Genomic DNA, 72,089 nt, shown 5'->3' on the forward strand with positions numbered 1-72,089 from the left:
CTTTCCTCAGGGAGCTTTTCTAATGACAGAACAGGACAAACTGTAAATGTGAAGGACGGAAACAATAGAGACACAGAGAGCCAAATAGCCAGGCACTTACCATAGAAATATATCTCCAGCCAATTACAGTCAAACACGAGTGCCAAGCGAATTGCAGGGGTGATGAAAGTTGGCCAAGCCCCAGTTTGAGCCTGGTACCTTGAGCGGTGTTTTGCAGAAAGGAGGAAGCCTACAGGGTCCTGAGGAGTTGGGAGGGCATTCCAGGAATGAGCAACAGCTTGACCTCATCAATCAATCATGTTCTAATCCTGGCTCCGCCACATGTCTGCTGTGTGATTTACCTTCTCTGGTCCTCAGTTGCCTCATCTGAAAAATGGGGATTAAGCATGTGACCCCCCCATGTGGGACAAGGCCTGTGTCCAACCTGATTAACTTGTATCTACCCTAGGGCTTAGAACAGCGCTTGGCACATAGTAAGCACTTAACAAGTACCATTATTACTATTATTATTGTATTATTAATATTGTTATTATTAGTTGTATTGAGTGCAAAGCACTGACCTAAGCACCTGGGAGAGTACATTATAACAGAGTTGATAGGCACATTCTCTGCCCACAATGAGCTTCTAAAATATCCAAGGTGATTCTTCAGGTTGGAAATTTCTTCAGGTGAGAAGCTGTGTGGCCTAAGGAAAAGAGCACGGGCGTGGGGTCTAATTCCAGCTCCACTACTCGTCTGCTGTGTGACCCTGGGCATGTCAATTAACTTCTCTATGCCTCAGTTGCCTCATCTGTATAATGAGGTTTGAGACTATGAGCCCCTCATGGGACATGGACTGTGTCCAACCTGATTAGTTTGTAATATTATTATTATTACACACTTAATACCACTATTACTTTATCTTTATACTCTGTTGCTTCCTCTCCCTGTCATTTATTTATATCTTTCTCCCCCTGCTAGATTGTAAGCTTCTTAAGAAAGCTCACTGTCGGCAGGGAATGTGTCTGTTTATTGTTCTGTTGTACTCTCCCAAGTGCTTACTATAGTGCTCTGCACGCGCTAAGTGCTCAATAAATACGATCTAATGAAGGAATGAATGAACTGGGACTCTGTCTGCTAACTAGTGTCTAATACTAAAGCAATGCAACAAGTAACTAGCAAAATATGGCCATTATTTCTGGTTGGAAAAAGTGCCAGTATTTTAACAAAAAATGAATAAATGGAATGAAAAGCAGAAATGAGATCAACTTTTCTAATTAGATGTAGGATGGAACTCTTACCTAAAGTGCTATTTCTAATTCGAATTTTCCCAGCAAAAGAAACCAGTATCAGAAGGTGTTTAAATGCCAAAAATAATACCATGATAGTGGCAATAAGCCATCAAATCTGTTTCAAAGCATTAACTCCACCGGAGTATGGACAAGACATATTCAAATAATCTCCAGGGGGAGAAAGCTGTTTTTAATTTACTCCCAAGGGTAAAACATGGAACTCAATCCAGGCGAGCAATCTTTGTGCAATAGGCAAATGACAGATATGAGTGATTTTAGTCATTTGTTTCAAAACTCCCTCTCCCTTTCTTTCTATCATTCTCTCTTTAGAAAACGAATGAGTAGTAATATGAAGAAAGCCTGCACCAAATGCATCACTTAAAACGAGCATCTGCCACACACCTTTGGAAGAAAGAGATTTTGAAGTGATGGGTAGAGTACCCGTAATCTCATTTCCCTCCGTGTGTGTACACAGGCATCTGTAATTCCATATTTTTTCAATCCAAAATAGGTCACGAAAAATGCAGAGTTCAAGAAGAGTCCACAGGCTGGGAGAGGGAGCTAAAAGTGACTCTTTCCTGGAGTCATTCCTTTATTTATCACCCTGATTAATCCTTTCGCTTTCTCGGCTCTGCTCTCTTCTCGGTTTTATTTTTGTTGTGATAATTAAGTGCCTACTATGTGTAAAACACTGTTCTAAGCAGAGAGGTAGATATGAGATAAACAGGTCAGGCAGTTTCTATCCCCTATTGGGGCTCACAGTCTAATTACAGGGGAGATCAGGCATTGAATTGAATCCCCATTTTGCAGGGAGGAAACTGAAGCACAGAGCAATTAAGTGACTTGCCCGAGGTCACACAGCAGACAACTGGCAGAGCTGGGATTAGAGCCCAGGTCCTTTTGATTAGCAAATCCATGCTGGCTCCACTACGTCATTCTAAGCCACTTAAGTAGTTTTAGCTGTTTATTTATTTATCAACTTGATAAATAAAGTTGACAAAAGGGAAACAGACTCTACTATCTACTTCCAGACTCTTAACTTTTAGACTGATTATATCCCTCTTCAAACTGCTTTTCCACCTCACTTTTAATAATAATAGTAATGGTATTTTTTAAGCATTTACTTTGTGCAAAGCCCTGTTCTCTGTATCACAACTCAGGGATGATGTCGAGAGAGATAGACGAAAGCACATTCCCATAAATCAGTAGTACTTATTGAGCGCTTACTGTACTAAGCACTTGGGAGAGTATAAATGTATATATGTATATATATGTTTGTACATATTTATTACTCTATTTATTTATTTTACTTGTACATATCTATCCTATTTATTTTATTTTGTTGGTATGTTTGGTTTTGTTCTCTGTCTCCCCCTTTTAGACTGTGAGCCCACTGTTGGGTAGGGACTGTCTCTATATGTTGCCAATTTGTACTTCCCAAGCGCTTAGTACAGTGCTCTGCACATAGTAAGCGCTCAATAAATACGATTGATGATGATGATAATGGAATAAAGAGACCTGATCCCTGTCCTCAAGGAGCTTACAGAGTACATAGTAAATGCTCAACAAATATCACAATTATTATTACCCTAGGGCTTTCAGTGCTTACAGTGCTTTCATTCATTCAAGCGCATTTATTGAGCACTTACTGTGTGCAGAGCACTGAACTAAGCACTTGGGAAGTACAAGTTGACAACACATAGAGACGGTCCCTACCCAACAACGGGCTCACAGTCTAGAATTCAGTGCTTGGCACATAGTAAGCACTGAATGAACTCTACAATTAAGGAGTTCAGTTTGAGCCCTGTTGATTTAAGGTCCTGGCAGCCAGAGGAAAGGTTAGATTATTAATTTAATTTTATTTGTTTAAAGGTATTTTTTAAACACTGCACTAAGCACTCAGGAATATACAAACTAATCAGGTCGGACACAGTTCATGTCCCACATGGGGCTCAGTCTTAATCCCCATTTTGCAGATAAGGAAACTGAGACACAGAGAATTAGCCTGATGTCTTGCAGTGGACAAGTGGCGGAGCTGAGATTAGAACTCAGGTCTTTCTGACTCCCGGGCCTGGGCTCTAGCCACTAGGCCTCCCTGGCAGAGTATGTGTAAGGTTGGGGTTAACTCCTACAGCTCAGGCTACTAACATCATCAAAAGTCTTTAGGATGGTAGTACTACAACTACTTCATTCAACCCAAGACTTAAAGCTTTCATTGTATTCTGCTCCACTGGCTAATGATGCATGAGTAGAAAAAGAGATAACATTTGAGAATCATCCCCATAGAGATGGGAACTAAAGCCATGTGAGTAGATTAGCTCCCTGAGGGAGTGAATGGTGAGAAGAGTTAAATTAAGCCCATTTCTTCTTGCCATGACTTCATGAGATACACAGCAAGTCACCTTTCCCTGAAAAAAGTAGACTTTTCTACTGATTACATCACTCTTTCAGACTTCTCCTCCTCTAGGCTGTGAGCCTGTTGTGGGCGGGGAACCTGTCAACTAACTCTGTTATATTGTACTCCCACAAGCGCTTAGTACAGTGCCCCTGCAGACAGTAAGTGCTCAACAAGTATCACTGATTGGTTCTCCCCTACTTATCAGCATCACAACCAGGGAATGGTGGGGGGAAGAGATAGGCTCTTTAGAGGAGAGATGCCAATTGTGCAGTTAAAAGAGGTACTGTTCCATTTTATTTACATGTTGTGGGCAGGGAATATGTGCTTAGTGCAGTTCTCTGCAAACGGTAAGTGCTCAATAAATAAGATTGATTGAATGAATGAATGAGTGAAATTCAAGTGCCAGGAAAATGCTAACTGTGGACTCAGAATGGGTCATTCTGACCCTCCATGCACGAGGGTTGGTTTTCACAATGCCTCCTGAAATCCCCATCAGCTCCCGGATGAGTGGGTGAGTCCAGCTGGAGGTGATGAGGGAGTCCACCCACCATTGGGTTTCCCCGAGGGAACAGAACGTCACCCCTGCCCAAGCAGCACCCAACATCCCCTGAGACACGAATTTGAATTTTCTCACAGTGGAACAGAAGGGAAGAGAGGATGGGGATGGGCAGAGGGGTGGAGAGAGATACTGGATGGAGATTGGAGGATGGGGGAATTGAGGGGAAAGTAAAGAGAAATGCTTTCTTTTTAATTTTCCTTGAGAGGCCTTCCCAGACTAAGCCCCCCCCCCCCCCCCCCGCCACTTATCCTCTGCTCCTCCTCCCCTCCCTATTACTCTATTTTATTAATGATGTGTATCTATCTATAATTCTATTTATTTTGATGGTACTGACACCCGTCTACTTGCTTTGTTCTGCTGTCTGTCTCCCCCTTCTAGACTGTGAGCCTGTTGTTGGGTAGGGACTGTCTCTATATATTGCCAGACTGAACCCCTTCCTTCCTCTCCCCCTCGTCCCCCTCTCCATCCCCCCCATCTTACCTCCTTCCCTTCCCCACAGCACCTGTATATATGTATATATGCTTGTACATATTTATTACTCTATTTATTTATTTTACTTGTACCTATCTATTCTATTTATTTTATTTTGTTAGTATGTTTGGTTTTGTTCTCTGTCTCCCCCTTTTAGACTGTGAGCCCAGTGTTGGGTAGGGACTGTCTCTATATGTTGCCAACTTGTACTTCCCAAGCGCTTAGTACAGTGCTCTGCACACAGTAAGCGCTCAATAAATACGATTGATGATGATGATTGCCAAATTGTACTTTTCAAGTGCTTAGCACAGTGCTCTGCACACAGTAAGTGTTCAATAAATACGATTGTATGAATGAATTAATATAACAACAAACAGACACATTCCCTGCCCACAGTGAGCCCAGTGTGGGACATAGAATGGAGCCAACCTGACTAGCTTATATCTACTTCGATGCTTAGCACAGTGCCTGGCACATGGTAAATGCTTAACATGTACCCTAAAAAAACTGTATCTGTATAACACTATGTGCCAAGAACTGTACTAAGCACTGGGGTAGACACACGATCATCAGATCCCATATGGGGCTCACAGTTTAAGTAAGGAGAACAGGCATTGAATCCCCATTTTGCAGATGAGGGAACTGAGGCAGAGAGAAGTAAAATGACTTGCTCAAGGTCTCATAGCAGACAACTGACAGAGCTAGGATTAGGACCCAAATCTTCTAACTCCCAGGCCTGTGCTATTTCCACTAGTCCACGCTGTTTTATGATGCAACAAGAGATTTTAGAAGCTGCCGTCAGAATAATGTTCTGCTCCACCCGGAAACTCTTCCAGCTCAGCCTACTTAGCATCATCGAAAGTGTGCAGGACGGAGGTCCAGGAACTGAAATATTCAACCCAGAACTTATTGTATTCTGCTACGTTAGCTAATGATGCATGAATAGACAAAGGGGTGGAAAACAGGGTGAAAATGACAAGCATGGCTTTCAGCAATGTGGTGATAGCGGGGCATCAATCAATCATATTTATGGAGTGGGTACAGTGTGCAGAACATTGGAATAAGCCCTTAGGAGAGTACTGCTGATTCAGCAGACGTGATCCCAGCGCTTAGAACAGTGCTTTGCACATAGTAAGCGCTTAACAAATGTCCTTATTAATTAATTAATTAATGATAGCATTTATTAAGCACTTACTATGTGCAAAGCACTGTTCTAAGCGCTAGGGAGGTTACAAGGTGATCAGGTTGTCCCACAGGGGGGCTCACAGTCTTCATCCCCATTTTACAGATGAGGTAACTGAGGCCCAGAGAAGTGAAGTGAGTTGCCCAAAGTCACACAGCTGACAAGTGGTGGAGCCGGGATCTGAACCCATGACCCCTGACTCCAAAGCCCGGGCTTTTTTCCACTGCGCCACGCTGCTTCTCCTCTCTTATTATTATTATTATCCCTGTCCTCAAAGAATGGACAATCTAGCGGCATCAAATTCCATGCTGTGTGGAATGTTATGCTGTGAGACCTGCACCCACAACACACACACACACATTCACACCCTGCCTGATGCTCCCCTGTCCACTGGACACACACACACACGCCCTCCCTTGATGGTTTCCTATCCAATGGACACTCATGAACCCACATCTTGCTTGATGCTCACTTGTCCGGCGGACAGACACACACAAACACACACCTCCCTGATCATCATCATCATCAATCGTATTTATTGAGCGCTTACTATGTGCAGAGCACTGTACTAAGCGCTTGGGAAGTACAAATTGGCAACATCTAGAGACAGTCTCTACCCAACAGCGGGCTCACAGTCTAAAAGGGGGAGACAGAGAACAAAACCAAACATACTAACAAAATAAAATAGAATAGATATGTACAAGTAAAATAAATAAATAGAGTAATAAATACGTACAAACATATATACAGGTGCTGTGGGGAAGGGAAGGAGGTAAGATGGGGGTCACCCCACCGCCACACCCAAACACACCTCCCTGATGCTCTCTTGTCGGCTGGACGTTAAAGAGAGCTGAGTATGGAGCCCCACATCAGCATTTTCTCTCCGGATTCCAGATCCCGATCCTGACTGGAAGTAGAGAAAGGAAGTAGGCCTGCCTGCCTATTCAGGCCCAGGGCCTCTAGACAAAGCCCAGCAGCTGGAGGATTCCTGCAGCCACATGAGTCTGCTTCTTTCCCGGCATGCTCTACCGCAATTCTGGTTCTGATTTCCCACAAGTTCCCCAAATTAATTAGAAGTAGTTGAGGCTAATTGCATATTGTCAGGTTAAAAGATTTCAGCAGAACTGGCCCACAATCTATTATTTTAACCTGAAAACACAAACATTCACTATAAGTAGAAAGAGATCGAATTGTCTGGACTTTAAATACTGTTTGAGTAGACCAATCTTGTCGGCTAGTCCGAGGGTAGTGAGTTATCTCAATTGATTGTTCACAGTCAGTTACAGATCGCTCTCCCTGTTCTCTCTTCCTCCCCCCTTCTCACTACCGTATTTGACTAGTCTTTTACTCACACCTATCCTTCCCATTAACCTTTTATTTTTTGGCACGATCGAGTAGGAAAATTATATCTTAAAAACACTCCACTGGACTCCAAAATCCCACATCCGCTCTTTTCCACTTCAATGACTGTGCGCTCCCCTAGGATCAGGGCCCAGCATTTAGCATGTTGCTTTGCCCCCCATAAGTAGTTAATGAATGCTGTTATTATAATGAAATATCCCCTTGTCAGAGCATTTCCATCGAATTGTCCTTCCCAAGCGCTTAGTACAGTGCTCTGCATACAGTAAGTGCTCAATAAATACGAATGAATGAATGAATGATGCCTGTTACATGTTTTGCTGTCTGTCTCCCTCCTTTTGACAGTGAGCCCGCTGTGGGCAGGGAGGGTCTCTCTTTGTTGCTGAATTGTCTTTCCCAAGCGCTTATTACAGTGCTCTGCACACAGTAAGCACTCAATAAATACGATTAAATGAAATGAATGAATGAATAACCAGCAAGTTTTCATTGTGTTGCCCCCCCCCCCCCCCCCCCCAACCACCCTTAACCATTTTCTTCCTTTGTTTGGCAGCCGTGGCCACCTTAGCTTGGTTTATTTAGCAGATTGTTCAGTTAAGGTTAAGAAAGACATTAATTACATTTTATGACCCCCCAAACAGAAGGAAGCACTGTTTATAGAGAATTAGGGGACCCAAGTCTTTCAAATCCTTTTCTTATTTTACTGGAAATCAACTCCTTTGGCAGAATGCTGCCATCACTGAAGATTTGGCTTTGAGCTGGGGTGGGAGACAAAAACAGGTTTAGGGAAGAAGGGAAGCAGGGGAGGTTTTTAGACATGTAACTACCAAGTTTCAATTGAAAGAAGAAACAATAACCACAAAAAACCCTCACAAAGGATCGTAATAGCACCAAACCTCATCAGCGCCAAACACCGATGAAATAACAATGCCGTTTACCTGTGACTTGTGCTACTGAATTATTTTCTGCCAGCTCCACATCAATGTAATATGCTTGATGATATGAGGATAGTTCGAAGTTTTACTTGTCTTCTTGAAGAGTTGTAATTTTGATGATTCGCATTACTGCTCTGCTACGTTGACAAGCCAGAATTTTCTCTGACAATGATGATAATAATTATAATGGTATTTGTTAAGTGCTTACTATTTGCCAAAAGCACCGTACTAAGCACCGGGGTAGAGTCAAGTTAATCAGGTCAGAAATAGTCCTTGTCCTCCATGGGGATCACAGTCTAATTAGTAGGGAAAACAGATATTGAGTACTCGTTTTGCAGATGAGGACTCTAAGGAATAGAGAAGTTAAATGACTTGCCTAAGGTCACACAGCAAGTACATAGTGGAGCCGGGATTAGAACCCAGAGCCTCTGATTCTTAGGCCCTTGCTCTTTCCACTAAGCCACACTGCTTCCCCTATAAAGAGCATTATACTAAGCAGTTGGGAGAGTACAATACAACAGAGTCGGTAGAGCTTTCGATCTGGAGGGTAGCTTACATCATCATCATCAATCGTATTTATTGAGCGCTTACTGTGTGCAGAGCACTGTACTAAGCGCTTGGGAAGTACAAGTTGGTAACATATAGAGACAGTCCCTACCGAGCAGTGGGCTCACAGTCTAAAAGGGGGAGACAGAGAACAAAACCAAACATACTAACAAAATAAAATTAATAGAATAGACTTGTACAAGTAAAATAGAGTAATAAATCAATAAATAGAGTAATTCCACTGAGCCACGCTGCTTCTCATTTCGTGAGGACCACCAGCCCCTTCCCAGCTCAAGAAAAAAGAGGCCCAGTGGAAGCGGTGGAGCCTAGTGCATAGAACACCAACCTGGGAGCCAGAAAGACCTGGGTTCTAATCCTGCCTCCGCCACTTAGGACAGTGACAAACGGAGATGGGAGGGAAGAGGAGGATCTAGAGGGGAATGAGCTGGGCAGCAGAGCAAGGTAGGTACCAGTTCAAGACAGGACAACACAGAAAGAACCCAGATCTGGGAAGCAGGAGACAATCAATAAATACGATTGATTGATTGATTGAGACCTGGGTTTTCAGCTCTGCCACTTGCCTGCTGTGTGATCTTGGGCAAGTCACTTGCCCCCTCACCTGTAAAATGGGGGTAAAATATCTACTTTGTCTCCCTCTTAGACTGCGAGTCTGGAGACTGTGTCCACTAGAATTATCTTGCATCTACTCCAGCGCTTAACCAATTGTATTTATTGAACAATTACTGTGTGCAGCGCACTGTACTAAGCGCTTGGGAAAGTACGCAAGTATCATTCTTACTTCTAGCAATTAAACCTGGGCTCGTTCAACCCTGTTCCTGGCTAAGGGCTGGGCGGGTTACAGACATCCAGACCGCCCCCCACCCCATCCCTTAATAATAATAATAATAGTGATATTTGTTAAGTACTTTCTATTCACCAGGCACTGTGATTCATTCATTCATTCAATCGTATTTATTGAGCGCTGTGTGCAGAGCGCTGTACTAAGCGCTTGTGATGCCTGGTGATGAGGTGGAATCAAGCAAATCGGGTTGGAACCAATTCCTGTCCCACATGGGGCTCACAGTCATCATCATCAATCGTATTTATTGAGCGATTACTGTGTGCAGAGCACTGTACTAAGCGCTTGGGAAGTACAAATTGGCAACATATAGAGACAGTCCCTACCCAACAATGGGCTCACAGTCTAAAAGTCGTAATTTCCATTTTACAGATGAAGGAACAGAAGCACAGAGAAGTTTCAGTGATTTGCCCCAGTTCACACAGCAGGCGAGTGGCAGAGTCAGGATTAGAACCCAGGTCCTTCTGACTCCCAGGCCCGGGCTCTATCCACTAGACCACACTGCTCTTTATTTATTTATTTTACTTGTACATATCTATTCTATTTATTTTATTTTGTTAGTATGTTTGGTTTTGTTCTGTCTCCCCCTTTTAGACTGAGCCCACTGTTGGGTAGGGACTGTCTCTATATGTTGCCAACTTGTACTTCCCAAGCGCTTAGTACAGTGCTCTGCACACAGTAAGCGCTCAATAAATACGATTGATTGATTGATTGCCCTCTTCCCCTTCCCCTGTCACCAGAGCCTTTGTTCCCCTTCCTTAGTCGGCAGTGGCCCGGCTGTTCCAGGGGCCCGACCGCTGGGAAAGTCAGGGGTAGAGATGTCATGGGTAGCTTTACCTCTATTTATTCTGATGACTTGACACCTGACCCCATGTTTTGTTTTGTTGTCTGTCTCCCCCTTCTAGACTGTGAGCCCACTGTTGGGTAGGGACCGCCTCTATATGTTGCCAACTTGTACTTCCCAAGCGCTTAGTACAGTGCTCCGCACACAGTAAGCACTCAATATGATTGAATGGGTAATACTGAACAGCTGCCCCTGCTCAGTCGCTCCCGGCTGAGTCCTCAGGGATTTGATTCCTTATGCCCCTCCACATTATGTTTGCTTGGCTCTGAAGACTTTTCCATTCCCAACACCCCCAGGCAGTTATGTGCAATCTTTACACTCTGCTGCTTCCCCATCTCTATTTTATTTAAGCATCAATCAATAGTATTTATCGAGCACTTACTGTGTGCAGAGCACTGTACTAAGCATCCGTCCCTACAGCTGGACTGCAGAATTCTTGAGGGCGGGGATCATGTTGATCTACTTCATTGTACTCTCCCAAATCTTCAGTCCAGGACTCCATAGAGTAGGCACTTTGAACTCTATGGGTTGATTCCATTAGAATGTGACAGCCGCCTGATCCACTCGGCCCATCATCAATCGTATTTATTGAGCGCTTACTATGTGCAGAGCACTGTACTAAGCGCTTGGGAAGTCCAAATTGGCAACATATAGAGACAGTCCCTATCCAACAGTGGGCTCACAGTCTGAAAGACAGGACTGTGACAGGACAGGCCCATGACAGGACTGCAGCCGGATGGGATGGGTGGCCAGGGGTGGACCACAGAAAGGGGGGCATCAGACCATGTCCGAGTGCCCTGGTTTCAGATCCAAGACCCCAAAGATGGGTGGGCGCACCTGCCCTCCATCCCAAGCCAGACAGACCCAGTCATTCCGGGCAACATTGGCTACCTCGGTTCTTGGCTCCTTACCCGTTTCCTTACCGATGGCACTACTCATCTCCGGTTCACCCTCCTCCTCTAGACTGTAAGCTCGTTGTGGGCAGGCAATGTGCCTATTATACTGCACTCTCCCAAGCACTTAGTGCAGTGCTGTGACACGGTACAGTTGATTGGTTGCAGTTGCTGTGGAGTCCCTCGGTCCAGTCAGTCAGAGAAGCAGCATGGCTCAGCGGAAAGAGCCCGGGCTTTGGAGTCAGTGGTCAGGGATTCAAATCCCGGCTCCGCCAATTGTCAGCTGTGTGGCTCTGGGCGAGTCACTTAACTTCTCTGTGCCTCAGTGACCTCATCTGTAAAACGGGGATTGACTGGGAGCCCCCCGTGGGACAACCTGATCATCTTACTCCATTGTTGGGTAGGGACCGTCTCTATATGTTGCCAACTTGTACTTCCCAAGCGCTTAGTACAGTACTCTGCACACAGTAAGCGCTCAATAAATACGATTGAATGAATCTTGTAACCTCCCCAGCGCTTAGAACAGTGCTTTGCACATAGTAAGCGCTTAATAAATGCCATCATTATTATTATTATTATCATCTCACCCTTATTATCTCCAAGTGCTGTGTGGGCTACGGTTTCAGTCCTGCCCAGCTCCCAGAATCATGGCAATCCAGTCCAGCCCAAGATTCACCCACGAAGGGCACATAGTGGGGCTTCTGCACCCAGGGGTGCCGACCCTTGGCGCTGCCGAGATCTCGATCCCGGGCAGAAAAGGGGCCGGGCATACCCAGCGGTGCTCCCGCTGACACCTCCCAAAAGAAAACCGGCAGGAACGTCCCGGCCCGGGCCAAGCTCGCGGGTTCAAGCTGATGCTTGCCGAGCTCCTCCACGTTGCCTGGGCTCCGTTGTCCCTCCAGTTCCACGGGGCCCGGAACACCCCCACTTGCGCCCACCCCCATCCCTCTGGACGACTTGTACTTCCCAAGTGCTTAGTACAGTGCTCTGCACACAGTAAGCGCTCAATAAATACGATTGAATGAGTGAATGAATGAATGGAGGAAACCAATTTAGAGATATGAGTTGTGCTCTTGACCATGCAGCTCCAATCCAGGTAGGATGGCGATGTGCCTAGCTATGAACGGCGACGAAGCGAAATGGGGGACATTTTTCGACTGTGAGCCCACTGTTGGGTAGGGACTGTCTCTATATGTTGCCAACTTGTACTTCCCAAGTGCTCTGCACACAGTAAGCGCTCAGTAAATATGATTGATTGATTGATTAGGTGGTTCTCCATGGAATCAGGCAAAATAATCCACTACTTTTACCTGCGTTTCCTGGGAGATCAGGGACTCTTTGGAGAGCCCTCTGTGGCTTCACGGGAGAGCTTCACGGTGACCAAAGAGGAAGCTAATGCTGGGCACTCTGCCTGAGGTGAGGTGTGGCAATCTTAGTGCCATCTCATATTGTAGGCATGTCCTCCGCTCCCACCTGGATTAGCTCCCCAAGGAAATGCCCGGATGAAACTACAGCCAGAAAGTTTAGGGCCTGGGGCCTCTGCCCACCATATACTGAGGGGGCTTAGGGCTTTCAAGAACTTTGTGGACACTGCTGCCCCACTTTGGCTCTTCAGGCTCTCACTGGACAGCGGGTCAGGGATCTTGGATCGAAGATGGCCCACACCAGACCGAGAAGGCATGCAGCCTTATGCACAAGTGAGGGGCCTCCAGGGTTGAAACATCCAAGGGAACAAAAGTGAGCTCACGTCCAGGAGGAGCTCAGCACAGACTGGAACCTCTCCTCTCTGCCAGAAACTCTGGAAAGCTAAACCAGCCCTGCTGGGGGCAGAGGAAAGGAGGGAGGTCACAATATTGCACAATGGGGAGAGATGGGCAGCGTGAGAAATGAATGAGCTGTTTGAAGCGGGGCTTCTTAGCTGGGGTAGAGCTGAAATCCTTCCCTGAGCGACATCATTCATTTCACAGATGCCGAAGACCCTAACTGATTCTTCCCTCCTTATCCCCAGCCAATGACTCCAGACCGCCTCCTTCACTTTTTTCAAACCCTGGTGTTCATCCCCACGGCCCCTTGCCCACAGACTTCTTTCTAGTCAAGTAGAGCCGGCAAACTGGGCACAGGTGGAGCAGACAGATGGGGTTAAAGACCAGTGAAAGTGGAAAAAGCCAAGAGCAGGAAGACTTGGGACCTGGTGGACAGTGACACCGGAGCCCAAGGAACCACGGAATGAGCTTAGGGTGATTTCTCTGAAGGGGCACGTTCAAGGGTTTGCTTTCTCCCAAGAGACCTAGATGCCTCTGAGCATGAGGGTGGCACACTGATGCCACCTTGGGAGTTGCATAGGCTCCCAAAATGCCGCCAAGTGACCACACCAGAACGACCGGGATTAAAATACCAAAAGGTGGAAATCACTGAAAGAGTCTCACTGCTGTACGCTGCCGCCAGCGGTGGACTAATCGGAAAGACCACCAAACCCCCGGCGACAGGAAAGCTGGAGTCTAGTGGAGATGCCCGCCGTCTCTCCCGTGAACGGAGACCTCTCGAAAGAGTATCTTACAAAGAAAATCAAAAGGAAACTCAGAGCAAAGAAACAAAAAAAAAAACCAAAATCAAACCAACCAGGCCACCTCAGACATATTTCAGGCAATGGAAAAATAAAGCAAAAAAATCAAAGTGATCTGGCAGCTTGTTTTTCTTTTAAAGTTTAAATATATAAAAAAACACCCCCCCAAAACAAACACATGCAAAATCTGAGACTTAACCCGTTCGCTTTGGGAAAGAAAACACACCAAACACAGTGGGAGAAGAGAAGAAAAAAAAAAAAGGGAAGCCAAACCAAAATTCAAACCAAGCCCCAAATAATGACAAAAACAGAAAGTAGATTTTCCTCCAAAGATCAGAACCATAATTATTTTCAAACGTTCACAGCCGCGTTCAGTGTCCACATCGGAAGAAATATAAAATTAAAAAAAAGATGCTGCAACTGTTAACATCCAAATCTCCTCTCCCCTCAACTGGCCACTAACCCTCCACAACCCCTTCCCGCCCCCTCCGCGTCGGGAACCCGCAATTACTACAACGTAGACATCTTCGTCCTCCCCTCCCCGCCCCTTCAGAGCTCTTCTTTTGTCCTGCTCAGTTTTGTGGCGTGCTCTTCGATGAACTTGCTCAAATGCTCCAGATCCCTGTTCCCACCTTCAAATTTGATAGGGTTCTTTTTGTCGGTGCTCGGGGCAAAATAGATGGTGGGGAAGCCCTCCGCCTTGTAGCGGTCGCTGGTGGCGTCGTTGGCGGTGGCATCCATCTTGGCGATGACCAGGCTCTTCTGGTGCCTGTACTTCTTTCCCAGCTCCACGTACACGGGCTCCAGCTGCTTGCAGTGGCCGCACCACGGGGCGTAGAACTCTATGAGGACGTCCGTCTTGGGGTCCATCACGATGGAGTCGAAGGTCTTCCCCACCACGATTTTCACGGGTCCCTTGTTGTTTTTGGGCACGGGCTGGGATTTGATGACCGCCTTCAGCTTGCCTACACGGGGCAGACACGTGAGTGGTGAGTGACCCATGAAAGCTCCCGCGTGGGCCAGCCCTCTGCCTAGGCCCCCCTGCCGGGCTCAAACCTGGGCAGGCCTCTGGCGACAACTACCACCGGAAACAGCGTGGCTCATTGGAAAGAGCACGGACTTTGGAGTCAGAGGTCGTGGGTTCAGATCCCGGCTCTGACAGTTGTCAGCTGTGTGACTTTGGGCAAGTCACTTAACTTCTCTGTGCCCCAGTTCCCTCATCTGTACAATGGGGATGAAGACTGTGAGCCTCCTGTGGGACAACCTGATCGCCTTGTAACCTCCCCGGCTCTTAGAACAGTGCTTTGCACATAGTAAACACTTAATAAATGCCATTATTATTAAGCTCTCCTCTCACAGTCACTGTAGACTGGCAGACTATTAACCCAGCCCGCACCCTCCGCTCCTCCGCCGCTGATCTCCTCACCGTACCTCGCTCTCGCCTGTCCCGCCATCGACCCCCAGCCCACGTCATCCCCCGGGCCTGGAATGCCCTCCCTCTGCCCATCCACCAAGCTAGCTCTCTTCCTCCCTTCAAGGCCCTGCTGAGAGCTCACCTCCTCCAGAAGGCCTTCCCAGACTGAGCCCCTTCCTTACTCTCCCCCTCATCCCCCTCTCCATCCCCCCATCTTACCTCCTTCCCTTCCCCACTGCACCTGTATATATGTTTGTACATATTTATTACTCTATTTATTTTATTTGTACATATCTATTCTATTTATTTTATTTTGTTAGTATGTTTGGTTTTGTTCTCTGTCTCCCCCTTTTAGACTGTGAGCCCACTGTTGGGTAGGGACTGTCTCTATATGTTGCCAATCTGTACTTCCCAAGCGCTTAGTACAGTGCTCTGCATATAGTAAGCACTCAATAAATACGATTGATGATGATGATGATTATTATTATTAATTACCAACCCTCCCTTCTCGCCCACAATCCTTAAGGGAGATACAGGGGCATGGACTCCTCTCAGCTCCCACATGCTGCCCACTTCCACTTGACACAAGCTCCATCAGGGGAATCGGAGGAAGACACGAGTCCAGTGGTTACGATGGCCAGGCGGCTGGGAAAGGCATTTGCTATGCCAAACCAAGGGGAGAAATGTGACTCCTGCTTCTTCATGGGGGAAGCTGAACCGGGGTGGGGGGGACCCTAAAACGAAGCGGTCCTGTGGCCGAGGCCTGATGGTGTGAGGTGTGTTGCCGTGCACGCGCTTGTGCGTGCTTGACTATTCTGCTCCGGAATGACAGGGAGCATCCCACCCCGCACCGGAGCCCACCCAGACAACACACCTTTCTTGAAGGCCCGCACAAACTCCCTGAGCACGTCGGCATCAAACTCCTCGGGCTCCATGGCGTACTTCTTGCCGTCCTCGGCGAGGATGGCCGCGTTCACGTCTTCGCCGCTGTCGCTCAGCCCCAGGTCCTTCACCTCGCTTGAGTAGTCCTCCTCATCGGCAATGGCGAAGGTGTACTCAGGGAAGTCCCTGGCCACCTCCAGGACCTTGTTCCTCCAGTACTGGGTGGCTGAAACCGAGCAGAGGCCAGGGTAGTCAAGGAAAGGGCTCGCCCCGAACGTGTCTCGCTCTAGGCCCGAGGGTGGGGGTCGGGGGGAAGGATAAGGAGGGTGTCCGGGGAACATTTGGGTGAAGAGGAAGACCACCACCACCGCTGGAAGCTTCAGGGCATGTCTTCCAGGTTCCTCTAAAATGAGGGGCTCCAGGAGCCCTTCCTTACTGCCACAGTTTCAATAAGGGATCCCGAGCCACCTCTCGGGGTCAAAGCTCGTCTCGGCCAGGGGAATTATCCAGAAACTGAATAAAGCAGGGATGGACCAGGGCGGGACAGCGGTGCCAGTGACGGGGATCTGGCAGCAGGGAGGAGAGCCGCGCCATGGTCCAAGGCTGCGGGAGGAGAGAAGGAAACGGGCAACTGGCTAGGGCTGGGGCCAGGGGGAGGAGAAAAGGAAGGGAAGGAGGGTTAGCAATATGAAGCCAAATCTCTAACTCCCCCTAAGCAGCCCCATTCCTTCAGCACCAGCATGCTGGCAGTGCCCGCTTCCTTCTCACAGGTAGGAGGGGCCTCAGAGTGGAAAAAACACATCTCTGGGTTCCCAGGACAAGGCCCGTGAGACCGACGAGGGGGGAAAACGACAGGGAGAATGGTGAGGGCAAAAGTGGGGGTGGGGGGAGAGGGAAAGGAAGAGAGGGAAAGGGAGAGGAGGAGAGAGGGAGGGAAGAGACAGAGAGAGGAAGAGAGGGAAAGAGAAGGGGAGAAATGGAAGGGGAGGGGGAGAGGACAAAGATGTAGGCTTTCATCTAGGCAAAGCACAGGCACAGTTGCTATCCTACCAGTTCTGCAATGCACAGGGTTCAGAGCAACTTTGCAGGTGGCTAAATAAGCCCACCGACTTTCAAGGCCATTAGATACTCTAGAAAGAAGGAAGTGAAACTGACAGACAACCACTGCTAACCTCCGCAAACTCACCCACTCGGTAGTCGAAGCTGAAGTCGACGCTGTAATAGACAAGCACCAGTGGGCGCTTGGTGTACCGCTTCGCATCGTTGGACGTCTTGCGATGACCCACTAAGGGCAAAGCGTGCTTGGTCACATGGTCCTTTATGGCTGACCCTGCGGTAGAGTCCTATTTAACAGAGAGCAGCAGCCGCTTACTGATGGGGAACCATCACACGTTTACGTAAGGTGGGTCTCTCAACTGAGCATTTGTGATCCCAAGAGCGCAAAGGGCCCCGGCCTAGAGAAGAAGTCCGAAAACTCCAGGCTCCAGCATGGAGGTCATCGGAGGCGGAGATTGGGGCCAAGTCTCCGCTCTGGTTCAAGCCGGCCCCAAAGGAGTTCCCCGCTCTCCATGACTCCGAATTCAGGGTGTCTACTTGCTCTACTGGTTTACTCTCCCAAGCGCTTAGTACAGAGCTCTGCACAGAGTAAGCAACCAGTAAATATTATTGATTACTGGTTGCCGAATCCCCCCCCCCCACCCAGCATGGACAGATGACACAGCAGGAAGACAGCAAACCGCAAGGAGTGGGAACTGAGTTCCCGGCTGGGATAGAGAAGAGGGGGATAAAATCATTTTTTCCATGAAAACACCCCAATATCTCAGACTGTGATTTCTGGCTTTCAAACCCATTGCCCAAGGACATGAACTTTCTACAAGAGTGGACATCCTCCCACCTCCCTGGTCGTTATACAACCTCAACGGTGCCTCACCTGAATGTCCAAAATGTGTGCCTTGGCCTCGTATTTGGATTGGAACTTTTCCGGCTGCATTACAACCAGCTTTCCGGGAGACACTTTCAAATACTGGGCAATGTCACTGCTAAAGGTATGGTGGAATTTGTAATCTTCTCGCAAGCTGTTAGCTGGAAAAAGCAATGAGAAAAGTAAAGCGTAAGTGGCAGGATCTTGAACACAAACCTCTCACTTCTGTCGGCTGATACGGCTGCTCTTGCAGGTGTCCATTAGAATTCAAATACTTGAAATTAGAATGTCTTTTGGGAAAAAAAACCCTAAAACTTAAGCCTAGTTCCTCAACATCCACGTACGAAAAGGGTATTAAAAATAGGCAAATTTGTTTCGCTATTTGATCATTATTATTATGGAATTTGTTTACTATATGTCATATATGTTGCCAATTTGTACTTCCCAAGTGCTTAGTACAGTGCTCTGCACACAGTAAGCGCTCAATAAATACAATTGAATGAATGCCACGAATGATGTTTAAGATAATAGGCCTTGGGGCGGGGCGATTGGCTCTCCTTCTCTGGAGATTCCTGAATGATGGAAGACTGTGGGCCGTAAGGAAGCTGAGAGAAGCTCAGGCAGCAATTACCAGCCAGTCAAGTCTAAAATGATCACTGAGATCTTGAATATGACGCAAGCAACTTACCCGCATCCTGATACAGCTTATAAGCGTTGTCATTTTCATCCTTAAAAACACCAATGATGATAACATCATCTCCATCCTTTAAGAACTCCTGAACCTGCTTCACAGACAGAATCTGCTTAGACGGAGGACCAGCCTGTTCAATCATGTAGTCGACAATCCCTAGAACCACAGAGGAGTCCTGAGAAGAAGGCTCTTGGCACACAAAGAACCACTTCCTTGCTTTGTGGGACAACGGGTCTCACATCAGCAATTTAGGAACGGACAGTAAGTTTTGCACCTTCTCGGGTGGGCTGTACCGACTAATAAAATCCACAGCGATTTCAAAATACGTGCCCTTCCTTCCCATTAAAAGCAGTATTTTTTAAAATGCTTACCCCGTGCCAGGCACAGGAGTAGAAAAGAGATAAGCAGATCACAAACAGTCCCGGTTTCACATGGGGCTCACAGCCAAAATGGGGGAGAAGGGGTATTTCATACCCACTATACAGAGAAGGAAACTGAAGCCCAGAGCAAGCGGAAGAGCTGGAAGAATAGAGACTGCAGAAAGAAAAAGAGCCCATACCATATTTTTCTCGTGGGCCGTTGTAATCAAAAGGCTTTCCCCTGCGGAAGATCTTCAGAGTCGGATAGCCAGACACATCAAACTGCTTGGCCAGATCCGTCTCTGCGGTGGCATCCACTTTGGCAAGCGGAATGGGTGGGGTGCGCTTGCTGAGCTCCTTAGCGGCCTTCTCGTACTCGGGGGCCAGTTTTTTGCAGTGCCCACACCTGTGGGAGTGAGGAATGGGATACAATGACCAAGCAACCCCACCACATGCTCGCCCTCAGAGCTCAAGACTACAAGGGGAATCTCTGTTCTTTCCCAGAACGGACACAGCGACTCCCATTACACCTGGGATCTGACGCTCTTCCCAGCTCAAATCCCTCAATTGCCCGGCCCGATCATCTAGCAATAGCATTTATTCAGCACTTACTGTGTGCAGAGCACTGTACTGTTTGGGAAAGTACAGTACAGTTGGGAGACCTGATCCCTGCCCTCAAGGATCTTGATGATTTTTAAAAAAAATTTAAATGGTATTTGTTAAGCTTTAACCATGTGCCATGCACTTTACTAAGCGTTGGACAGATGTACTTTCCAAGCGCTTAGTACAGTGCTCTGCACACAGTAAGCGCTCAATAAATACGACTGATTGAATGAATGAATGAATACAAGCTAATCATGTTGGACACAGCCTATGTCCCACATGGGGCTCACAGTCTTAATCCCCTTTTTGCAGATGAGGTACTGGAGGGAGAGTGAAGTGACATGCCCAAGGTCACACAGCAGACAAATGGCAGAGCTGGGATTAGAAGTCAGGTCCTTCTTACTTCCAGGCCCATGTTCTATCCACTAGACCACACTGCTTCTCTGTATTTGTTAAGCACTTACTTTGTGCTAAGCACCATAAGAAGGACCTAGTTAATCCCGGCTCCACCCCTTGTCTGAGTGACATGGGACAAGTCACTTTACTTCTCTGTGCCTCAGTCACCGCATCTGTAAAATGGGGATTAAGACTGCGAGCCCCATGTGGGACAGGGACTGTGTCCAACCTGATTTGATTGTATCCACCCCAGTGCTTAGTACTGTGCCTGGTACATAGTCAAGTGCTTAAAAACCACTGTTTTAATTGTTATTATTATTTATATCATTAAAAAAAAGCATTGGGGTAGATACAAGATAATCAGATCAGATACAATCTCTGTCCTATGTGGGAGTCACAGTCTATGGGCAAATACCATTTGGTGACAAATCCCATTATCACCACGGAGGTTACAGTCTCCTGGTCCAACTGAGACAATCGGTCAAAGCAGAAAAGCGACTCTCTTTAAAACCTAGAGAGTGGCTGGTTCTCCTCAAGACTGTCCAACTCCTGGTGTCCAAGGTCTCAATGATGACTTTAGGCTTGACTGGCTGGCTGGTAATTGCTGCCTGAGCTTCTCCCAGCTTCCTCATGGCCCGCCGTCTTCCACCCTTCAGGAATCTCCAGAATAGGAGAGCCACTCGCCCCACTCCCGAGGCCTATTATCTTAATCATTTGCTGCTTTACTAATGACACTGAGGGACACAAATCCACTTCTACAAGCCAACTCCCTCCAACTCTGAGAGTCTCCCTGGGGCTGCCACTAAGAAGAAAAGATAATTCAAGTCGTTCCTGGCAGCCGCCAAAACATTACTTAACCAGTTGTCAGATCGAACGACCTCGTCAACACGTCACTGCGCTCGGCAAGGTGGCTACTCCTGGTGCCTCTGCCAAGGACAACTGTCATGCTGAGAGAAATCAGTCACCTATGCCCGCCAGTGAGAGAACACACTGCAGCGGGAGACGGAAGGTTAAGGCAAGTTGGTGACACTGCTTGGGGTGGGGATGGAGAAAGTGGAAAGCGAAGCCCCCCAAAAGGAGACTTAAAACTGAAAAACGAGTTGAAAAAGCTGGGACTTCTTTGCCATTCTCTGTGTTGTGAAGACGGTTGACAAAAGTACTCTTATTTCTGACACGACAGGCAGCTAGGTAACAGTGCTCAAACTCCAGAGCTCCTACACACTAGATTTACTGATGGTATCAGACATTTTTGTATGGCTTATGGAAACTGAACTTTTCTTCACTTGTCTCCTGTATTTGGCCACGACTGTCTGCTGTTTCCCGGAGCACGGGTTATTTTAGTATCCCTTCTCCCCACTAGTTTGTAAGCTCCCCTTGGAGGGTAGGGATTGTGTTTTTTTTAACTTTACTGCACTTTTCCAACCACCACTGCTCAGAAGTTAGAGCTTCCTGGCAGAACACCCAGTGTGGGTGAAACTCTGACAGTCACTTTCATCTTACCATGGGGCGTAGAACTCGACCAAAATAATGTCTGCATCATTCACTACTTTGTCGAAGTTGTCTTTGGTCAGCACCAGGGTAACTTCTGGTGGAGGAGTCCAGTTGGGTTGAGAGACCTCCTTGACTTTAGCCACGATTTCTGAAAGGAACCACACAGAAATAATTGATTCTGTGTTCTTGGTCTCTCAAATGGAAATAAAAGGGCAGGGGTGGGCCTGGAGGAGGTGGTGCTTACCTCAAGTGAGAAGTCCCAAGGCAGGTAGCTTTTATGAATAACGGGGACTGAAGAGTTGGAAGGGACTAGGGGGCTCAGGGGCGAGCAGAGAAATCTAGCCCTGTGAGCACATCTCTCTAAGGGGCATGAGAAATGGGCTAGGAGAGGTACGCTTTGATATGAGGGACTGAAGCTACACCAGATTTCCTACAAACTCTGCATTTATAACAGTAATGGCATTTGTTAAGCGCTTACTATGTGCCGAGCACCATTCTAAGCGTTGGGGTGGGGTACAAGGTAATCAGGTTGTCCCACATGGGGCTCACAGTCTTAGTCCCCATTTTACAGATGTAACAGGCACAGAGAAATTAAGTGACTTGCCCAAAGTCACAAGCTGACAAGTGGCAGAGCTGGGATTAGAACCAATGACCTCTTACTCCCAAGCCCATGCTCGTTCCACTGAGCCACACTGCTTCTCTGGGACTCTCCAAGGGTGATACAAACTTTTTTTTACTCCATTCATCATTTGATACAGGAAATTTGAAAACTGGCCCAAGCGGTTACCCCTATATTAACTCAACAATTCTAACAAAAAAAAAATAAAAATAAAAATAAAAAAATACCCCAGGATCTTATTTTAATTGATTTAGGCTCCCGCCAATATTAAAGCTACCCAACTCGTCACAGTTCCCCAGGTCAAAATGATCTGTTCCCGAGACCCTCGCTCCAATTCATTCCTCAATGTCCAGGCTCTCCACATCCCCCAATCTAAAAGGTTGGAGAGTTCTGGCCCACCCAGCTAGCATGGTGTTTTCCTTCTACTCCTTACATGATCCTGGGGCAGAAATGGACTGCATTACTGGAAGGATGTCAGCTCCTCAAACCCCACTGTTGCCGGGAAGGTGTCGAGCGCTGGGCTGGCCCTGCCTGTTCTTTATTTGTTTGAACGCTGCTCTCCACCAGCCACAGCTGGCAACATCCATTTTAGTTGCCTTCTGGGACCCGTTCCCTACCCCTCAGACTCCTGAACTCCTGCTCCAAAACTCGAGGAGGAGGAAGAAGAGGAGGAGGAGGAGGAAGAGGAAGAGGAGGAGGAGGAGGAGGAGGAGGAGGCAGGACCTTGACTTACCTGCCTCGGTCCTGGAGCCCTCGTAATCCACTGGCTGGCCCTTCTTCAGGATTTTGATGGTGGGGTAGCCGCTCACGTCAAACCGGCTGGCCACAGAAGAGGCTGTGGTGGCGTCTACCTTGGCCACGGGAATGGGAGGGTCGTTCTCCTTCAGAGTCTTGGCGATTTTTTCGTACTCTGGAGCAAACTGCTTGCAATGGCCACACCTGAGAACAGATTTAGGTGGAAGGGAAAACATTTTTTTTTTTTTTTTTTACAACAGCTTTACTTTGTGCCATGGAGATTTCAATGCCATCGACTATAAAATCAATCAATCGTATTTATTGAGCACTTACTGTGTGCAGAGCACTAAGCGCTTGGGAAGTACAAGTTGGCAACATATAGAGACAGTCCCTATCCAACAGTGGGCTCACAGTCTAGAAGGCCTCCCAAGACTTCCCCAAGTCCAGTAAGATTTTTCCATTAGGCTACACTTCCTGTCTCACTCAAGAAATAGGAGAGCTGATATTGGAAGATGTATAACCCAAGTACACCAACCCCCCACTTTTCAGATATAAATACAAACACATAGTATAATAGAATTTATTGAGCACTTAACTGTGCACAGAGTACTATTTAAGCACCTGGGACAGTACAGTACAGTAGATGAGCTCTCTGTCCTCAAGGGAGTTACAATCTACTTCCAATGACTGGATGCAAGACAGAAAGAACCAGAAGAACCAAGAGTGAGCACTTATGAAACAGACTCCAGACCTCGAATGCTAGCCCATTAACGTCCACCTCCATGTCTAGACTGTAAGCTCATGTGGGCAGGGAGCGCTCTACCAACTCTGTTGTATTTTACTCTTGCAGGCGCTTAGTACAGTGCTCTGCCCTTCACAAACACCACTGATTGATTGATTATTGTGTGGCCTACCAAGGAGCATAGAACTCCAACAAGACAGTGTCTTTATCGGCAACGAAGATGTCAAAGTTTGCATCATTTAGGACCAAGACTCCATTTTCTTCTTTTACTTCCGAGTCATCGTCATCATCGTTGTCGTCATCATCCTCGTCATCAACCTCATCATCGTCATCATCATCAATATCATCCTCCTCCTCTTTGGTAAGTGAATCTAGGAAAACAAACAGTGGGGAAACCAAACCCAGAGGATTAAAAACCACAAACTGCAAACAATCTCCCAGGTGTGAACGCCTTTCCTGACTCTGACTTCTACTGTACTCTCCCGGGTGCTTAGGTGTTCAGCAAATGCCCATGATTGAGTCACTCCATCTAGAAAAGAGGAAAAATACCCAGATTCTTTTTTTTTGGGGGGGAGGGGGGCGAGGGGGAGAGGGCCAGTACATTTTTACTTATTTCTCAAACATACAAAAAAATCCTTCAGTGTTGGGCTTGTGAGCCTGCGGAGAAAGGGTGAACTAAAATACTGCAGTAATTTTACTTGAAAGTAGTCTTCACATGACGCATTATAGCATCTTTAGGATCAGTAAGATTGGGCTAACAGAAGGGATTAAAACAAAGACCCCAGAGGGTGAGCCGCTGGGTCCACAGACCACTCTACAAGTTGGGCTCGTGACCTATTCTGAGAAACCCTCTGCAACTCAAAACGGGCTGGCACTATTCATTTTAGATATCATCTGAATAACCAGAAGTTAGTTGGGGGCCACTAAGTCTATTCCTCTTGCCTTTTGGTAGGTCCAGGAATCTAAAACAATGAAGTCTCCAACAACACTTCCAGGGGTTGCACATTTCATTTTATTTAGGGAAGCTAAGGCTCTCTAAAAGAAGCAGTTGTCATCTTTCTCTCCCCATTCCTTGCAAAGTGCTGGAGCCTGCGAAGATGCTAAAGGGCCTTGCTCAGATCAGAATCCAGTTTCCACAGCTCTGGCTGGAGCCCAGGGAATTTGGAAGGTGAAATTTTTTCGGCTCTTGCTCCAGCACGGAAATTATGCCTCCATTCACCTCGAGAGTGGGTCTAGCTAGAAATACAACATTCTCCCTCTAAACACTAGCCCAAATCACAAACTAGAACTCAGCTGCAGCTGAGATCGGGCAAGAGCTAAAGGGGAGGTGGGTTTTTTTTTTTAACTTCAGATCTTGTAGGGTATTGGTGGAGTATGGGAGAAATAAGTCTTTGGCTAGCAGAGTGGGGAGGGTAATGATAATAATAATAACGGCATTTGTTAAGCACTTACTATGTGCCAGGCGCTGTAATAAGTGCTGGGATGGATAAAAGCGAATCGGGTTGGACACAGTCCCTGTCCCACAAGGGGCTCAAAGACTCAATCCCCACTTTACACATAAGGTGACTAAGAGCCAGAGAAGTTAAGTGATTTGCTCAAGGTACCTGATATCTGAAAAAGACTTCAGTAATAATAATAATTATAGCATTTGTTAAGCACTATGTGCAAGGCACTGTACTAAGCGTTAGGGTGGATACAAGCAAATAATAATAATAATAATACTGATGGCATTTGTTAAGCGCTTACTATGTGCAAAGAACTGTTCTAAGCGCTGGGGGGGATACAATGTGATCAAGTTGTTCCACGTGGGGCTCACTGTCTTAATGCCCATTTTTACAGATGAGGGAACTGAGGCTCAGAGAGGTTAAGTGACTTGCCCAAGGTCACACAGCAGACTTGTGGTGGAGTCGGAATTCAAACCCACGACCTCTGACTCCAAAGCCCATGCTCTTTCCACTGAGCCACGCTGCTTCTCATGGCAAAAATGGCAAAAATTAATCTAAGTACTGCCAAAATGCTCTGGGAAGAAAAACACTATATAAAATCTAATTCATGCCCAATGCGGGAACCAATTGCTGACTCCAACACACTAGACCTTGCTTTAAAAGACATTTGCCATGGAACTGAAGTTGTTTAAAATCCCAAACCATAGTAAAATCTGCACAAACTTCACAGTCGGCCCAGCCTGAAAATCTAAAGCTGGGTCCCCGCAAAACGGAGAGAGCACAAGGTAGCTGTACTTTAAATCCTTGAGCTCTGGAGGGGAAAAAGTGGGTGATTTTGGGAGTGGCTTCTAGACACTTAAAAGGCCAGCACCAAAGCAGAGGCAGCGAGAAGACACCACCCCTGTCACAGTGCCTGTGCCATTAGATGGCAAATTCCTCTAAAGCAAGAGTGGAGCCATTTGCTTTTATATTCATTTCCTAGCATCAGTGAAAAGTCTTCTTCTCCCAACAGGCACTCAGTCACTCAGCTGCCAAAATGGAATCACTCAATCCAGTTTGCTACCTCGGCTGCAGGGACAACGTGGAGTGACCACCACAGTACTCTGCCAACTAGGGAAGCCCACAAGGAATAATGATAATAATGACACTTAAGTGCGTATTGTGTGCCAAGCAAGCACTGTTCTAAGCAAAAGGGTAGATACAGGTTAATCAGGTTGGACACAGTCCCTCTCCCAAAATGGGCTCACGCTATCAATCCCCATTTTACAGATGAGGTAACGGAGGCACAGAGAAGTTAAGTGACTTGCCTGAGGTCACACAGCAGATATATGGTGGAGTCGGAATAAGAACCCAGGTCCTTCTGACTCCAGGCCCGTGCTCTCTCTGCTAAGCCATGCTGCTACTACACCTACACTACTGAATTCACAGTAATTTATTTTGGGAGGTCCTCTCTTTAGTTAAGCAGAGTTGCTCAACTGAGTGACTATTATTGCTTTGTTGTCTTAAAGGGTAAACAAAGAAATACAGAACCACCACCGGACAAAGGAGCACAAGTTTAGTTCTTTCAAATGCATTCCACAAAGGCTGGGTGTCTCAGAGAGGTAGGAGGGTGATATTGTGGTACATGAAAAAGCGATGGCATCTCTTTGGCTGCAGATACACCAGAGTAACCCCACACCTGAAACCGGGAAGGGATTTTATGGCCTGGGGAACACTGTACCTTTGTGTAAGAGACCTGCTAAGAAAGTAGCTGGGTCAAAGGGACAGAGTAGATGTCTCCTCCCCCACTGCTTTGGTAAGCTAGACAGAAGTGGTTGGCAGTCTGTGCCCGGGGTAGCTGAAGGCGGAGATTCCTCTTGCCCAAACAGCAAGGCATGGAGGGGGAGAGGGATGATGGGCATGAGAGGGTGAAGGCCAGCAGCATTACCCTTCTATGTCCTGAAGTTAAGCGTGAGGCAGTGAGGTGCTAAAAACCAGGGGGCAGGAACTGTCTCGGGCCTATCTCTGCTTCAGTCCTGTGGGTCCTAAAGCCAGTATAAGTTGCTGGGGGGAAGAATCGGGCCTCTCCCCTTTGGCCAGTCCCAGGCAATTGGAACCCTGGGTCCCTAGGTTTATGTATATATGTTTGTACATATTTATTACTCTATTTATTTATTTTACTTGTACATATCTATTCTATTTATTTTATTTTGTTAATATGTTTGGTTTTGTTCTCTGTCTCCCCCCTTCTAGACTGTGAGCCCGCTGTTGGGTAGGGACTGTCTCTATACGTTGCCAACTTGTACTTCCCAAGCGCTTAGTACACTGCTCTGCACACAGTAAGCGCTCAATATGATTGATTGATTCCTCTCCCCCCCTACCCCTCCCCATCCGCCCCGCCTTACCTCCTTCCCTTCCCCACAGCATCTGTATATATGTTTGTACGTATTTATTACTCTATTTTATTTGTACATACCTATTCTATTTATTTTATTCTGTTAATGTTTTGTTTTGTTCTGTTTCCCCCTTCTAGACTGAGCCCACTGTTGGGTAGGGACTGTCTCTATACGTTGCCAACTTGTACTTCCCAAGCGCTTAGTCCAGTGCTCTGCACACAGTAAGCGCTCAATAAATACGATTGATTGCTCTCCCCTTCCTACCCCTCTCCATCCCCCCGCCTTACCTCCTTCCCTTCCCCACAGCATCTGTATATATGTTTGTACGTATTTATTACTCTATTTTATTTGTACATACCTATTCTATTTATTTTATTCTGTTAATGTTTTGTTTTGTTCTGTTTCCCCCTTCTAGACTGAGCCCACTGTTGGGTAGGGACCGTCTCTATGTGTTGCCAACTTGTGCTTCCCAAGCGCTTAGTACAGTGCTCTGCACACAGTAAGCGCTCAATAAATACGATTGACTGATTGATTGATGTTGCTCGTGGGGCTGGCTGCCCCCTTCCATCCAGCCCCCTCTCACTTAAGCTTGAGTCCAGTTCCCCCTCAATGCTGGTTCCAGGCAGTGGGAAGTTTTGTTTACCCCAACAGAAAACTACTTAAGTGTAGAATCTCATGCCTGGAGGTACAAACCAATCTATCCATCCTACAGCATCCCTGGAGTCTCACTCCCTTGAGACTTTTATCACTTTCTAACTGTATACAAGAAGGTAATTCATCCACTGGAGTAAACCCATCAGCGTTATTCCTAATTTAAAACACAGAGACCAACAGAATTCCCGACTGACCTTCTCAAATTGCGAGTGTGTGGGTGGGTGGGTGGGGTGGTCATCAATACCTATAAACATATCTATCAGTTTCCAGTCCTCTTACAATGATTAAATTGCCCAGGGGGAAAAGGGTTATGGGAAAGTTCCACCGTTGCTGCTGTAAAGTTTAATATCGTGTATTACTTTGGTCTAAACTTGAGGTCAGGCTATTTCCTGCAACACCCCAGCTCTCACTCAAGCAGTTCAAACATCCTACCTTTGAAATGCGTTTGGTTTTAGGCAAACACAACACTTCATCCACATCAGTAGGTGTTTCAGTTCCCATTTTCTACTTGAAAATGACTTAAGAGTTTAATCTACATTTGTGGTTACTCTGCATTTGGAAGAATGGCATTAAGCAGAGACTTTTGACACCAAAAGCTCCTCTACTCCACAAAAAAACCCAAACCAAAACAAAGAAACCCTTATCAGGACTCCCAGATTTCATTTGCCTTTGCCTTGCAGTCATATCGCCTGAGGAAAAACTAGACAGCTCATAGCAAGTAGGCAGAGGGCAGGGGCTATAAAAGTTTAGTGATCACATCCTGTAAACTGATTTGAAAATATTTAAATGGCTAAAACTAAGGTATTCATTCTTTCCAAGGCAAAAAGAACAATAATAATATCTATTAAGCACTTACTCTATGTCAACTAAACTGTGCTAAACGCTAGGGGTGGGTACAAGATACTCTGATATTGTAGTTACAAGAGAGCTGTGGGCCTAACCATTTTTAGCTCCTCAAACTCTCACCATTTTAACGTGTCGCTGCGCTTTCATCAATGGCACTTACTGATTCAATACCTATTCTCCACCCCCCCCCCCCCCCATCTTACCTCCTTCCCTTCCCCACAGCACCTGTATATATGTATATATGTTTGTACATATTTGTTACTCTATTTATTTTACTTGTACATATCTATTCTATTTATTTTGTTAGTATGTTTGGTTTTGTTCTCTGTCTCCCCCTTTTAGACTGTGAGCCCACTGTTGGGTAGGGACTGTCTCTGTATGTTGCCAACTTGTACTTCCCAAGCGCTTAGTACAGTGCTCTCCACACAGAAAGCGCTCAATAAATACAACTGATGATGATGATAATGATATTCTTCCTCCTGCTTAGGCTGCGGGCCCCAAGTGGGACCTATCTTGTACCTACCCCAGTGCTGAGTACAGTGCTTGGCACAGAGAAAATGCTCAATACCACAATTACCGTACTGTACTAAGTACAGCACGCTGTATTATGCACTTGCTTTGGGGCAGAGTGACCTAATGGATACAGCACGGGCCAGGGAAACAGAAGTCTCTAGTCCCGGCTCTGCCACTTGCCTGCTGTGTGACCTTGGGTAAGTTACTTCACTTCTCTGTGCCTCAGTTACCTCATCTGTAAAAGGGGGAGACTGAGCCCCCACGAGGGACAGTGTCCAACCAGGTTAGCTTTTATCTACCCCAGCATTTAGGATAGTGCCTGGCACCTAGGAAGCCCTTAATACTTTAAAAAGAAAAAAACCCTCAGAAAACTTGACATCATCAAGGGCCACCTCCCCACAGATCCTACTTCTTTCTCACACGGTCCTGGGAGTCAGGTCATGGGTTCCAATCCCGGCTCTGCCCCTCGTCTGCTGTGTGACTGGGCAAGTCACTTCACTTCTTTGTGCCTCAGTTCCCTCATCTGTAAAATGGGGATGGAGACTGTGTGCCCGGCGTGGGACAGGGACCGAATCCAACCTATCTGCTTAGCCCAGTGCCTGGCACATAGTAAGCGCTTAACAAATGCCATCATTATTCTTATAAGCCCGGCTCCACCCCTTGTCTGAGAGACCTAGGGCAAGTCACTTCACTTCTCTGTGCCTCAGTTCCTTCACCTGTAAAATGGAAATGGAGACTGTGAGGGCCCTACTGAGAGCTCACCTCCTCCAGGAGGCCTTCCCAGACTGAGCCCCTTCCTTCCTCTCCCCCTCGTCCCCCTCTCCATCCCCCCATCTTACCTCCTTCCCTTCCCCACAGCACCTGTATATATGTATATGTTTGTACATATTTATTACTCTATTTATTTATTTATTCATTTATTCTACTTGTACATATCTATTCTATTTATTTTATTTTGTTAGTATGTTTGGTTTTGTTCTCTGTGTCCCCCTTTTAGACTGTGAGCCCACTGTTGGGTAGGGACTGTCTCTATATGTTCCCAATTTGTACTTCCCAAGCGCTTAGTACAGTGCTCTGCACATAGTAAGCGCTCAATAAATACGATTGATGATGATGATGATGCACGGGCAGGGTCTGTCTCCAACCCGATTTGCCTGTATCCGCCCCAGCGGATAAGGTACAGTGCCTGGCACATAGTAAGTCCTAAACAAATATTATTACTGTTCATTCATTCAATCTTATTTACTAAGTGCTTAGCAGAGCAGAGCACTGTACTAAGCGCTTGGAAAGTACAATTCAGCAACAAATAGAGGCAATCCCTGCCCAACAACAGGCTCATTATCATCCCAGCTCTGCCTCTTGTCTGCTGTGTGACCCTGGGTAAGTCACTTCACTTCTCTGGGCCTCATCAGTAAAATGGAGATGGGGGAGTGAGGGCCACGAGGGGCAGGACCTGTGCCTACCCCAGCGCTTAGCCCAGTGCCTGCTACCTAGGAAGCGCTGAACAAATACCATCACCGTTATTATCATTTCGTTTCCACCCCTTGCCTGAGAGCGCTGAAGCAGCATGGCGTAGTGGCTAGAGTCAGGTCACGGGTTCCAATCCCGACTCTGCCACTTGTCTGCTGTGTGACCTTGGTCAAGTCACTGCTCTGGGCCTCAGTTCCCTCATCTGGAAAATGGGGATTGAGACTGTGAGCCCCACGTGGGCCAGGGACACTGCGTCCAACCTGATTTGCCTGTACCTACTTTTGCGCTTGGCACATAGTAAGCGCTTAACTAATACCATTAGACTGTGAGCCCGTTGTTGGACAGGGACCGTCTCTATATATTGCCGACTTGTACTTCAAACGCTTAGTACAGTGCTCTGCACACAGTAAGCGCTCAATAAATACGATTGAATGAATGAAATACAGTGCTGTGCACACGGGAAGCGCTCAGTCAATACGATTGAATGAATGAATGATTCCCTGGGGCAAGTCCCTTCGCTTTTCATTCATTCACTCGTATTGATTGAGCGCTTCCTGCGTGCGGAGCACTGTACTAAGCGCTTGGGAAGTACAAGTTGGCAACATATTCATTCAATCATATTGATTGTTCCCCACAGCACCTGTATATGTTTGTACATATTTATTACTCTATTTATTTATTTATTTTACTTGTACATATCTATTCTATTTATTTTATTTTGTTAGTATGTTTGGTTTTGTTCTCTGTCTCCCCCTTTTAGACTGTGAGCCCACTGTTGGGTAGGGACTGTCTCTACATGTTACCAACTTGTACTTCCCAAGCGCTTAGTACAGTGCTCTGCACACAGTAAGCGCTCAATACGATTGATGATGATGATGATTGAGCGCTTACTGTGTGCAGAGCACTGTACCAAGCGCTTGGGAAGTACAAGTTGGCAACATATTCATTCATTCAATCGTATTGATTGGGCGCTTACTGCGTGCAGAGCATTGTACTAAGCGCTTGGGAAGTGCAAGTCGGCAACATATTCATTCATTCATCCATATTGATTGAGCGCTTACTGCGTGCAGAACACTGTACTAAGCGCTTGGGAAGTACAAGTAGGCAACATATTCATTCATTCATTCAACCGTATTGATTGAGCGCTTACTGCGTGCAGAGCACTGTACTAAGCGCTTGGGAAGTACACGTTGGCAACATATTCATTCATTCTATCGTATTCATTGAGCGCTTACTGCGTGCAGAGCACTGTACTAGGCGCTTGGGAAGTACAAGTTGGCACCATATAGAGACAGTCCCTACCCAACCGTGGGCTCACAGTCTAAAAGGGGGAGACAGAGAACAAAACCAAACATACTAACAAAATAAAATAAATAGAATAGATATGTACAAGTAAAATAAATAGAGTAATAAATATGTACAAACACATATACATATATCCAGGTGCTGTGGGGAAGGGAAGGAGGTAAGATGGGGGGATGAAGAGGGGGACGAGGGGGAGAAGAAGGAAAGGGCTCAGTCTGGGAAGGCCTCCTGGAGGAGGTGAGCTCTCAGTAGGGCCTTGAAGGGAGGAAGAGAGCTAAGCGCTTGGGAAGTACAAGTTGGCAACATATTCATTCATTCATTCATTTAACCGTATTGATTGAGCGCTTACTGCGTGCAGAGCACTGGACTAAGCACTTGGGAAGTACAAGCTGGCAACATATTCATTCATTCAACCGTATTGACTGAGCGCTTACTGCGTGCAGAGCACTGAACTAAGCGCTTGGGAAGTACAAGTTGGCAGCATATTCATTCATTCATTCAACCGTATTGATTGAGCGCTTACTGCGTGCAGAGCACTTTACTAAACGCTTGGGAAGTACACGTTGGCAACATAGTCACTCATGATTGAGCGCTTACTGCGTGCGGAGCACTGTACTAAGAGCTTGGGAAGTACAAGTTGGCAACATATGCATTCATTCAACCGTATTGACTGAGCGCTTACTGCGTGCAGAGCACTGTACTAAGCGCTTGGGAAGTACAAGTTGGCAACATATTCATTCACTCATTCAATCGTATTGATTGAGCGCTTACTGTGTGCAGAGCACTGTACTAAGCGCTTGGGAAGTACATGTTGGCAGCATATTCATTCATTCAAGTGTATTGATTGAGCGCTTACTGTGTGCAGAGCACTGTACTAAGCGCTTGGGAAGTACAAGTTGGTAACATATAGAGACGGCCCCTACCCAACAGCGGGCTCACTGTGAGTTCTCTGGGCCTGAGTGATCGCCGGCCCAATCCCTTCATTCTGTGGGGATTGTATATATATTTGTACATATTTATTACTCTATTTATTTATTTATTTTACTTGTACCTATCTATTCTATTTTGTTAGTATGTTTGGTTTTGTTCTCTGTCTCCCCCTTTTAGACTGTGAGCCCACTGTTGGGTAGGGACTGTATATGTTGCCAACTTGTACTTCCCAAGCGCTTAGTACAGTGCTCTGCACACAGTAAGCGCTCAATACGATTGATGATGATTGAGCGCTTACTGTGTGCAGAGCACTGTACTAAGCGCTTGGGAAGTACAAGTTGGCAACATATTCATTCATTCAACCGTACTGATTGGGCGCTTACTGCGTGCAGAGCACTGTACTAAGCGCTTGGGAAGTGCAAGTTGGCAACATATTCATTCATTCAATCGCATTGACTGAGCGCTTCCTGCGTGCAGAGCACTGTACTAAGCGCTTGGGAAGTACAAGTTGGCAACATATACATTCAATCGTATTGATTGAGCGCTTACTGCGTGCAGAGCACTGTACTAACCGCTTGGGAAGTACAAGTTGGCAACGTATTCATTCATTCTATCGTATTCATTGAGCGCTTACTATGTGCAGAGCACTGTACTAAGCGCTTGGGAAGTCCAAGTTGGCACCATATAGAGACTGCCCCTACTCAACAGCGGGCTCGCTGTGAGTTCTCTGGGCCTGAGTGAACGCCGGCCCAATCCCCTCATTCTGTGGGGATTGTATATATGTTTGTACATATTTATTACTCTATTTATTTTACTTGTACCTATCTATTCTATTTATTTTATTCTGTATGTTTGGTTTTGTTCTCTGTCTCCCCCTTTCAGACTGTGAGCCCACTGGTGGGTAGGGACCGTCTCTAGATGTTGCCAACTTGTACTTCCCAAGCGCTTAGTGCAGTGCTCTGCACATAGTAAGCGCTCAATAAATGCGATTGATGATGATGATTGATGATTGATGATGTGGGGGCTAATTCTCCTCAGGGCCTCGTCCCCCTGCCGCCCGCTCCCCCAACTTCCGGTCGTCCTCCCCGCTGAGGAGACACACACTGACTCTCACACACTCACACACACACTCACTCACACACTGACCTTCGACCCCTTCCCCGCGTGCGGCGGCCAGGACGGCGAGCTGCGCCAGGCCCAGGAGCAGCACCAGCAGACAGGCTTTCCGGACCCTCATCTGGGCGGCCGTTGCCTCCTCTTCTTCTTCTTCTTCTTCTTCCTCTTCCTCCTCCTCCTCCTCCTCCTTCTTCTCCTCGCCCCTGTGGTCGTCGCCCGAGCGCGCGCGCGCTCTCCCTCCCTTCCACCAGCCCGGGGGGCGGGACCGGCCTCGCCGGAAGTCCCCCTCGCCCGAAGTCCCCCTCGCCCATTGGCTGCGAGGGACGCCCGTCCGGCGGCTCAGCCAATCGGCTGCGAGGGGCGCCCGTCCGGCGGCTCAGCCCCCGGGACGTCAATCAATCAATCGTATTTCATCGTCAATCGTATTTATTGAGCGCCTACTGTGTGCGGGGCACTGGACTAAGCGCTTGGGAAGTACAAGTTGGCAACATATAGAGACAGTCCCTACCCAACAGTGGGTATTTAGTGATTGATAAATAGACTGGGAGCCCACTGTTGGGTAGGGACCGTCTCTATATGTTGCCAACTTGTACCTCCCAAGCGCTTAGTAGCCGTCATCCGCCAAACTAGCTCTCTTCCTCCCTTCAAGGCCCTACTGAGAGCTCACCTCCTCCAGGAGGCCTTCCCAGACTGAGCCCCTTCCTTCCTCTCCCCCTCGTCCCCCTCTCCATCCCCCCCCATCTTACCTCCTTCCCTTCCCCACAGCACCTGCATATATGTTTGTACATATTTATTACTCTGTTCATTTATTTATTTACTTATTTAACTTGTACACATCTATTTATTTTATTTTGTTAGTATGTTTTGGTTTTGTTCTCTGTCTCCCCATTTTTAGACTGTGAGCCCACTGTTGGGAAGAGACTGTCTCTATATGTTGCCAACTTGTACTTCCCAAGCGCTTAGTACAGTGCTCTGCACATAGTAAGTGCTCAATAAATACGATTTATGATGATGATGTATATATGTTTGTACATATTTATTACTTTATTTACCTTGTACATATCTATTCTATTTATTTTGTTCGTATGTTTTGGTTTTGTTCTCTGTTTCCCCCTTTTTAGACTGTGAGCCCTCTGTTGGGTAGGGACTGTCTCTATATGTTGCCAATTTGTACTTCCCAAGCGCTTAGTACAGTGCTCTGCACATAGTAAGCGCTCAATAAATACGATTGTTGATGATGTATATATGTTTGTACATATTTATTACTCCATTTATTTAACTTGTACATATCTATTCTATTTATTTTATTAGTATGTTTTGGTTTTGTTCTCTGTCTCCCCCTTTTTAGACTGTGAGCCCACTGTTGGGTAGGGACTGTCTCTATATGTTGCCACTTTGTACTTCCCAAGCGCTTAGTACAGTGCTCTGCACATAGTAAGCGCTCAATAAATACGATTGATGATGATGACCCCCTATTTACGAAAACCCTCCCGCGGGCCCTTAAAGCTCCGACCTTGGCTCTGAGGTGCCCCTCTCTGATTGGCTGCCCCGCGGCCACCAATCAGGGGCTGCCACTCAGTTATCGTCGAGGGTTGGGAGGGCGGGGACAAAGGAGGCGGAGCCCGCCTCGGCTTGGGCCTACTCCTCGGGCTGCGATTGGTGTAGCGGACCGAGGGCGCGCTTCCTGATTGGACGGCGGCCAGGGGGCGGGGCTAGGAGGAGGACCGCGTGCCGCTCGGCCAGGCGGTGGGGAGGCGAAGCGCGCCTGCGCACTGCGGGTCCAGGTGCGCCTTCTGCTGACTCAACCGCAAAATGCAAAGTGGGGAACTTTCGGGGGCTGAAATAGGACTAGAAATTCATTCATTCATTCATTCATTCATTCATTCGTATTTATTGAGCGCTTACTGTGTGCAGAGCACTGTACTAAGCGTTTGGGAAGTACAAGTTTTTTTGTTTTTTTTTTTAATGGCATTTATTAAGCTCTTACTATGTGCAAAGCACTGTTCTAAGCGCTGGGGAGGGTACAAGGTGATCAGGTTGTCCCACGGCGGGGGGCTCACAGTCTTCATCCCCATTTTACAGATGAGGAAACTGGGGCCCAGAGAAGTGAAGTGACTTGCCCAAAGTCACACAGCTGACAAGTGGCAGAGCCAGGATTTGAACCCATGACCTCTGATTCCAAAGCCCGGGTTCTTTCCACTGAGCCACGCTGCTTCTCAAGTTGGCAACAACAAGTTGGCAACATATAGAGACAGTCCCTACCCAACAGCGGGCTCATTCATTCATTCATTCATTCATTCAATCGTAGTCATTGAGCGCTTACTGTGTGCAGAGGACTGTACTAAGCGCTTGGGAAGTACAAGTCGGCAACCTATAGAGACGGTCCCTACTCAACAGCGGGCTCACAGTCTAGAAGGGGGAGACAGACAACAAAACAAAACCTATTAACAAAATAAAATAGAACAAATATGTACAAGTAAAATAAATGAGTAATAAATATGTACAAACATATATACATATATACAGGTGCTGTGGGGAGGGGAAGGAGGGGGAGAGGAAGGAGGAAGGAAGGAATGAGGAATTCATTCATTCATTCATTCATACTTATTGAGCGCTTCCGGTGTGCAGAGCACCGTACTAAGCGCTTGGGAAGTACAATAATAATAATGATAGCATTTATTAAGCGCTTAGAAGGTGATCAGGTTGTCCCATGGAGGGCTCACAGTCTTCATCCCCATTTTCCAGATGAGGTCACTGAGGCCCAGAGAATAATAATAATAATAATAATAATAATAATAATAATGGCATTTATTAAGCACTTACTAGGTGCAAAGCACTGTTCTAAGTGCTGGGGGGATACAAGGTGATCAGGTTGTCCCACGGGGGGCTCACAGGCTTCATCCCCATTTTACAGATGAGGGAACTGAGGCCCGGAGAAGTGAAGTGACTTGCCCAAAGTCACCCAGCTGACAACTGGCGGAGCTGGGATTTGAACCCATGACCTCTGACTCCAAAGCCCGGGCTCTTTCCACTGAGCCACGCTGCTTCTCCTGAGAAGTGAAGTGACTTGCCCAAAGTCACACAGCTGACAATTGGCAGAGCCGGGGTTTGAACCCATGACCTCTGACTCCAAAGCCCGGGCTCTTTCCACTGAACCACGCTGCTTCCCTAAAACAGCGTGAAGAGAAGTGAAGGGACTTGCCCCAGGGAATCATTCATTCATTCAGTCATATTGATTGAGCGCTTTCCTGTGTGCAGAGCACTGTACTAAGTGCTTGGGAATAATAATAATAATGTTGGTATTTAAGCACTTACTATGTGCCAAGCACTGTTCTAAGTGCTGGGAGGGGGATACAAGGTAATCAAGGTTGTCCCACGTGGGGCTCAAAGTCTTCATCAGATCAGAACAGTCCCTGTGCCTATGTGGGGTGCACAGTATAAGAGGGAAGGAGAACAGGTATTTAATCGCCATTTTACTGAGGCACAAAATGGTTCAGTGTCTTGTCCAAGGCCACACAGCAAGCTAGTGTCAGAACCGGGATTATTCATTCATTCATTCATTCATTCATTCATTTATTAAACACTGTATGCAGAGCACTGTACTAAGCTCTTGGGAAAGTACAATACAACAACAGTGACATTCCCTACCCACAGTGAGGTCACAGTCTAGAGGGGGTGAGACAAACATCAATACAAATAAATAAAATTAGAGATATATACATCATCATCATCATCATCAATCGTATTTGTTGAGCGCTTACTATGTGCAGAGCACTGTACTAAGCGCTTGGGAAGTACAAATTGGCAACATATAGAGACAGTCCCTACCCAACAGTGGGCTCACAGTCTAAAAGGGGGAGACAGAGAACAAAACCAAACATACCAACAAAATAAAATAAATAGAATAGATATGTACAAGTGAAATAAATAAATAAATGAATAGAGTAATAAATATGTACAAACATATATACATATATACAGGTGGTGTATATATATACATATATATGTATATATAAATATATACATAAGCGCTGTGGGGCTGGGAGCAGGGGGAAGAGGAAAGGGAGCAAGTCAGAGTGACACAATTAGAACCCAGCGCTCTTGACTCCCAATCCCCTGCTCTTTCCGCTAGACCACAACACCTCCCAAGATCATGCTGGCTCTTTTAAAACAGTACTACTTTAGAATATATCAAACCCTGACAGCTTCATCCTGGCCATCCAACAATCCAGCGCCCAAGACAGAATCATGCAGCAGCTAAGGACAACAAATATTTCTACTGATGAGTGTGAATATTTGGTTAGGGCATTAGGTAGGTCAGGAAACAGACTTTCTTTTGTTTGCTCTACCACCCGGACAGTGAATTGTGCACTTGTAGCTGCCTGCAAGCTACTTTCAGAATTGGGGTTGTAGCTTTGTTTCAATTGTTTCAGGAGGAGAATAGTACAGTACAAAACGATCCTTTATAAAACCTTAGGTTGAAGGCAGAATTGCCTTTTACTTCTGCAGAATTGTACTCTTGCGAGAGCTTAGTGGCTTAGTGCTTAGCAGTCAGTAAGCACTTTTTCAAAGAAGACAACCCCACAGTTTGTGAGGTATGTCTGTACTGGGGCATAGGTGTAAGCACACTAAGGGCAGGGAAAACTTCTGCTAATTCTGTTGCATTATACTCTCCCAAGGGCTCAGTACAGTGCTCTGCACATAGTAAGTGCTCAATAAATACCATTGATTAATTGATCGGGGGGGAAGGGCAGGAGGGGACTGAGTTCAGGATACACTAAAGCAGGAAATCCCCTAGGGACAAGGGTGTGGAATTGATTAATCAATTGGTGGTATTTATTGAGTACTTACTGTGTGTAGGGCACTGTACTAGGCACTTGGGAGAGTACAATATAACAATTTAACAGAGTTAAACAGACATACTCCCTGCCCACAGTGTGCTTGCAGTCTAGGGGAAAAAACAAGAGGAGGAATTTATAGTGTCATTTTTAGGGCCCAGTCATCATATGGGGTTGTTTTATTTTTTAAAAAATTTATTTATAGTATTTGTTAAGTGCTTACTATGTTCCAGGGACTGTTCTAAGCTCTGGGGTAGGTACAAGTTAATCGGGTTGGACACAGTCAGTGTCCCACAGAGGACTCAGAGGCTTTAATCCCCATTTTAAAGATGAGGTAACTGAGGCCCAGAGAAGTGAAATGACTTGCTCAAGGTCACACAGCAGACTAGCGGCGGAGCTGGGATTAGAACCCAGCTCCTCCTAGCTCCCAAGCCCAGGAGGCCATGCTACTTCTGAAATGGGACCTAAAAAAACACACGCAAGTCTGTGAGAAAGCATATCCCATGATACACGCATGCACAATTCATGTTTTCAAGGAACACATCACGGCTGGACCATGGAGTCGCCTGTAGCTGCAATAAAAAGCACATCTGCCCCTTGCGTGGTCAATGCAGTCTACTCAATCTATGATTCTGTTAAAGGAGAAATTACTTGTTCTACAACTTTCTGTGGTGAAGAGTAATTTCTTTAATTTCTCAGGAACGGTTTGTCCTAGACGACACTTGTATTAAGTGATTGCTTATTAGTACATTAATGATGGTATTTATTAAGCACTTACTTTGTGGTAAGCACGGTTTAAGTCACCAGGATAGGTAGAGGTTAATCGGGTTGGTTACGGTCCCTGTCCCACATGGGGCTCACAGCCTAAACCCACAAATCCCAGGTGTTTCACAGCCACTGGTCTTCAGCGATCTAGTCTGTGTATGGATTTCCATTTTTCTAACCACGAGTTATTCTACATGCCTCAAAACACTCATTCTCCACCGGGTTGTGGTAAGTAGTTTCACTGCTTTCTGTGATGCTGTGATGGTTCTACTGAAGATTTCGAAGTGGATGATTTGTATCTTAAATAAACAACTGTCTGAATTCATTGTAAAACTCGCCTCCCTTGCTGTCAACTTTGGTTTTAAATGGAATGGCCTCTCTGTTTCACTTCATTCTGATGCCGAGATCATCTTTTTGAAAACATGGTTAGCATTTCTCCACACTCTCCAGCAACCTCCAATGGTTGCCCATTCCTCTCCACATCAAATGGAAACTCCTGACTGTTGGCTTTAAGGCACTCCATCAGTTCTCTACCAATTTCTTTATCATTGTTTATCTCACACTACGTGCCAGTTGGTACACTCCCTTCTTCTCAAATCGAACTACTCATTGTGCCTCATTTTCACATTTCCCACCATGAACCTTTTGTTCTCCCTCTCCTTTCTTTTTGGAACTCCCTCCCCCGACTGTGAGCCCGTTGTTGGATTGGGACCATCTCTATATGTTGCCAACTTGTACTTCCCAAGCACTCAGTACAAGAGCTCTGCACACAGTAAGCACTCAGTAAATACGATTGAATGAATGAATGAATCAAAAGCCTTCTGAAAGGCTCATTCATTCATTCAATTGTATTTATTGAGCACTTACTGTGTGCAGAGCACTGTACTAAGCACTTGGGAAGTACAAATCGGCAACATATACAGACAGTCCCTACCCAACGATGGGCTCACAGTCTAGAAGGGGGGTGACAGACAAAAAAAACAAAGCAAGTAGATAGGTGTCAATGCCATCAGAATAAATAGAATTATAGCTATATCCACATCATTAATAAAATATAGTTAATATGTACAAACAAAATAGAGTAATAAATATGTACAAATATATACAAGTGCTGTGAGGAGGGGAGGGGGGTAGGGTGGCGGGGGGGGGGGGGGCTATGGGGAGGGGAAGAGGAGGAGGAGAGGACCTTTTAAAATCACATCTCCTGCAGATCTTCCCTGCTTAATCTCTACTCTTCCCATGCTATATTCCACCAGACTGTAAATTCACTGAGGACAGGGATTGAGATTACCTATGCTATCGTACTCTCTCAAGTGCTTAATATAATGTTCTGCACACAGGAATGGCTCAATAAATACCACCGATTGATTGAGGTGCCCCCAACAAATTCCCATTATGGAACTACTGCATCAGCTAGACATTTAGTACTCATTCCCCTCACCACCGAAATGGTTTGGAATATACCTTTCTATTGTACTGTTTCTTCCTACCTGCACTTTATTTTAGTATCTGCTCTATTGTATTCTCCCAAGCGCTTGGAACTCTGCACATGGTAAACACTCAGTAAACGCTACCGATCAGATTATCCGCTCTGGGCCCATCAATTCTATCTTAATTTAGATATATTCTGATCCTAGCACTTATCATATCCCTCCTTGACTAGGACATCTCCCTCCTCGCTGACCTTTCGGCCTGCTGTCTCTCCCCACTCCTGTTCCTACTTCAGTTTGCTTGCCCAAGTCATTTTTCTACAAAAACGTTCAGTCTGTATCTCTCCACTCCTCAAGAACCTCTAGTGGTTGCCCATTCACCTCCGCATCAAGCAGAAACTCCTTACTGTCGTCTTAAAAGCAATCAAATCAACCAATCTAATTTATTGAGCAGTTATTATGTGTAGAGCACATTACTAAGCTCTTGGGAGAGGACAATACAACAATAAAGAGACACATTCCCTGTCCACAACGGGCTTAGTCTAATTTACATCCTCTCATTGGCTTGGAACTCCCTCCCTCTTCGTATTTGACACACCACTGCTCTCCCCACCTTCAAAGCCTTATTAAAATCATATCTCTTCTAAGAGGCCTTCCCCAACTCAGCTCAAATTTCCCCTACTCCCCACACCAATGGTCTGTTATGTGACTTTGGGGAAGTCATTTAACTTCTCTGTGCCTCGGTTACTTCATCTATAAAATGGGGATTAATACTGCGAGCCCCATGTGAGACCTGGACTGTGTCCAACCTTATTAGCTTGTATCTATCCCAACATTTACTACAGTGCCTGGCACATATTAAGTGCTTAACAAATACCATAAAAAAGGGTACAAATAGCACAGACCTTGATTAGTGATTCCATAGTGAATCTGCTGAAGAGAAACTCGTGGATTAAGACTGTCAACATGGTCTTAAAAATGATAAATTGGTTTTCAAGCAGGGGGAGTCGATTAGCTAACTAAGATAGTGATCTCTAGTATTGTTTATCTGTTCTTTCTTCTTCCTTAACTTTGGAAATCTACAGTTTGAAAACATCTACACAAACTCAAAAGGTCACCTGAAAAACCTTCTTCCTTCCCCCTCCTGATGCACACATATCAAAATACTTGCCAAGCTGTCCTGAAGAGGAAGAGAGGATATATGGCTGCAAATAGCAACCGATGGCCTTGGGCAAATCATTTAAGTCCCCTGTGCCTCAGTTTTCTCAGCTGTAAAATGGGGATTCAAAACTTCTTCTTCCTCCTGCTTATACTGAGAGTCCCACGTGGGACAGGGACTGTATCTGACCTGATTATCGTATACATAATCCAGAGCTTGAAAAGTGGCTTTGAGAAGCAGCATGACCTAATGGATAGAGAATGGTCCTGGGAGTCAGAAGGACCTGAGTTCTAATCCCAGCTCCGCCACTTGTCTGCTGTGCTGCCTTGGGCAAGTAGCTTCATTTCTCTGGGCCTCAGTTTTCTCATCTGTAAAATGGGGATTAAGACTACGAGCCCCACGTGGGACAGGAACTCTGTCCAACCTGATTAGCTTGTATTTACCCCAGTGCTTAGATCGGTGCTTGGCACATAGTAAGCGCTTAAGTATTATTATTATTATTTAGCCTAGTTCAGCATTTGGTACAGAGCAGTGTTTAACAAATACTACCACCATTTTTATCATTATTATGACAAAAAAAGGCTTCTGTATTCCTCAAAAGACTAGGATCTAGAAAAAGCACTCTGATTCCCTGGTTTGACTCTGCCACCGACTGAGTGTCCTGAAGATCTCATTCACTACTGTTCTTTGTTTTTGTCTTTACATTATCTTAATACTTGCCTTCATCTCTCCTTTATGCATCTATCACCAGTCCCCTCTCCCCATTCTAATTTCCACATTGTGACACCCCCGCCCCCCAACCAAGACGGCCAGGGACCCTGTAAAATTCCCGACTGGGTCTTCTTTTCCAGCGCTTAGCACCGCACACAGTGGGCACTTAATAAACACGATTACTACTACTGCTAAATTGTAATCTCCCTGTGGGCAGGGAATGTGCCATCTCTGTTGTGCTCTTCCAAGTGCTTAGCACAGTGCTTTGCCCACTGTAAGTGCTCAATATATACCACTGATCGATCGATTGATTAATTTCTTCTACTCCCCACTGTCTAAATTGGCTATAGAATTTCCCCCTGTGATGTTGAAGAATCAGTGGGAAATGGATATTTCTTCCATTGACAACCTCTGGTCTCAGATCACCACAGATGACTGCTTGGAATTGCTCATCCCATTTCAACCCCGTCCCCTTGTTTCAGTGCTTAGTCCTGTGTCTGGCACATAGTAAGCACTTAACAAATACCATAATAATAGTTATTATTATTATTATTATTATTATTTCAGGTTGATCAATCAATCGTATTTATTGAGTGCTTACTGTGTGCAGAGCACTGCAGTAAACACTTTGGAAAGTACGATGCGACAAAGTTGGTAGACATGTTCCTTGCGCACAGAGAACTTACAGCCTAAGCAGGGAGGGGGGCTTTATAGGCAGCACGGTATATGACTGGCTTGTTTCGGGGGGGATGTAGTAAGCCATCCTGAACACATGAAACTGCGGTTTCAAATGCGCTGTTTCAGTTTTGCCATGATGTTTATCAGAAAGTCTTTCCTAGCTGTTTTTAGAATTTTGTAGCTCTGTGAGAATGACTGACAAAAAAAAAGAGCTCTGATATTGAGCCCACTGAGGTGATATTCATGCCCCAGACAGAGAAAAATGTTATTTGTGAACTACACCAGAGCTTTCTACTGGAAACAAATGGCCAGTTAATTTTTTCTTTAGAGTCTGTGAAACTGAATCCTCCCCCACACATATGGGTCTCACTGTTCATCAGCGGGCTGGCCCTCTGATTCAGTAGACTTCTTACTCCCCTCAAGCTGTCAATTCGTCCTTTCTGTGGCTTCTTGAGGTTTCGGTGACTCATTTGCTGTCTTTATCTTCCTAGATCTGCAAGCCGTTCCAGGGAAGGTGTCTAGTACCCAGTGCTCTACTCTTTCCCGGCACTTAGTAAAGTGCTCTGCACACAGTGACCGCTTAAAAAATACTATTCAAAAATATCTTTTAAAAGAGGCACTACTTCCTCCAGATCCACCCTCTGCTTAGTTGCTAATGGATTTTCCCTCTTGCGTGTAACCCTAGCACTGTAACTGACCCTGTTAACACCCCTAGGGTTTCTAGTTTTGTTTCACGTGCTTGATGGGAATGCAGTGGAGCTCATCTCTAACACCCCAAATATGCGACTCATTTAAAATTCACTTCTTACCTTTTCAGGGCCTCAGTTTCCTTGCACTTCAGAACTGAGTTCCAGTGTGCAATTTAAGCTTTTCTCTTTATATTAAAGCAAGATCACGTTTATTAGCATTGTTATTTATTTATAAAAATCCTCTGTCTCTTTTTTTAAAAAATGGTATTTGTTAAGCACTCACTATGTGCCAGGCACTGAACTAAGCACTGGGGTAGATATAAGTGAATCAGGTCAGACACAATTCATATTCCACATAGGGCTCACAATCTTAATCTCCATTTGAGAGGTGAGGTAAGTGAGGCCCAGAGAACTGAAGTGACTTGACCAAGGTCACACAGCAGATGTGTGGTAGAGTGGGGATTAGAACCCAGCTCCTTCTCGTGACTCTGCCTCCTGGTACCTGCTCCAAAGTGTGGGCCTTAACTCACTAAAGAGTCTACACCTTCTCTTCAATTCTTCCATTCATTTCTGCCTGAAGTGCCACCCAGCCCAGAGGATCTCACACGGTAGACAAACTCAATCAGTGTGGTACTCACTGAGCGCTTGCTATGTGCAGAGCACTTTGTTCAGCCCTTGTTAGGAAGCAGCATGGCCTGGTGGATACAGTAAGGGCCTGGGATTCAGAAGGTCACGGGTTCTAATCGTGGCTCTGCCACTTGCCTGTTGGGTGACCTTGGGCAAGTCACTTCACTTCTCTGTACCTGAGTTACCTCATCTGTAAAATAGGGATTGCGACTGTGAGCCCCACTTGGAGCAGGGACTGTGTCCAACCCGATTCGCTTGTATCCACTTCAACGTTTAGTACAGTGCCTGGCACATAGTAAGCACTTAACAAATACTGCTACTACTGTTATATTATTATTATTATTGTTAATAGCTGGATAACATGGGTGGCAAAAACCAGAGCGTCTACTGAAGCGGCGCCCCTGGCCAGTGCCCGCTGCAGGAACTTTGGCTGAAAATGGATATTTTATGCATTCATTCATTCATTCATTGAATTGCATTTAGTGCTTAGAACAGTACTTGGCACATAGTAAGTGCTTAACAAATACCATCATTATTATTATTTATTGCGTTCAAAGCACTGTACTAGGCGCTTGGGAGAGTACAATATAATAACAGACAGGCACATTCCCTACCCACAGTGAGCTCACAGTCTACAGAGGGAGACTTAATATAGATAAGTAAATAAATAAATGTTACAGATATATAAATACATATACATATGTGCTGTAGGGATGGGAGGGAGAATGAATGAAGGAGCAAGTCAGGATGATACAGAAGGGAATGGGAGAAGAGGAGAGGAGGGCTTAGTCAGGGAAGCTTTCTTGGAGGAGATGTGCCTTCAATAAGGCTTTGAAGTGGGGGAGAGCAATTATCTCTCTGATATGAGGTGAGGGGGCATTCCAGGCCAGGGGTAGGATGTGGGTGAGAGGTTGGCTTTGAGGTAGATGAGATTGAGGTACAGTGAGAAGGTTAGCATTAGGGGAATGAAGTTTGTGGGCTGGGTTGTAGAAGGTGAGTAGTGAGGTGAGGTAGGAGGGGACAAAGCGATCGAGTGCTTTAAAGCCGATGGTGAAGAGATTTGGTTCATGATCTCTTATGGAAATCAATCAATCAATCAATCAATGGTATTTATTGAGTGCCTACTATGTGCATTTGCTATACTAAGTGCTGGGAGAATTCAACAGAATTGGGAGACACGTTCCCTGCTCATAATGAATTTACAGTCTACAGGGGGAATCTGCAGGCCTATCGGCTTACTGCATCCTCTGCCCCTTTGGGAGCATGGCCGGTGGAGATCATAGAGTGTGAGCTGTGCTGGGGAAACGTTAGCACCCAGAACACAAATTTCTCACCAGTTCTCCGTGCCCAGGGACAGAAGCTGGTCAAAGCTCAGCACAGAGTCTGCATCAAACAGGTGCCACCTGCGGACATCTCAGGGCGTTCAGCTCTTCGTTCTCTGCTAGTTTACTTGGCTTTTTGGGGTTTAAACTTAAATATGCTTTTCTGGATTTGGTTGGTTTCTGTAGATACATTTGCCTTCCATCTTTAGCCAGCTGACTGCCTAAAATCGGTTCACGAAGAAATCTGCCTTTTGGTTTTAAATTTTGTTTCGCAGGCAGAACTGTCGCCCATCTCTGATCTCTTTTAGACTTTTTTTTAAAAGGGTACTTGTGAACCACTTACTCTTTGCCAGGCACTGTACTAAGCGCTGGTGTAGATACAAGATAATCAGGTCCGGCACAGTCCCTGTCCCACATGGGGCTCACAGTCTAGGTAGGAGGGTGAACAGGTATTATACAGATGTGGTAACTGAGGCCCAGAGAAGTTAAATGACTTGACCACAGTCGCACAATGACAAACGACACAACGACAAAGCCAGAATTAGCACCCAGGTCCTCTGACTCTCAGCCCATGCTATTTCCACTTGTCCCCACTGCTTCCTTAGAAGGGGCTTTCTCCCCCGCAAAGTAATGGGTTCTAATCTGGCCCTGCCACTTTCTTGCTGTGTGACCGTGGGCAAGCCACTTCACTTCTCTGTGCCTCAGTTAACTCATCTGTTAAATGGGGAATGAGACTGTGAGCCCCATGTGGGACAGGGACTGTGTCCAAACTGATTTCCTTGTATCCACCCCAACTCTTAGTACAGTGCCTGGCAGTAAGCACTTAACAAATAACAATTGTTTATTATTATCTTGATTATTGTTTTGCCTCATGCCCTCAATTGATTTAGCTTTTCATTTTGCCTACTGTTTTTGTTACGTTATAAGCAACCCCATTCTTGCCTGCTAAATTTTGTGCTCTAACCCTAACCTCATGCCTCTGATGTGAATGTTCAATTTTTTCCCCATTTTTTCTTTATGGTATTTGTTAAGTGCTTACTATGTGCCAGGCACTGTTCTCTGTGCTGGGGGTAGATACAAGATAGTCAGGTTGGACACAGTCCATGTCCCACATGGGGATCACAGCTTTAATCCCCATTTTACAGATGCAGTGACTGAAGCACAGAGAAGTTAAGTGACTTGCCCAAGATCATACACAGGCAAGTGGTGGAGCTGAGATTAGAGCCAAGTCTACTATTACTCCTGTTTTGAAGATGAAGAAACTGAGGTACAGAGATGTTGAGTATTTTGCCCAATGCTCTGTAGTAGATTCATATCAGAGCTGGGACTTCAGGTTTCCAGCTCCAGACTAGCTCCCTTCCACGATGCCAAAAGCAAAAAAAAAGCAAATATTGACAATCACACAGAGGGGCAGAGTTCTATCCTATGCCCTTGGTCCTGCATGGACTACATAGAGGCTCCTGGTTTTGCAAGAGCTGACATTTTCAAATGAACTGTTGAAAAATGGTTTCAGTGACCAGGCAGCTGGGAATCAATTTTACTGAGAAGATTCGGATCAAATCTGGATCACAGGCAGAATGCAGCTCGATTTCTTCCATTCCTGATAGATCAATCAATCAATCAATCACTTATTAAGCGCTTACTTTGCGCAGAGCATTGCTTCGTCCTTGCCCTATTTTAGGATAAAGTATTTTTTGCAACAGCGAAAAATGTTAATGCTTATCTTTAAGATTTGGAGAAGTGATAAGTTTTATTTCTTCTCAGCATCAAGACATGGAACATATTTGTTGTAATACTGGCAGATAATAATGTCTTATATTTTGCTTTTATTCTAGGCACTAGTCGATGGACCCAAAAGTAGCATTTGAAGGCAGGCTTTGGTCTTCAAATGCACCCAGTTAACTGTCTTCATCCTCAAATTCCCACACAGGAGAAATGTGGTTTTTTATTTCCATCCTTGCCATAGTGTCTAGGAAATTGTTGCACGAGTAGTGAAAATGAAGATTCAAACCCACATGAAGTTGACCTGCTAAGAGTGCTAAATCTTTTCTTGATTTCATTCCTGCATACTTCAACATTTTTTATGTTTTGTTTCTTACTAACATCCTATTGGGTAAAAAATGGTTTTATCAATTGGGGAAATACCATTGTTGATGGAAAAGAGAGGATTTTGCAAAATAAGGACCCCTACTAGTGAAGTGTACTTCTCATATAGCTTTTATGACTAAATTGGTTTTCAAGACCTTATTTGCCTCTTCAGTTCGAATCACTAAGAAAGGAACTAGAGTTATTTGCATATATTACTTGTAAACTCATTGAGCATCTGATAGTATGTTTGGAGGCTTTTAGGGAATCGAGTGATCAATCACATTTATTGAGCACTTACTGTAGGCAGAACACTGCACTAAGCTCTTGAGAGAGCGCAGTGGAATTAGACAAACCACTCCCCTCAAGGAGTTTACAGTCCCGGGTGGGTGTCAGATAATCCAAAACAAATTTCTGAGGGGAGGAAAAAGGAAAAGAGGATATATACATTAATAGTTCTGAAGAGGGTAGGTGCCCGCTCAGGATCGCACCTGGAGAGTTTCCGGTCCTCTACCAGTCTCAGCTATGGGAGGGAGAGTCAAGCAGAGGCAGACCCACTCCATTCCTAGCTTGGACAGTGGCTAGCAAGTGGAAGGCAATCTGCTACAAGTCAAAACTCACCTGGGCTGAGTAGCAGGGGTTGAGGGGAGACTCAAGTTTACTGTGCGGAAAAAGGCAATGGTAAACCACTTCCCTAGTTCTACTAGAATGATTGCAGATGGACGTGAGGTGTTCTGGGAGAGATGTGTCCATGGAGTTGCTATGAGTCGGAGATGATTCGACAGCGTAAGACATAACAAGACAAAGCAAGAGGGTAGGTGGGATGTGAACGTGAGTGATGTAGGAGGATGAGAATAGTTACGTGCTTAGATGACTTGGAAGTGAGGAAGTGGCAGGAAATATAAATCAGGGAAGGCCTCCGGAAGGAGATGAGACTTCAGAAGGGCTTTGAAGGAAGGAATGCTGAGGATTGTCAGATATGAAGGTGGAGGGAGTTTCAAGGAGAGGGAAGGGCATCAGCAGGGGATCAGCGGCAGGAAAGATGAGAATGAGGCATAACGAGGAGAGCATGAGAGATGTGGAGAGTTTGAGCTAGGGTGTAGTAGGAGAAGAGAGTAGATAAGTTTTGGCTCTTTAACCAACTCAGGGGCTCAGTGAGGCTGAGCGACAGTGTGACTCTGCCCCTACCAGGGGCTGCCAACTCTGAGGAGATGGAGTCGTTCTCAGGGTGACGATGGAGATAATAAAAATGATAATTGTGGTATTTGTTAAGCACTTACTATGTGCCAGGCACTGTACTAAGCACTGGGGTGGATACAAGCAAATTGGATTAGACACAGTTCCTGTCCCACATGGGAGATCAGTTCACTGCTTGGCAAATGCCAAGTTTTGTCACTACAATACTGCTTTTGTGGGTCCTGCAAAAATTAATGTGTCACTGGTAGAAAAGGGATGAGTTTGTTTAATGAAAATGCAATAAATCGAAGTTTGACTGTTTTTACTTTACTGCTCTGGAGAAGCGTGTCCAAGCTGCCTGGGAAAAGGAAAACGTCAGCGTGAAGTGGATAGATACGAGATGGGCACAAAAGAGTCTAGCTAGGGAAAAGGAATTTTGTACTTTGAGTCTTTTAAAATAACAGTCCATCAGTGGTATATCTTGAGTACTTACTGGGTGCTGTATACTGTACTAAGCAATTGGGAAAGTACAATACAACAGTCGATAGATGTGATCCCTGTCCACAGTCAGTCAATCAATCGTATTTATTGAGTGCTTACTGTGCGCAGAGCACCGTACTAAGCACTTGGGAGAGTACAATATAACAGACATATTCCCTACCTACAATGAGCTTACAGTTTAGAGGGGGCTTAGAGTCTGTCCACTAGGAGCTTACAGTCTAGGGAGAGGAGACAGATATTAAAATAGATGACCTCATTTGTAAAATGGGGCTTTAAAATGGGAGCCCAATATGGGACTAGTGAAAAATGAAAAGCTTGGCACTAATGCCTTGCTTGTTACCTCTTGTCAGCTGTGTGACTTTGGGCAAGTCACTTAACTTCTCTGTGTCTCAGTTACCTCATCTGGAAAATGGGGATTAAGACTGTGAGCCCCATATGGGACAACCTGAGCATCTTATATCCCCGCCCCTCCCCTAGGGTTTAGAACAGTGCTTTGCACATAGTAAGTGCGTAATAAATGCCATTATTATTATTATAACTTGCCCTTTGGTTTAGTTCTGGCCAGCAACAAGTGCCTAACACCTACTTGGTATCACACAGTACTAGGCACTACAAAGAAGTATAAGCCCTTGCTTTTTATGGCATTTGTTAGGCGGGCACTAAATGCCGAGCATTGGTCTAGATATAAGTTAATCAGGTTGGAAATAGTCTCTGTCCCACAAGGGGCTCACACTCTAAATCACACTTTACAGACGAGGAAACAGAGGCCCAGAGAAGTGAAATGACTTGCCCAAGGTCACACAACAGACATGTGTCGGTGCTGGGATTAGAACCCAGGTCCTTCTGACCCCAGGCTGGTGCTTTATCCACCAAGCCACTCTGCTTCACTATGTTGAGGAGGTCACTGCTGTAACTGCAGCTGTGACTTCTGTGATTGTTGGTCTGAGCCATGAGGAGCCTGAGACCTTTCTGCTCCTTTGGTATTTATCACTGTCCTTGTCTTTTATCAATCAATCAATCATATTTAATCAGTGATTACTGTGAGCAGGGCACTGCACTAAGTGCCTATATCTTTGTTGGTCTGTGCCAATCAATTACTGAATGGCATTTATGAGCACTTACTATGTGCAGAACACTGTACTAAGCACTTGGGAGAGTACAATACAACAGAATTAGGAGACACGTTCCCTGCCCATCACAAGCTTACAGTCTAGAGGAACTATGTTAGACCCCAGGCCCCCTTACTCTTAGATGACGAGCCCCACTGGGGCCAGGGACTTTGTCTGTTGCTCATAATAATAATAATTATGGCATTTATTAAGTGCTTACTTTGTGCCAGATACTGTACTAAGTGCTGAATAATTGTGGTATTTACACACTTACTGTGTGCTAGGCACTGTACTAAGCACTGGGGTGGATACAAACAAATCGGGTAGGACACAGTCCTTGTCCCACATGGGGCTCACAGTCTTAATCCCCATTTCACAGATGAGGTAACTGAAGCATAGAGAAGTTAAATGACTTGCCCAAGGTCACACAGCAGACAAATGGTGGAGGCAGGACTAGAACCCGTCCTCTGACTCCCAAGCCTGGGCTTTTTCTATTAGGCCACGCTGCTTCTTCATTCAACTGTATTTACTGAACATTTACTCTGTGCAAAGCACTGCAGCAATCACTTGGGAGAGTACAATAGAACAACAATCAATACAATGTGTCGGTTTATTGTTATATTGCACTCTTCTAAGCCCTTAGTACAGTGCTCTGCACACAGTAAATGCTCAATAAATACGACTGAATGAATGAATGACTAATAATCAGTGTGCTGTCATCCGTGTACTTCCCCAGTGCTTATTTCAGTGCTTTGAACACAATAAGCACATGCAGGGCGTAGTGGTTAGAGCATTGGCCCGGGAGTCAGAGGGCCATGGGTTCTATTCCCGGCTAGGCCACCTGTCTGCTGTGTGGCCTTGGGCAAATCACTTCACTTCTCTGGGCCTCAGTTACCTGTCTGTGAAATGGGGATGAAGACTAGGAACCCTATGCAGGGCAGGGACTATGTCTGACCCGCTTTGTGTGCATCCACCCCAGCGCTTACTGCAGTGCCTGTTAGCACTTAACAGATACCATGATAATAATTATCATTATAATATAGTTATTATTATTATTATTATTATTATTATTATTATCACTACTGCACAGTCTGTTTTGAAGCTGAAGAAACTTGTTCTACAAATCGCTAGAGTAAGAATACCCACTAGAGGGAGATGCCTCCACATCTGCATTTTCAGTTTCCTCTTGCAGGGCCGAAAATGAAAATTGATGTAGCCAAATAGCCAGAGTCAGAATATCCACAAAGGGGGTCCCACATCTGCACTGACTATAATCCTCACAGCATCCGACTTCACTGCTCATTCAGGAAGTACGGCAAAATGCCCTTTTAGTGCAAAAGGGAGGGAGGACAGAGGCACAGTGAATTGCTAGCAGAGAAAGGCCCCGAAGAGCAAAACGAAGCAAATGATGACTAGATCAAACCACCAAGTGAGAGGTCGAATAGGGCTATACGCGGAAAAGACAACAAATGGCAAAGACACTGTGACCATCCCGGGCATTTTGCTAGGTAACTTGATGGACATGAAAGGAGTTCATTGATCCTATCTCTGCCTCAAATCGAAGCCAGTGCATTTTGTTCTCTGTCTCCCCCTTTTAGTCTGTGAGCCCACTGTTGGGTAGGGACTGTCTCTATATGTTGCCAATTTGTACTTCCCAAGCGCTTAGTACAGTGCTCTGCACATAGTAAGCGCTCAATAAATACGATTGATGATGATGATGATGATGATTTTATGACAATCAGGCCCTGTCAGTACTTAGTACAGTTAGTCCTTTAATTACAGGGAAGTTTCAATCTTGCAGAACAGCGCGTTAAAGATAACTCTTGTCGTTGTTCCCATCCTGGTATGATTCCGCACACACGAGCACTCTCGTCTGTCCTGACACCTCGCTGCGATATAGCCAGTTGGGTGTGTGTTGTCCGAAGAACTTTCTCTAATTCTGCCATTGGGTTCTATCCAGAATGTGTAGTGAAAACACATTATGAAGCAGCAGCCTGGCCTAGCGGATAGAGCACGAGACTGGAGTCAGAAGGACCTGGGGTTCTAATCCTGGCTCTGCCACTCTTCTGCTGTGTGACCTTGGGCAAGTCACTTCACTCTTCTGTGCCTCAGTGACCTTACCTGTAAAATGGGCCACACGCGGGACACAGACTGTGTCCAACCCAACTACCTGGTATCTACCCCCATGCTTAGAACACTTCCTGGCACATGGTAAGTGCTTAATAAATAACATTAAAAAGAGATCAGGAATCATGTCTACTGACTCTATTGTACTTCCCCAAGGGCTCAGTATGGTGTCCTGCACAGAATAAGTGCTCAAGAATTACTATAGCTTTTTGGTTGGATAGTAGTAGTTATGATATTTATTAAGCACTTGTTGTGTGCAGACCACTAAGAAAGGTGGGCGTTAGACATGAATCCTTAACCCCAGGGGTTCCCAATCTGAGCAAATGCAACTTAATGGCAGGGAGTGGTTTATACAAGTTAGATTTGTTCCAGAGAGCACAATGGCTCATCTTAAAGAGGATCCTCGGAGAGTTGCAGTATTTTTAAATTTAGCAGAGAAAGAAGTAATCATTATGGGATAATTTTAATCAATGTCTGAAAAGAATAATTAAAGTAATTCAGTGGTATCCTCACTACTGTTCACCAAAGACAATGTGATGGTTGTGTGATTCACATTTCATATAAGGTATCGGGAAAAATGATACTGTAGATTTTGGTATTAATGTGGATTTTGGTGTTAATCTACATGTGGATTTTGGTAGTTTACATTTGGTGTTAATGTAGATTTTGGTATTTGTGATATTTGATATTTAACTTTGGTATTGATTTTGGTATTTGATATTTATTTGGTACCTATGCGCCAAATGCTGGGGTCGATACAAAATAATCAGTGCTGAAGAATTTAAATTGAACCTTCAATCTGGCAACTCTACTGGATTACTTCATTAGAATTCTAACCAAGTATGGAATTAGGAATGTGGGCAAGTAGAAAAAAAAAATTACTGTAAGTGGATGGGAATAAACCATTCAGGATAATTCATTCAGAATGAAAGATAGAAAAACTTGTTTGAATGATTAATTATTATTCAAATTTTCCAGAAGTTGCCCTAGTAGCGTGACAGCGTTCAATGTAATTATTCAAATTAAATCTAGTCCTATAAGACATGATGTACCATCTAAAATAATGGCCACAATTCAGTAGCACCGAATTGGGAAACATTTGCATTACAATATGATTCCTGCATTCCACTCTAGTCTAGATTACACTCAGTCAAACAGAACATGAGGTTAAAATAATGAATCAAAAGGTTGGAACCTTTTGGAAAAAAGGTTTTGGAAAGGAAGGATACAAGAAAGATGAAAAATATTATCCCACTCAGTGAGAGAAATGCTGACGGTGTCTTGGGAGAGGAAAACAGAGAAAGACAAAAACACTGTCAGAAAGCCAATTGGAGTAAAAAGACAGCCTGAAAGACAACTAAAACGATTTAAAGCATTTAAATCATTAGTTGGGATTGCAAAGAGGAAGGTGTAAGGATCATGAAGCAGTGTGGCTCAATGGAAAGAACATGGGCTTTGAAGTCAGAGGTCTGGGTTCAAATCCTGGCTCTGCCAGTTGTCAGCTGTGTGACTTTGGGCAAGTCACTTAACTTCTCTGGGCCTCAGTTACCTCATCTGTAAAATGGGGATTAAGACTGTGAGCCCCCCGTGGGAAAACCTGATCACCTTGTAACCTCCCCAGCACTTAGAACAGTGCTTTGCACATAGCAAGTGCTTAATAAATGCCATTATTATTATTATGATTATTATCATGTTCCTTTAAGAGGGAAAGTTCCAGAAAGGACAGGAAATGCTGTGGAAGCCAGCACAAATAGCAGTAGGCAGAGAATGAGAGCTGCTCACCCATTAAATTTTATAAGTGACTAGGCCACTGATTATCTAATTAAGCTGACAACTGTACCTCCCAAATTTCCCTCATCCAGTGACTAGGTGGTTTGCAAGTGAAGATAACACAGTCATATCATTTATCGTCCGACTGTAATTTACTAACACAGCAGTAATATTTTTTTATTTTCATGATATTAATAATGATGGTCTATTATTTGTCTAAAGCCCTGCATTTTTTTCTCACAATTAATTTAGCATTCATTGAAGGCAACAGGAGAAAGTAGTTTTCCAGCTATCCATAGGATAAGAAAAAATCTCACCCTAGCTGGTTGTCAGGGAAAAGTATCACTGCCTTCTTGTTTTATAATGCTCAGTGTATGCCCTGACACTTCAGGCTCTGGTGAAATTTGAAATCCTCTCCTGCTCTGTCTTTATAGGGCAGGGGGCGGGGCGTGGTTTGGCAACCTGATATTCAGTGGTAGTTTATCTTGGAGGTGATTTTTTGTTTGATTATGTTTTTATGGTACTTATTAGGTGCTTATTACATGTCAGGCACTGTTCTAAACTCTGGGGTAGATATCAGCTAATCAGGTTGGACGCAGTCCCTATCCCACATGGGGCTCACAGTCTTAATCCCCATTTTGCAGATGAGGTAACTGAGGCCCAGAGAAGTTAAGTGACTTGCCCAAAGTCACACAGCTGACAATTGGAGGAGCCGGGATTTGAACCCATGATCTCTGACTCCAAAGCCCGGGCTCTTTCCACTGAGCCACGCTGCTTCTCCATAGTGGTATAGTGGTGTGGGGAGCTGTAGATGGTCCACAGCTGTAGATGGTCCATGATTTGCCACTGGTTGTCCCCCTGAGTATCCCATCTCTCCCCATTTTCTCTCCATTATCTCATTGGAACTATAGAATCAGCTCCTTATGGGCAGGGATCGCGTCTATCAACTCTTCTATATTGTACTTTCCTAAGCACTTAGAACAGTCCTCTCCACACAGTAAGCCCTCAATAAATATCACTGATTGATTGATAGAATAAAGTTTCACATGATCCTAATTCCAACTGTTCCCAATTGGATTGCCCACTGTTGGGTAGGGACTGTCTCTATATGTTGCCAATTTGTACTTCCCAAGCGCTTAGTACAGTGCTCTGCACACAGTAAGCGCTCAATAAATACGATTGATGATGATGATGAATTCTGTATTGGAAAAAAAATCTAAACTTTTAGATTCATAGAAATGTTTTAGAGAACTTATCACTAACATCCCTTATGGCTGCCGAGTATTGAATTTTATACATAACTAGAATCCCACTCTCCTATGAATCAACACCTAACCGTGGCAGAAGAGTTTGCATATGCCAGTGAAGCTTTGGGCTATGCCACGGAGAGAGACTCTCTCATCAGGGCTACAGTGTAGCTCAGAGAAGCAGTGTGGCTCAGCGGAAAGAGCACGGGCTTGGGAGTCAGAGGTCATGGGTTCTAATTCCGACTCCACCACTTATCAGCTGTGTGGCTTTAGGCAAGTCACTTAACTTCTCTGTGCCTCAGTTCCCTTATCTGTAAAATGGGGATTAAGACTGTGAGCCCCACGTGGGACAACCTTGATTACCTTGTACCCCCCCCCCCCCCAGCGCTTAGAACAGTGCTTGGCATATAGTGAGCACTTAACAAATACCAACATTATTATTACCAATAATGGAAATATCTATGCTGAAGTGTCAGGCAAAGTGAATTTGCCTGTGCTGGGCAGCAGCGGCATAGAAAAGAGTCAAAGGCAGATGATCAAGTGATCAAAATGCTGACCAAAGACAATGGCAGGGACTCAAATTTTTACTGCGCAGAAGAAGGCAATGGTAAACCACTTCTGTACCTTTACCAAGAAAACTCTACGGATAAATGTTCATAAATGTTGCTGTGAATCGGAAACGACTCGACGGCATCTGAAGAAGAAGGAGTATCCCACAGTAACACAGTGATCCCGTTGTTGGGTAGGAATTATCTCTATCTGTTAACAAACTGTACTTTCCAAGCACTTAGTACAGTGCTTTGCACTCAATAAATGCGACTGAATGAATGATTGGAGTCCCAAGTTATAGGAGACCCCAGCCTCACAGCACTTATGTTCATATCTGTAATTTATTTATTTATATCAATGTCTATCTCCCCCTCTAGACTGTAAACTCATTGTGGGCAGGGAATGTGTCTGTGATATTGTTATACTGTTTGGTCTTCTAGAGTAATAGCAAAGGCTTTTTAGAGAAATGGTGATCGTTGGCCTTCTTCACATCCATTCTTATGATTAAGAATCTGCCTTCTAAAATCCTTGATTTTTCCCTCAATAAATTCTGCATGGATCTATTGCTATGAAGCTATCTAAATCCTTCTGGAGACTCATAAAATCCTTAACCTTTTCCTGTAATAACTCATAAGCCTCTTATTAGTGAATTTATCCAAAATCTACTGGTATTTTCTGACTCTGCCCACATCCTTTGGTAATGGATTCCATATGCTGTGTGAAGAAGTGTTATTTTGATTAGTTTTTTAACATACAATTTTAATAACATTTTCCCCTGAAGTGACTTTTTTTCTTGACTAACTGAGATTGACCTTTACTTGGAATCACTGAAGCCCACTGGATGAGCTTAAATGCAGAAAATGAAGAAAATAACTGAGGTTCTGCTCAAGAGCACATCTTTCAGGTTGGAGCAACATGCAATCCTGCTTCTTCACACTGCTCTTTTCCTGCCTTCTTTTGTATCTCTGGAATAACCAAGTAGGTTATTTTGCAGAGCATTGTCATTCATTTATAACTTTGTAATGGAAGTGTTAATCTCCAATCAATCAATCACTGGTATTTATTGAGTGCTTACTATGTGTAGAGCACTGTTCTCAGGGCTTGGTAGAGTATGATACAAGATAAATTAGCAGATACGTTCCCAACCCCTAATTAGCTTACAGTCTAGATATCCATCTAGAAATAGACAGTCTCGTATCCACTGATCCTATGACATACATTCAATCAATCAATCAATTGTATTTATGAGTGTTTACTGTGTGCAGTACTAAGCACTTGGGACGAAGAGATGGTACACACATTCTCTGCCCACAAAGAGCTCACAGTCTAGAGGAAGTGTAGTGAAATGCAAAGGTAGTTTTAGGGGTTAATTGTAGTTACAACCTGAACATATTAGAATGTTTAGTTCCACCCTCTACCGAACTTTGGAAGCATTCCTCGGTTGGTCAAATGTTGATTTGTGGGTGGTCTGCGGCTCTTTAAAGCACTGTTCCCAGGATGGGTGGTTTGGGATTTCAGTATCCTCAGGATTGCACTCCTCTCCCCTCCTCCTGTCGGAGCTCCTCCCAGCCAGGTTCACTCCTCTCCCCAAGGCCCCATTGTAACACCATGGATGGTGGTGGGAGGGGGGATGAAAATAGCTTGGGCCTGTCACTTATTCACCAGAAGTGGTCTTCTGGGAGAAACACATCTTGTTCCCTCACCGTGCAGCTTCTGCCTCTCTCCCTTTTCCCTATGCGGTTGAAGAGACGAGGACCAGAATGAATGAGTGAATGAGGCCCAGAGCAAGACAGGGGTTTGCAGCGGGGTAATCAGGATTAGAACTCAGGACCTTCAGATTTACCGTGGGAGGGTAGGGAGAGGAGGGAATCTTTTCTGATCCTTCCCCAGCTGTCCTGAAGTTGCAAGAAAATATGTAGAAAACAATCTTCAGTTACGCTCTGACAAAACTCCCCTACCTCCCATCCCTATTTCATCAAGCCCTCTAAAATTTAAATGAAAGGCATGGTGCTTCTTTACAGTTTAAGGTTGCCTGCCAGGGTAACATTTGTCAACTGGAAAGATTTTATCCTTCTCAGAAAGGCAGAATTTCTGAGGTAAAATTCAAAATCCATTTAATAAATCTGGCAGTTACTTTTGTTATCTTATCTTTGCTATGTAGTCTGAAGTGTATTCTCATTTGGGGGACATAAAGGGACATAATAATAATACTAATGATAATTATGGTATTTGTTAAGTGCTTACAATGTGTCAAGCACTGTTCTAAGCATTGTGGTAGATACAAGGTAATCAGGTGGGCTCAAATGGGGCCCAAATGGGGCTCCCAGTCTTAATCCTCATTCTACAGGTGAGGTAACTGAGGCACAGAGAAGTTAAGTGTCCTGCCCAAGGTCACCCAGCAAAGTGGCAGACCCAGGATTAGAACCCACATCCTCTGACTCCCAAGCCCGTGCTCTTTCCACTAAGTCATGTGTCTGTAGGAGATAGCTGTAGGAGAGGAATTCTGGGTCCTATGTGTGTACTTCATCTTCTTTATGCCTCTACATTTCCTGGGTTTGATGGCATTTAAATCTTGCTCTACAGAAAAAAATCTGGTTTTATCAATCCCCAAACATTTAGCTTTAGTGGACTCCTTTCTCAGGGCAAGGCTCATTTTGCCTCTGGGCACAATTATTTTAAGATCTTATCTGTAGTAAGATCTAACGATATAAATGCTGTTCTTCCATGTTAATCTGACATAATTGCTTATTAAATATTGAAATGCATTTAGACAACTCAAAAGAGGAATAACAGATAGCCCTTAAACATGATGAAGTGGAAGAGATGGGAGAATCTCTTTATCAAACAATTCCTTTTGTATTCTGAATCTCTTAACTCATAATCTCCTACTGGCATTATGTGATTCAGGCGAAATATAGCGATTGGGTCCTGCAAAGCATGTTGTGGTAATTCTTCCTCAATTCAGAGAGAAAAGCATGACATTGCATCAATTTCTTTTTTGGTCTTGCCCTATGTCCCTAGGAAACAAAAAAGTTGGTTAAAGGGAAATCATTATCTGAACAAAAATCCAAGATTACCATACTTTCCAAGCAAGATTTAGACCAGAACAGTTTTTGAATGAGAAGCTTTTAAAGCCACATTTAGGAACATTATCTTTCTCTCTCTCTTTGTTAGAGCATCATATAAAAAAACCTCAAAATTCAAAGAATCAGAGTCTTCAGTGCAGTATTATAAAAGAAATGAAAAACAACTTAAGTGAAATCTTGAGAAGGCAAAGTATTCTAGAACAGCTTAAAATCTGATTTTACTATGTTATATAAGCTTTAATTGGAATAGAGTAAGATAAGAAATAGAAGGAGTGAAAAGAAAGCTATTGCCCCTGCTAATTACAGGCAGACTAAAATGCCATGAGATTTATATCAGAAATTGAGATTGATGATAGACATGCCAATTTGAAACCTTGAAAAGAAATGCTTTTTTATTTTATGAGAAGATGCAAATATGATAGAAAGACTGTTTAATATCTCCTAACCTTCTCATCCATATAATGACTGAAAGCAAAGTGTGAAAGGCAATTCAAAGGCTTCACAGTGATAATTCTTTGAGGCCAGACACTTTCTCAGTTCATTTCTACAAGCTCTAAATTCATCATTTTCAGTTGTTTTTAAAGAGAGGTAATTATGCTTTCCAATCTGGATCCCACCTTCACTGAAGGAAGAAAGGCCAAATATCATTCACATGTAAATTGAAGAGAAATCTACTCAGAAGCTCATACTATGAGTTGCATTGCCATCTGGCTCTGATTCTCCATCCTCCTTGTTTATATCCCAAATGAACTCTCACTGTGGGGTTCCCTTAGGACCCGATGGGGAGTTAAGCTTCTAGATGCAAGATCTCTCGAGCACAAATGCTTGCCAAGATTTCAACGTCCTGAACAGAGATAATTAGTGCTAACTTGGGTAATTCATGGGTTGACTGTTCCATTGGGTAAATTTATTTCTGACTATTTAAGATCAGGCATTCTAGGAGGTTGCGGTTCTCACTGAACAAGTTACTCAAGTGAACTTCCTCCATATGATGCCCCAAATTTACTGGGAGAAAAGAAAAGTCACATCTATCATCAACTTGTGCTTCCTTAGGGTTTATTCTAGCTATACTTTCAAGTAGTCCCAGAAGGCCTGAAGCAATTCACTGTTCAATCAACCAATCAGTGGTATTTATTGGGTACTTACTATGTGCAGAGCACTGTAGTAAGCACTTGGGAAAGAACTATTCAACAGAATTAGTAGTACAGAGAGGGCTTTAAAGCAGACTTGGCAACTGAATTTTCATCTAGTGGCAAAGGAACTAAAGCAGACCTAAGAGATGAGATTATCTGACATTTTTTGGGGGGGAACCAATTTTCACCTTGAGAAGAGGGATCAAAGCTTCGCTAACCGTTGCTGCCTCTTTTTAAGGGTATTTGTTAAGTGGTTACTATGTGTTAGCACCATACTAAGCTCTGGGGTAGATACCAGCTAATCGGGTTTGACACAGTTCAGGTCCCACATGGGGCTCACCATTTTAATTCCCATTTTACATATGAGGTAACTGAGGCATAGAGATGTGAAGTGACTTATGCCACACAGTAGACAAAAGGAGGGGCCAGGGTTAGAACCCAGGTCCTCTGATTCCCAGACCCATACTCTTTCCACTAGGCCATGCTGCTTCTCATTCTATTCCAAGTACAATGAAAGGAAAGTCACAAAATACTCACCAATGTAATTTTTTATGATATGAAAATGCAGAAAGGGGAAAAACAGAAGTGTCTTTTGGAAGACTGAGGCAAGCACGCACTTAGTGATAAGTAAAATGAAACTGATTAGCTTTGCTACTTCTGGATGGAGTCTTCTCCTGCTAGAGGAGAAGAATTTGAACTCTGTCTCCCATTCACACTAGCCACTTTATAAGAACAATATTCAACTTGTCATTATCATGTGTGTTAACAGTTCAGTTTGTGTAACTGTTGACAAAACTCCCTCTCCTTTCTCGCTTGGTCATCCAGGGATTGTAAAGAAAGGACCCATTTACTTTCACAGTACAGCAGTGAAATGCATCTTCAAATGTGTTCTAAAATATGTCTGCATGCTCCATTTTTACTATTCTTTACCTTATTTCTTAATGAGTGACAATTTATAGATGTTTCTCAAAACTGACTTAACAACCAGTCACTTAAAACTTCTTTCTGAAAAAGAAAAATAATCCAGGCTGCCTCTGAGATGGGTGCAATCTGGAAAACCCCTATAATAATAGCAATAATAATAATAATGATAATAATTATGGCACTTGTTAAGTGCTTACTATGTGCCAAGCACTATTCTAAGTGCTGGGATAGATCAGGTTGGGCACAGTCCTTGCCCCACGTGGGGCTCACGGTCTTAATCTCCAATTTACAGATGAGGGAACTGAAATGAATTACCCAAGGTCAAACAGCAGACATGTGGCAGAGTCAAGATTAGCACTCAGGTCCTCCTGACTCCCAGGCTCAATCCACTAAGCCATGCTGCTTCTGACTCTGTATTATTTGAGTTCTGATTCGGACTGACAGCTATAGCATTTTTAAGAAAAAACCTTGGACCAACTGCGACACTATCTCCCGACCTGTGTCTTCACCTCCACCCAAATGGGAAGAGGAGGAGGATTTTCTGCCCCCTTCCCACTCTTGAGCTAGAGAGAGGGAATCAAGGTGGAGAATTTGGCCTCCTCCTGATCCCTGTCCCTCAGAAAACCCTGCTGTCCTTGGCAGGGCTGCATTAACTAAAGTTGTGGCCCTGGGCTGGACAGTCTAGAGGGGACTCCCCCCCGTCATGTGGCACTTGACAATGTCATTACAATTCCACCAGCCAAAATGGTGGCAGAGATGGAGCGGAGCTTTGGGCGGCTGTGGGCGGCTTTGGCAGACAGGGCCTGGAGGTCAGGAAGGGGAAGGGGGAGGAGGAAAGGAGGGAACAGGAATCAGGAGACAGGATGTTCCCAATGGAGCTGATAGGTGTTTCCCAAAGCACCTAGCTTCCCTCTGTGACTTGCTCTTTCCCAAAGCAAAAGAGATTGGTGGTTAGGGGTTGAGGGAAAAACAGTTTTGGTGCAGAGTCACTCTGTCCCCTTCAGTCACAGTAACACCCCCTGACTAAACACACACACACACACACACACACACACACACACACACACACACCCCAAGTAATCAAGTCTCACCTGCACCCACAATCAAGCCCATTTTTCCTCTTTCTATTCATTAACAGCTTAACAACCTCTCCAAACCAAAAAATCAACAAAAATTCCTCCTGGGGATGAATCAATCAATCAATCAATCAATTAATGGTATGTCTTATGCCCTTATTATGTACAGAGAACTGTACTAAACTCTTGGGAGAGTACAACAGAATCAGCAGACATGTTCCCTGTCCATATGGAGCTTTAATTTAGAGTGAAGAGTGGGATAATATATATGGGTGTTACTGTTTGACTTCATGGATGCATATGTGAGTGTGTGAGCTTTAATTTTGTTTGTTCTTAAATCAATCATTAACAGGATGGATTTTCCCCTACTCTCCTCATTATTGTTGCATTTACTGATCTAAATATTTTAATGCATGATTTGATTATGCCTATGCCCAGAGGCATTTTAAGTGAAGGTCAAATTATTTTAAAAAGTCAATAAATGCTGTGAATTTATGTAGCGTATAATGTATTTCTGACAAAGGAATAAAAACGACTATGGCTCAACACTTTAGATAGAGCTACTTCTGGCCCAAAGTAATTGAGGTAATGACCAAGAAATGTAAGGCATCAATTCAGACTCCTGAAAATAGCACTCAATGAAGCTATATACTTTCTAGAAGTAGTGACATTTATTGGGTGCCCTCTTGGGGTGGTGCACTGTATTAGACATTTGGGAAGTACAGAATAACAAAGGACACGTTTCCTGCCCACAGGGAGCTTATTACATTCTAATAGAGGAGATGAGCTCAACTTCTCTATGACTCAGTTACCCCCTCTGTAAAATGGGGATTAAGACTGTGAGACATGGACTGCGTCCAACCTGATTAGCTTTTATCTACCCCAGAGCTTAGTACAGTGGCTGGCACATAGTAAGTGTTTAACAAATACCATAAAAAAAGGATAATCACTCCTCTAATTTAGAAGAACATTTCCAGACTGCAGTTTTTTTAAAGCATACTGTTAATCATCTTGTCACACACCACTTTCTGCATTAAAAATAAGAAAAGAAAGGAAGTACCCAAGTGTTGAACTCTGTAACTATTTAATTTCTGTAACTTGAATTACGGTTCAGATCTTCACCAGAAAAGTAACCAGACTATCTACATCAGAAAAATGCATTTTGGTTTCAATTACCCAGCTGTATTAGGGATGGATATCTCAGCCCTTCAGCAAACCCAGGGATAACAGGAAGTCCTTATCCAGTCTTGTGTTCTTTCCCTTCCTGATTGCTGTCTGTGGGAGGTCTCACTCTCTTGGATGATCTCCTGTAGCTGTGTTTCAGCCATTTCTATTCTGTGGAACCTCCACCTGCTTTTTACCTCAGATGACAAACACTGCTAGATCCACAAGTGGCCATTAGAGAAGTAGCGTGGCTCAGTGGAAAGAGCACGGGCTTTGGAGTCAGAGGTCATGGGTTCGAATCCCGGCTCTGCCACATGTCTGCTGTGTGACCTTGGGCAAGTCACTTAACTTCTCTGAGCCTCAGTTACCTCATCTGTAAATGGGGATTGACTGTGAGCCCCACGTGGGACAACCTGATCATGTTATATTCCCCCCAGCGCTTAGAACAGTGCTTTGCACATAGTAAGTGCTTAACAAATGCCATCATTATTAATTACTGGCCCTTGCATTGGCAGCAGCCTGGCCTGATGGATAAAGCGCAGGCATGGGAGTCAGAAGGAGCTGGTAGTTCTATTTCCAACTCTACCACATGTCTGCTTTGTGACTTTAGGCAAGTCACTTCACTTCTTAGTGCCTCGGTTACCTCATCTGTGAAATGGGGATTAAGACGGTGAGCCCAATGTGGGACGGGGACTGTGTCCAACCCGGTTTGCTCATATCCACCCTAGCGCATAGTAGTGCCTGGCACAAAGTAAGCGCTTAACAAATACCACAGTTATTATCATTAATAACGATAATTCCACCATGGGGTTCCTGCATCTCCCCCCCACCCAGTACCTCCATTCTGGCTGTAGGGGATTGGGGGAAAGTACTTTGACCACTGAGTGACTTCTGTCTCAGCATGCATTTCACCTTCTCCTCTCCCTGCTGGGCATGCAGGAAAAAGGGGTATATTCTAAACAGGATTGGGCTGATTGACATGGATAGATTATCTTTAATGTTGAAAAAAGAAGTATGATTTAATAGATGAAGAGAAATAGAGGGGAGGGGAAAACAAAATGTCTCTCTTCCTCGGAGATTTTTTGCTATCCCTGTTTTCTGGGAATAGGGCTGCTGTCGCAAGCTGATTTTATACAGGGAACCAGGCAGCTGTCTGGTGATGATTTTTGGTTCCTGGGAGGAAAAGGAATTCTCAGAAAACGCTGAGGGATGTTTACTATAAAACCACACCTGGGAGGACATTCTGTTGGTCAGGTCTTTCTTGTAATGAAAATACTGATGAGTCCTTTTGCCATAGCAACGCCAGTGTGCATTTCTATCTGATTTCAATTTCATTCATCATTTGGTTGATGAAAAATACCCAGCATAGCCTAGTGGAAAGAGAGCAGGCCTGGGAATTGGGGGACCAGGGTTTTAATCCCGACTCCACCACTGGCTTTGGGCAAGTCACAACTTCTTTGTGTCCCCGTTTCCTCATCTGTACAATGGGGGTTCAATACCTATTCACCCTCCTACTTGGACTGTGAGCTCTATGTGGGACAGGGACTATATCCAAACTGATGAACTTGTATCTACACCAGCACTTGACATGTAGAAAACACTTTACAAATGTTATTATTATTACCAACATGAACATTTTGTAATATTTCCTTTCATTTTCAAATGAGCAGCACAGTCAGCTTTGACTGCAGTTCCCTCAGAAGCTAAATGTAGACGGGGGTGTGATTGTTATATTGTTACATTTTACTCTTCCAAGAGCTTAGTACAGTGCTCTGCACACAGTAAGCACTCAATAAATTCAATTGACTGACATTGCCTGATCTGTATCTCCTATATACAGAGGATGTGAGAGCAACCAAAGCAGAATTCTGTGAGAAGGAATCTATTAGACTGGAGAGTTTCATTTGTCTTGGGTTTCTCTGGACCAGAGTTCTGGCCCTGGATAGAGAGAATACAGATTAGGTCACAATACTGAGAAAACCCCAAACTACTCTGAGCAGATTTTATTCCCCGAGAGAAGCTGCTAAAGTTCACTCTTAAAACTGGGTAGAAATTAATGGGAATGGTTATTGTAGGCCTCGTTATGAGGGAGCTTAAAACCTACCCAGTAATGGTATTTATTAACCACCTACTGAATGTAATACATTAGAGGCCCAATCAATCAATCAATCAGTCACATTTATTGAGCACTTATACTGTACTAAGCTCTTGAGAGAGTACAACGCAACAGTATAATAGACTGTGAGCCCGTTGTTGGGTAGGGACCGTCTCTATGTGTTGCCAAGTTGTACTTCCCAAGCGCTTAGTACAGTGCTCTGCACACAGTAAGCACCCAATAAATATGATTGAATGAATGGACACATTCCTTGCCCACAATGAGCTTACAGTCTAATGTTTAAGAGTTCCATCAAGTAGTGACATGATGTGATATTGTGTGGTGGGGTGGGGCTGTCCTGGACATGGTGGGAGAAGTGAAAGTTATGACAGGAGGCAGGAGAGGTGGAGGGAGAGAACCAGCATGGATAGAAGCAGCATGGCCTAGTGGATAGAGCACGGGCCGGGAGTCAGAAAGACTTGGTTCTAATTCTGGCTCCATCACATGTCTGCTGTGTGACCTCATTCATTCATTCATTCATTCATTCATTCATTCAATCATATTTATTGAGCACTTAATGTGTGTAGAGCACTGTACTAAGCACTTGAGAAGTACAATTCAGCAACAGAGACAATACCTTCCCACAACAGGCTCACAGTCTAGAAGCGGGGAAACAGACATCAAAACAAGTAAACAGGCATCAGTAGCATCATTATAAATAAAAAAGAATTATAGATATTATACATATAGGCAAGTCAGTTTATTGTTTATTGCCTGAGGTAACTGAGGCACTTCTCTGTACCTCAGTTGCCTCATCTGTAAAATGGGGATTATGACTGTGAGCCCCATGTGGGACTGTGTCCAACATGGTTAACTTGTATCTTCTCCAGTGCATAGCACAGTGATTATTATTATTATTGTTGATAACTAATCTAGCAGAGCTTGGGGGAAAAGAGATCTGGCAATAGGTAGCACAATTAACTGAACTGCATCGAGGTTTTGTCTCCCCTGACCTCAGCTTGGCTCTCAAGAACCCCATCTTTTGTTCTATTTGCCTTCTGGGTGACCTTGGTCAAGTCATTTCACTTCACTGGGCCTCAGTTTCCTCATCTGCCAAATAGGGTTTGACACCTGTTCTCCCACTTCCTTAGCCTGTGAGCTCCATGTGGGACAGGAACTGTGTCTGCCCTGGTGATCTTGCATCTAACTAAGGCAGTAATACAGTGCTTGGCATGCAGTAAGCACTTAACAAATACAATTAAAAAAAGTCAGAGACCAGGCAACTATCAAAGTCCTTCTGCCTCTCACACTATAAATCAATGTATATTAGCCAGGGGTAGATTTAAAGGCCCATCATCCTCTTTCCTTTTTTTTGTATTTAACCTTACTTGTCACTAGAAACTCAGAAGCTGCTGGGTGGCTGTGCATTTCTACAGAACTTTAACTTTTCTGCTTCTTCAAATGCATTTTAGATCTCAGTTTCTGAAGAGATATTTCTGGTGGAGGTTAAAATACCAGTTCTCTTTCCAAATTTTCAGTCTCACATTCATTCATTCATTCAGTTGTATTTATTGAGCCCTTACTGTGTGAGAGCACTGTGCTAAGTGTTTGGGAGAGTATAACAATAAACAGACATATTCCCTGCCCACAATGAGCTTTTGGTCTAGAAGGGGAGACAAACATTTATATAGATAAATAAATCACAGATCTGTACATAAGTGCTCTGGGGCTGGGAGGGGGTAATGAACAAAGGGAGCAAGTCAGGGTGACACAGAAGGGAGTGGGAGAAGAGGACAGGGAGGCTTAGCTAGGGAAGGCCTCTTGGAAGAGATGTGCTTTCAATAAGGCTTTGAAGGTGCGGAGAGTCACTGTGGGATTTGAGGAGGGAGTGTGTTCCAGGCCAGAGGGAGGACTTGGGTGAGGGTTTGGCCATGAGATAGATGAAATCGAGGTACAGTGAGAAGGTTAGCATTAGAGGAGATAAGTGTGTGGTCTGGGTTGTAGTGAGAGAGTAGCGGGGAGAGTTAGGAGGGGGCAAGGTGGAACTTAGTTTTGAACTTCCGAGCCTAATGCAAATTCACTTTGCTGCGACTTTCTCAGTGTTTAATCAATTGTGTTGAGGACAATCATAATTGCTAGGGGAGGCCCCTCAAGACTGTTTTGACAGTGATACTGGAGCAGTCTCAGAGTGTGGAGCAGTTAAGGGTACACTCAAAATCATAAGTACCCTTTGGGAAAAGGAAGCCACTATTTTTATCAGAAGATTATGTTCTGAATGATTACTTTTCCTTGTCATAAAAACTTTACTTTGCTCTCTCTCGGCGAGACAATTTAGAATCTGAGTGGTGACAAAACTCTCCTAGAGACAAAACCCTATTGAATCCTGAAAGGAAGCCAGCCATCTTTTCGCTGACCAGAGTCAGTTCTGCGGTGGGCATAGTGAGTTTTTGGAAAGTGCTTTTAGGGGGAAGTTTTCCATTTCTGACAAGACTCTGCATGGGGGAAATCTGCCCCTAGGCCACAAGCAAGTCTTTGTGGACAAAGTATCATGGAGGCAGCATGGCCTGGGAGTCAGAAGGATCTGGGTTCTAATTCCCGTTCCAACACCTGTCTGCTGCATGATACTGGGTGAGTCACTTAACTTCTCTGGGACTCAGTTACTATATCTGTAAAATAGGGATTAAAACTGTGAGCCACATTTGGGACCTGGACTGTGTCTAACCTGATTAGCCTGTTCCTATCCCAGTACTTAGTACAGTGCCTGACACATAGTAAGCACTCAACAGATACCATTTTTAAAAAATTGATCAATCACTTAATGGTTTAGGAGTCATGAGGGTGGCCCCAGAGCTTGTCATGGAGGTCGATTTGTCCATTCGATTGATTAGCAGCCCACTGGAATTTTCCATTCCTAATTCTATTCCCCATCTCACTAAAATCCTGAGTTTTAGGTCATCCTACAATATAAGCAAGTTGGCAATACAGTGAAGTGGCAACGCTTAGCAGTCAATGCTATCAGGAAGCAGCTGCTGATTTCAGAAAGCCCATATTACATGGTCTCACTGGCCAATAGAATCTATGTCTTCAGGAGGTCGAAGGATGCATTTTAGCCAGTCTTGAAACAGTATGACAAAATGAACTGCTTGTTTCTATCCTTTACATTGGAGTGAAAAGGGAGATGACACATTCGTGACTAATAGAAACAGATGGGATTGGAATTATCTTTGGAGAATGGTTTCATTTTGCTCCATTCAGCTAGGCAAATATTTCAACTGGCTGTGGAGATGAGATGGAAGAACACTTTAAAGGAGTTGTGGTACATCACCTGTTTAGTGTTTGAAAGGAAGTGACAGGATTTGGAAATTACCCATGTTTTATTGAACAGGTCCCAAAAGCATGAATTGAATAGAGTCACCAAGTACATCCCAATGGAAGGAAAATTGATGGCTGAGCAGAGTCCATCAGCAATCAAACAGTCAATCAGTGGCATTGACCGTATGCAGAGCACTATTCTAAGCACTTGGGAAAGAACAATATAACAGAGTTGGTAGATGCTAGCCTGGCTCACAAGGAGCTACAGTTTACAGGAGGAGAAAGACATTTAATAGATTAGGGTTAGGGGAAATGGTAGAGAAGAAGAATATTTACATAAGTAATATAAGAGGATAGACCACAGGCCTGGGAGTCAGGGGGCCTGGCTTCTAATTCTGGCTCCACCCTTTGTCTGCTGTGTGATCTTAGACAAGTCACTTCACTTCTCTGTGCCTCAATTACCTCATTTGTAATATGAGGATTAAGACACTGAGCCCCATGTGGGACAGGGACTGTGTCCTACCTAATTAGCTTGTATCTAACACAACACAGCATTTTGCACTTAACGAATACCACTTAAAAAAAGAACTACATTGAATGTCACTTAAAACACAATGAAAAATATGTCTTATGGCTTGGAATAAAACTGCCTGTCTCTCTGTTGATTAAAAATCTTCCAGTGTCTTGCTTTGACCTTTCCCTCTCTGCTGACAAATGTATGGAAATGTGGATTTGGAAAAAAAACCAGGAATCACATTGCTTGAAAGAATGCTTAACCATAATGTGAGAAGAACACCAGCCTGGAAGCCAGAAGTTTGTGAGTTCTAATTCCTGATCTGCCACTTGTCTGTTGTGTGACCTTGGGCAAGTCATTTTACTTCTCTGGGGAGTTACCTCATCTGTAAAATGGGGATTGAGACTGTGAGCTCCACCTGGGACAGGGACTGTTTCCAACCTGATTTGCTTGTATCCCTGCAGTACTTAGTTCAATGCCAGGCACACAGAAAGCGCTTAACAAATATCACAATTATTAATTATTATTGTTACCGTAAGCACAATCATTATGTATTGCACAGCCAAATAATGGCATAAGGCATACACAGGACATCATTTTTCAGTGACTGTGTTAGCCTTTAAAAACCAATGATGTCTATTTCAAGTCCTCTGATTTTATATAAAATAAATGATAATGAATCTCAGATGCACCAAAGTGGTTGTGGAAATAACACTGAGTATCTAACAATATGATTAAGATGTCTAGACAAATCTGTGGGGACATTACGATTCTTGGCTTTGAAAATATCAAAGTTACAGCTGTCAAATTATACTTCATCCACTATGGCTTCAATCCTGGACTAGAAAGTGTGCAGCAGTGATGAACCCAAAGAACATAATCTTTGAAGGGTGAAATCACTTGGCCAATAATATAAATTAAATCAAAGCCCCCCCAAAAAAACCTGGTTTGCAATTGACCAAGAAAACTTCTTAAACCCAAGAGTAAAACAAGAAAACAAAAACATTAACAAAAGATCTGTGTAGAACACCTTGGAAAGTCATTACCAATTGCTCATATTAAGGTAAATATGGTTGTAAATGAAACAGAATTGAAGTACATTTATTCCTGGCATCTCTTTCTCTCTCTCCCTCTGCCTCTCATGGAAGTTGGTTTCATCTGGATCTCTTTCTAGAGCTTTGACTGACTGAAGTGTCTCCCTCAGAGATTGGCAGGTAAATGGCAGGGAGGGCTGGGATTTGGGAAAGTCGAGGAACTTAGAGCCAAAGACTTGTCCTCCAATTCTAAAGCATTGCTAGCTGGAAGCAGAATTGGGGAAAGGAGAAAGAGTAGTGAGGAAGAGGCAAAGAGAACCTGGATGTAGGGAAACCTAAGGCCTGAGAGCTTGTAGCCACCAAGGGCGCAGAGATTGAGAAGGTACTGGTGCCTCTGGAATGAGAAGACCCAGGAGTACTGGCACTTTACACTAGTCTGATTTAAAATGAAAGTGAAAGCAAATAAATAGAAATTCCAATTTATATCTTTATTTGCCAGGGGTGGATGGAGCTGAGGGTTTCTTTATCTTTTCGTTTGTTTTAGGGAGTTTCACTGGAATATATTTGTCCTTCTAGCTCTCCT

General features: G+C 44.6%; 1 protein-coding gene and 1 non-coding gene across 2 annotated transcripts; one reads left to right on the forward strand and one right to left on the reverse strand.

The window, feature by feature from the left end:
* Positions 1 to 13,992: 13,992 nt before the first annotated feature.
* Positions 13,993 to 34,561, reverse strand: PDIA4 (protein disulfide isomerase family A member 4). The gene is made up of 10 exons (XM_038760458.1): positions 34,416 to 34,561; positions 23,904 to 24,102; positions 22,988 to 23,193; positions 21,645 to 21,783; positions 19,346 to 19,551; positions 18,784 to 18,942; positions 18,105 to 18,256; positions 17,361 to 17,517; positions 16,167 to 16,400; positions 13,993 to 14,843 (listed from the first exon to the last, which is right to left on the reverse strand). Exons 1-10 carry the CDS (start codon positions 34,504 to 34,506, stop codon positions 14,428 to 14,430), a joined length of 1,959 nt encoding a protein of 652 aa, XP_038616386.1. The 5' UTR covers positions 34,507 to 34,561; the 3' UTR covers positions 13,993 to 14,427.
* A 14,601-nt stretch (positions 34,562 to 49,162) lies between these two features.
* Positions 49,163 to 49,300, forward strand: LOC119940460. Its single transcript, XR_005454936.1, has one exon. It is a non-coding gene; the product is annotated as a small nucleolar RNA SNORA7 (small nucleolar RNA).
* The last annotated feature ends 22,789 nt before the right edge of the window (positions 49,301 to 72,089 follow it).

The sequence above is a fragment of the Tachyglossus aculeatus genome, chromosome 18 (assembly GCF_015852505.1).
Source record: "Tachyglossus aculeatus isolate mTacAcu1 chromosome 18, mTacAcu1.pri, whole genome shotgun sequence".
In the NCBI taxonomy this organism is placed as follows: domain Eukaryota; kingdom Metazoa; phylum Chordata; class Mammalia; order Monotremata; family Tachyglossidae; genus Tachyglossus; species Tachyglossus aculeatus.

Excerpts from the sequence above, each read along its gene's own strand:
- PDIA4 (XM_038760458.1), bottom strand. The coding sequence starts at position 34,506 with ATGAGGGTCCGGAAAGCCTGTCTGCTGGTGCTGCTCCTGGGCCTGGCG. Across the intron at positions 19,552-21,644 it reads GTCGAGTTCTACGCCCCATG|GTGTGGGCACTGCAAAAAAC; the intron begins GTAAGATGAAAG and ends TCACTCCCACAG. Across the intron at positions 14,844-16,166 it reads TGTGCGGGCCTTCAAGAAAG|GCAAGCTGAAGGCGGTCATC; the intron begins GTGTGTTGTCTG and ends TGCCCCGTGTAG.